The 58,383-nt window shown below is 37.2% G+C and overlaps 5 protein-coding genes across 9 annotated transcripts in view; 2 read left to right on the top strand and 3 right to left on the bottom strand.

The window, feature by feature from the left end:
• The first annotated feature begins 20,024 nt into the window (after positions 1-20,024).
• LOC124633919 (60S ribosomal protein L26) lies at positions 20,025-22,185 on the top strand. Its single transcript, XM_047169290.1, has 4 exons — positions 20,025-20,132; positions 20,361-20,542; positions 21,341-21,481; positions 22,008-22,185. The coding sequence occupies exons 2-4, from the start codon at positions 20,375-20,377 to the stop codon at positions 22,143-22,145; spliced, it is 447 nt and encodes a 148-aa protein (XP_047025246.1). The 5' UTR covers positions 20,025-20,132; positions 20,361-20,374; the 3' UTR covers positions 22,146-22,185.
• Positions 22,186-24,233: 2,048 nt separating this feature from the next.
• Positions 24,234-26,062, bottom strand: LOC124633997 (protein PBDC1). Its single transcript, XM_047169390.1, has 3 exons — positions 25,890-26,062; positions 25,550-25,648; positions 24,234-25,455 (listed from the first exon to the last, which is right to left on the bottom strand). The coding sequence occupies exons 1-3, from the start codon at positions 25,890-25,892 to the stop codon at positions 25,069-25,071; spliced, it is 489 nt and encodes a 162-aa protein (XP_047025346.1). The 5' UTR covers positions 25,893-26,062; the 3' UTR covers positions 24,234-25,068.
• A 1,046-nt stretch (positions 26,063-27,108) lies between these two features.
• Positions 27,109-46,420, top strand: LOC124634098 (nucleolar protein dao-5-like). Of its 5 annotated transcripts, none has more exons than XM_047169512.1 (9): positions 27,109-27,566; positions 27,657-28,926; positions 33,158-33,273; positions 34,285-34,451; positions 34,674-34,844; positions 37,924-38,033; positions 38,515-38,691; positions 43,226-43,343; positions 43,805-46,420. In XM_047169512.1, exons 2-9 carry the CDS (start codon positions 27,697-27,699, stop codon positions 43,891-43,893), a joined length of 2,178 nt encoding a protein of 725 aa, XP_047025468.1. In that variant the 5' UTR covers positions 27,109-27,566; positions 27,657-27,696; the 3' UTR covers positions 43,894-46,420. The 5 variants fall into 5 exon arrangements, with proteins under 5 accessions (XP_047025468.1, XP_047025467.1, XP_047025470.1 ...); XM_047169514.1 differs by having other exon boundaries at positions 27,110-27,448; positions 27,715-28,926; XM_047169513.1 differs by having other exon boundaries at positions 27,110-27,448; positions 38,515-38,661.
• Positions 46,421-46,571: 151 nt separating this feature from the next.
• Positions 46,572-48,625, bottom strand: LOC124634099 (bifunctional lysine-specific demethylase and histidyl-hydroxylase NO66). The gene has a single exon (XM_047169515.1). It carries the CDS (start codon positions 48,401-48,403, stop codon positions 46,601-46,603), a length of 1,803 nt encoding a protein of 600 aa, XP_047025471.1. The 5' UTR covers positions 48,404-48,625; the 3' UTR covers positions 46,572-46,600.
• A 1,497-nt stretch (positions 48,626-50,122) lies between these two features.
• The window catches only part of LOC124633776 (potassium channel subfamily K member 1-like), a 20,019-nt gene continuing 11,758 nt past the window's right edge, over positions 50,123-58,383 (bottom strand). The window contains exons 2-5 of the mRNA XM_047169109.1: positions 54,441-54,581; positions 53,913-54,122; positions 53,212-53,400; positions 50,123-52,391 (exon numbers count right to left, since the gene is read on the bottom strand). Of these exons, the coding sequence (XP_047025065.1) occupies positions 52,090-52,391; positions 53,212-53,400; positions 53,913-54,122; positions 54,441-54,581 (842 nt within the window). The 3' untranslated portion in view covers positions 50,123-52,089. The remainder of the gene's footprint in view (positions 52,392-53,211; positions 53,401-53,912; positions 54,123-54,440; positions 54,582-58,383) is intronic.

Raw genomic sequence — 58,383 nt, 5'->3', positions numbered from 1 at the left:
CCACTTGTTGTGGTCAGCTTCGTCAAGTGGCTTCTTCCAAGAGATTGTACGAACACCTTTGACCCCCGATTCAGCTCAATTGCTCTTTCAATGTCAAGAGTATTGGAGCACCGGAGGTCGCATCGTACGTGCTTCTTGGTCTCTTGGTTTAGAGCCCGCTTAGCTAACGAAGTGACAGGCAGGTTTTCACGTCGTTTCTTCATAAGCCCTAATGTCTCTTCCGAAAGCTTTGATTTCTTGCCCTTACGCTGCATGTTACAGAATCTCGAACCTTCTTCCCGGAGGATCCGAAACATATATTTGTGGTTCTGGTTAACGTCTGTTGTGGTCTCCACGGCGGCAAATTGGTTCTCCAAATTTGACTGGAACGTTTCAGATCCTGAAATGGTTTGGAGCAGTGTTGGTGGGAGCCTGGCCTTCATCAGACGGCCGAAAGTTCGGCCTTGAAGTCGATATTCAGAGAGCCTCGGACAAGTCTCTTAGTCGGTATTAAACCTATTGATCACGGAGACGTCTCAGACTATGTGCTTCTTGTTCGTCATGATGAAGTCAATCTCATTTTTAGTCATAGTGTCGGGGCTATGATTGAACGCTTTTTGAAACTAAAGGATTGTGTTTTAAAAGTTTTAATCGTTCTAAAATTAAACTCCGATTTCGACTTAGACGAATTCGATTTGACAATATTAAAAAATATTTACAACAGCCTTTCTGTAGTCAAAGTAACTGTATTAGAAATTTGTAAACGGGATGCCAATTTACTAAAAGCGGATATTGCGCTAAAATTTATGTTGACGAAGTTAGATGGTCAACCTAATGACTTAAGCCAAAATCTTGCAAAAGCACTTCGAAGACGCATAAACGAGCTATCTGGAGTATTGCAATATTTGCATGACCGACAATACCGTGATCACGTGATCACGGTATTGAAATTTCTAATACCGGTATTGATACCGGTATTGAAAAAATCCGGTATTTGAAAGCCCTATCTCCATCTAAAGCACTCGCATGATAAAAACACATTTGTTCTCATTTTATACTTGTTTGCTGCGAAAGCTGAATACACGCGGAAAGCTGAATAGATGCGTACGCGTCTCCATACAAAATCGTTGTTTTCTATGGACATAAGCTGAATAGAGCTGAATAAGTGTGAGTAGTCCCTAAATCGGTTCAATAGTTTTGCCGCGAGGGACAAATAGACAAAAATACTGTCGCATTTACATTATTAGTAAGGCTGTCATATAAAACAGCACAGCCTTTTTGGTGTAAGAGAAACAAACCAACTCCTTTTCATATCTGTTATATCATAGTCGGTTGTAAACAAATACATTTGTTTGTACGGTAGGAAGTAATAAATATCATGTTCTGTGAAATATTTCACGGTAACGCGAACTGTATGTAGTGTGTTGTGTAACTCGAGATATGTGTTCACGTCAAGCCTAACTACGGAACCTACATATATTGAAATTAACTTTTGAAACTAGCCAATAATAAACGTAAAAAGGAAAGTACATTTTTGTAGGTTTTTATGTAAAGGACTAGGAAAAGGACTCATAGATATTTTTCACTAACAAAACCCTATATTTTCGCATTCAGGATATCAGATGATGACTTGACTAAAAGGGCTATTTGCATTAAACCTCATGAACATCTCGTAGAATATTTTAAAATTAAAAATATAAGCGTACCTATTTCTGTTCGTATTTGTCTATCCACTCCACCTGGCGACACGGCATCATTCATTTGTTTTGGACAATTCCGTACAATATCAGAGCATGCCATCTTTGTAATCGCACAAAGTCCACCATTTTGAAACAGCATATCAATTTGATTGGCAGAACCTCAAATAACAACAACAATAAAACACTTTTTGTGCAATAAAATTGCTAATTCCACTTTCCCGCGCTTTGCTTGGCGTTCGCTAATAAATTACAAATGGCCGCCACAGCTTGCCCTCGTAAATCGTGACCAAGGAATCATGGTATACAGCCTATTGCAATCAAAATTGACATTGATCGAGCCATAACTTGGTATTTTATTTTTTCGATAGGATTTTATTTTTTATCGTCGGTATTTTAATTTAACTTTTATTTATCCTTAGTAATAAATTGAATTTGGATAAAAGCTACTTATACCTTTGCAATAAAAAACACTTATAGCTACTTCTTAGTAAAAAACGATTCCTAAATGAAAAATGTTTGGATCTTAATATTTTTTCTTTGACTTGGAAGTTGGCAGATATTTCTTTAGACTGAATAAACATTGTTTTAAAAAGAAACGCTTAGAAACAAACGTACACAATGTTCTAAAAAGTTCTGAATAAATAAGAATTTAAGAAAAACTTCATACAAACTTTTTTGCTTCCGAAATATTCCTAAAAGCATATTTCAAACGAAAATATGACAAAATTGGATGAAGCCGTGAACCAATTTGAAAAATTATTTTAGTGATAGGCTATTTATCAAGGAGGCGGAAACTAGTTACTTAGTTCAATAAATATTTACCTTTTACCTAAAATATGTTTTTTTGTTTATAGAAACCGGACACTATAACTATCCCTTCGCTATCCCACAACAAACCACGACAAGACCACGACATATAAAACATATAACTAGCCCGTAAAGATATCCGCTGTGTCAGCGAAACCAATATGGCCGCTTCATAAATCGTGAGCGTCGTAAATGACGAGGTGAGCTCCAGTTTACGAGCGCCACGCAACTCTGATTGGAGGTACGTCTCGTACTTACCTTGTTTATCTACATTTCAGTACTTAGGTACGTTATTATCTAGTAAGTTAAGCCAAAGAACGGATTTCGTGTTGATGGTACATGATGTGTATGTTCTGACGTTGAGGTACCGAACTTTCGTGCAATTGACAGCTGTCAATTACAAGAAAAAAATGATTTTGTACTAAAAGGAGAATTTGAATAAAAGAAGTGTCAACTGCAAAAAAAAATGTTCAGACCATATACATGTCTTTTTGTTTTATACCCTCGCAATTTTATTTTTTACTCAGATTACTGACGAAATTAAGAAATATGGCGATCAGATATTGACAGATTTCTCACAACATGAACCCCATTGAACATAAAGAGGAATGCGATAGATTATACTGGGTAAAGACAATGATTAAGAAAAGACATAATAGCAGCCTTCCTTGTCGATTAATCATGATTAGGTACTCTATACTTATCGCGGTGAATCCTAGGATCCAAACCGAATCCTTTCCTTCCCGTTTTTTTTTTGTTCTGTGTTTATTTTGGCCATAATTATTCTAAAACAATGAATATTGACATGAAACTTAATGCAGGCTTGAGTGAAGACAAAAGGTAGAGAAACGACTAGACGATAAAATAAAATTATTTCGAAATTGTATGCTACATTTATTTCTCCCACCAGTTAATTAAGTGAATGAAGTACAAAGTTTGCATACTCGAACACTTTCGTTGAACCCTATTTTAAAATATTTATCTATAATTAGAAAGTTTCGTTCACAACTTTAAACAAGGTTTGTTCCACTTCGGAAAGATTTAATGCTAATTTCGAAACAAGATTTTAACGTTTTAAAACTTTACAATATCAGGTGAGTAAACAAATATTTTGTAAGTAATTAATTATTTTGAAATTGGAATTGGAAATGATTTTTTTTTTTGTTAAGAGTTCGTTTACAAAGTTGCTTATTTAGTAGAATAAACAGCAAAGAGGTTGTTCAAGATTGTCAATAATTTATTCTCAAGAAAGAAAACTTTATTTTCTTTATTCAAACGATTCAAATTCTTTCTTTGTTGTCAACGGTTTCCTGGCTGTTGGGGCGGCTCGGAAAGTGATTGCATTTGTTTTTGTTACAAGTTTCCCCGTAAATACTGAGACTTGTAATGACCTCCTCGCCCTTTTCAAACGCTTGGTTTATTAGGAGTTTTAGTACTGGGAATAATGATGAGATATTTATTTGTTTACTTATAGCTTTTGAACGCAATTTCAGGCGCGCAGCCGCGTCCCCATGGGAAATTCTTCTAAAACTCTGATAAAAAGTAGCCTATGTCCTTTTTGAGCTCTTGGTTGTATTTTTACTAAATTATTTTCGAAATTTATGGTTTATGCGTGAAAGCTTAATATACACAGAGACAGAGTTAATTTCGAATTTAAGTTTAAGTTCAGGGCGTGGCGCAAGTATATTCATGAGAAGGCTCGAAGGCTGCTAACTCCTTAGTTATTAAGATGTCATATAAAAACGTATGCGTATCAGTTCTTTAATTTTTTTGTTTTAATTATATGCTTTATGTTAAAAACACATAAGAAGCCGACCCCAACACAGTTGGGAAAAAGCCTCTGAGGATGATGATTTTAAAAATACAATTAAAAACCCACTAAATCAAGTCGGTAATAAAATTGATGACAAAGAGTTACGACGTTGAGATACGACACTTTCAAATTGAATAACGCTCATTTCACTTACGACGTTATACGTATAAGTGTGTTTCTAAATACGTCGTATTATGCTAGAAGTTGTTGTTTTCAAGTTGATATTGTTCGTCGTATTTGTTCTGCGATTGTTTGTTTTTAATTAGAACGTTTTTGTGAGTTTTGGGGTTTAATTAATAGATGATACGTACTGTGTTCTTGGATGAAGTTAGAAGCTTTCAATATGTCTTTTAGTCCATTAAGAAAATAAAGAATGTATTGTTTTAGAGATTATGTAACTATTTATATATTGCAAATCTAGACATCTTTCGATAAATATGACAGAATACAAGAATTTATCAATCCAAACCGACTTTAATATATAAAAAATTGTTGTATTTTATCATTTTTTCAGTGTTACAGCTACACAAACAAACGAAAATAGGTACATTACTTATCACAAAAACGCCACAAATATCTGCTACACAAAATCATAGACATAGAAATCTATAATCGAAATTCGTTTACTTCACCAACGAGTAAAAATAATAAACAGAATAAATTCAAGGTAAATAACTATAGGCTGAACATAACAATAACGCCCTGACTTCGTGTTCCGAACAAATACAAGCAAACAATTTGCAAGCCCATACAACAGACTATATGCCGACATTTTCTTGTAATGTGCGAATATGAGGGAAATACACAAATAAACAGACATGTTTTTGTGGTGCGGTAGTCAATTTGTTGTAAAAAAACGTAGAGCTACACTATATCGAATATTTTATTTTGTTTGTTCGTCTGTACTCTAAAGAGTCCGAAAGTATTGAACCAATTCGATTTTTTTTGAAAATTTACTGTTGGGAAACTATTCTATCCCTGATGATGAACTCGCCAATCACGAAGATAACATAACATCCCCATACCACTTCATTCCTATACTTTTACTCAAATAACCAGCTCCCCGTTCGTGCATATGTCTTCATAAATTCACGCGAATTTTCACGACACGCCCCGAGGACGGCGATGTAAATCCTGTATTATATCAAATTTTATGGGACTAGTTGTGACCCACGGTTGTTCCCCTAGAACCCAATTGGCTGCACTATTTAGAACTTCTTTTAATAATAGAAAATTTGAAATCTTTTAGGGTTATTTCCTGCCTGTTATTTTAAAAGGACAGCCCAAATCAAGCAAACTTACAAAGAGCAAGCTAAAGGGAAAACAATTGAAAATAATCGAAATTCGTTTATTTGTTGTGCTACCTAACAAGAAGAGTGGAGACTTGTTTCTAAGTTGCATTATTCGAAAGAGCTAAAACTAACAATCTTTCCTACTATACTTCAGTAACTATACATTTTGCGAATACCTATGTACACCCCTGTAACAGCATAGCTGATTGAAAAACATAAGTTATCGCGGAAATTTGTTCAAGCAAAATGTCGAGGGGCTCCCAGAGCAAGGGAGCAGAAATTGTGTGTCACTCCTGTCTATTAAAGTTATGATAATTTTGTGCAGACTTTATTTATGAGTATTACATGAATACTTACTATGGTAGTGTAAATAACTTTTACTTACTCAGAGTATTTCTTGGAAAAGTCTGTGTTATGATTAGTTTACATTGACTTTTTGATACTTACCCGTCTATAATAATCAAAAAGATAATTTTAATTGGTTACTTTAAGTGGGAGTGGTTCCGCCTTGAAACCGCGGAAACCGCAGGTACAGCTATTTATTTACACTAACATATAAAGTGGAAACATTTCTTTTTCTACCGTGAAGGCTTCAAATTTTACTGTTGGAAAGCAAGTAAAATATAGGCTATATTTTATCCGGAATTTCCACTGAACGCGAATGAAACCGCGGGAAAACAGCAAGTTTACATGATGCATTGAATGATATGATTATCATGATCGTTACGTGAGCGGATCATTCATACATACATTGCCCTCATGATTCACTCGAGTATCTATCGTTTTTACCCGACTGCCAAAGAAGGAGGGTAATGTTTTTTAGGAATATAATATACGGTGAGCGCGTTAACTCTTTGATCTACAACAGTATGTAATATTAAATGAAAATTGGTAGATAACATTATCGGTGTAATATGTAGATTGCATAATAGATAGACTGAATTGTGTCATATTTTCCGGATAGGATTTTTTTTTTATACTTTTACATTATTTGTACAAGTCATGAAGTAGGTACGGTAGACTGCACATCAGTGGTAACTGTCATGCGCCTTAACTCAATAGTAATAAGATCGATTTTCCTATAAAACTGTTACCACTGACCTGAAGTTGACTGTACATACATAAGTTATTTTATTATTTTACTTATAATCAGCAAATATTTTTTTATGTGAGATGCCCAGTTTCCCACTTATGCTAGCACAATGACTATGTTTATTTGCATTATATACCTTCTTGTTTTTTTATGAATAGATGTTTTTATATATGGTACCGCTATTTTTTCTATTTTGCCAAGAAATATATATACGTATGTGCAAGTAGCGATTTGAGGTATCAAGTTTTTTTTTTAATATACGTAGAAATAAAATAATAACGTTTTATTCAAGTTTATAAGACACAAAACATTTACCCAAGAGCTTAAGAGTCAAATTAACTTCTTCAAGTTTCCCCCATGGACAAAAACCGCGTTCCTAAATGTATATTCACTGTACAATCGCAACCAAAAGTGCTCGGAAAATATTCATTTATGCATGTACTTGTAATTAATTTCTTGACCTTTTTATTCAGGCAAATTCGGGTGACGTACCTAAATCTGCGTTCTTATGAAGCGAAAACAGTATATTTTCAATGTTTTTATTAATTTGTGGGGTTTTTGTAATTGAGTACAGGCTGAGGATAGGCAATCACTCCATGTAAAATAGTGGTAATCAGCTGTACTTGGTAAGACTGAAAGTCGACCTAAACATAGTTGTTAAAAGTCTAGGTGGATGATGAGATTAAATACTACGTCCGATCAATCCATTTTTAAGTCTATGTTTCCATTGAATATAGCAGAAATTATCACACAATTTGAAAAGCTTTTTCCATTGAATATCCATCTTTTGTGTCTGAAAGCTGTTTAATGGGTAACCTATATTAATGTATCGTGACCGCCCAGTCGCTCCGGTAATCCGTAAAATATCCTTTGACCTTTCGTTAATACGCTAAATATAATAAAATGGTTTGGTTTTTAATCATGGCAAGTAAAATACAATACCCAGACTTTTAACTATCCTTGTATATTTTATTTTGAAATAATAACTAAGTATTTTTATTAGTTTAGGTTCAAAACGACTGACCCATTCGAGATGAAATTCGGAATAGTGACAGTTTTAACGCTGGGACGTATCTACATTGATATAATCGTGTATATTCTCAAATTTAAAAATCCTAGAGCAACAATTTAAAATAAAATGAATATAGTGTAATAAAATAATATTCTTATTCACATTTAACATAGTATTTTACAATTCTAAACTGGTTTGAATGCAGCTGCGGAGAAAGCCACGTAATTATCATAAATGCATATTTCTGCTACGATATTGCTACGCCGTAGCCGCTCGTAGCCCGTAGCGCTAACAAAATATGAAATTCGTAGTATTTCAGCCCCTGCTTGAATTGTGGTTACTTCGTTTCGACTTTATTAACATTTTTGTGTATTTGTGTGTTACAAAATATTTTTAAATAACACTGACAATGTTTTACAGGATTTTTCATATTTCCTGGTGTCTTTATTTCTCATGAGACAACAAGGGATGTGTTTTCAGCACTCTCGTATTTTGAAAGAGTACTTAATTTCACGGCTCTAGACAACAAAAATAAAGTCATCTACAGAGAGCCATATAGTCCATGCTAAAATTTCATCTCAATAGGTGCGTCACTTTTTAAAGCAAAACAACTTTAACAAGTACAAAATAACTACATATAGGTTTAAAAACTCGATATTTCCCTTATAAATAACCTAAACTTCGAAAGTCCTAATGCACTTAGTGTTAATACCACAAAGTTGTTGAGCCGCTAAGACAAACACACTTACCATATTTCTTTCGCATAAAGAGACGAAGATAATGGAAACATATGGGGCTTAAATCTATGCATAGTGGGATGCTGCGTAAAAAGGTTTTTAAAAGAAGGCTTTTTTTATAAATAATGGAGTTTTTTTAAGGGATGTCAGTATATCGTTTTTGCCTAGTGATTAAAGCCTCAGAATCTCAAGTACTTGTGCGGTCTCGAGTCCGAGTCTGACAAGTACAAATTAATGTAACTATTCTGATTTATATGTACTCGCTAAGTATATCTTGGACAATAATGACTGAACAAAAGTTTAATTTATAGTCTACTCTAATATCGATAAGGAACCAAAAAAATTACCTGTGCTACTCAAATAAAGTAACATCTTAATCTGTTCGCCCATCATAAAAATTTTAATACCACATAAAAAAAAAACATATTTTATCAATGACATACACGAGAATAGCATAACCCCTTATATGACAAAGGGTGCACTAGAAAGATTTTTTCCCCTATTTATAAATGTGACCTATCCGTTGTGCGTGAAACCCGAGCGGGTGGGTAACTGGGACAGATAACAACTTATAATAACGGTTACATCGTTATAAACGTTACGTCAAACGTTATTTATTGTGGGTGACGTAGATGTGGTTATTTTTGTTGCAATTTTGTCAGTAAATGCATGGGGCACTATGCACTGTGCAGGATATCTAGAAAAATATATTTTGTGAAAAATATCTTGAAGTAGATGTGGGGTATTGTCTATTGAAAAAAATGTATAATAAAAACTTTATTCGACTATATAATCAAGAACCCAGGTTTGGTGCACCCACAACCATTGGAATAAGAACAAATTCTAAGCCCTCTCCATAAAACGGTTCTCATAGCTCCTTAGTCACTCGGTAGACGAATCAGAATTTTATATTCAAACAAAATCTTACCAATCCAATCCTTTCAAAAGATAAATATAACAATGTAACAGTCTCCTTGAGCTTTTCAGTCCTTATATACTCGCATAAGTAAGCAAAGCATGGCCTTTGAAACTTTATGAAAAAAAGTATGAATCAATATGTTTCCCCAGGCAAACCCCAGGCTCCACCACACACAATCTATTTAGTACCTTATACGTAGGTTTATGAAATAAATTGTATATAATGTCTTGCTTTTACAATATATTGCAAAGCACCTAAGGTAAATATCTTGAACCTCGAACCTAGGTTTTATCCTTGGATGAAGTGTCGACACTCCACATTTGCAAGTCTTCTTCTTTCTCCTGCCCTGTTCCCAAATTTTACTTGGGGTCGGCGCAATATGTCATTTTCTTCCATTTTCCCCAGTCACTCGTCATACTGACACTCACTCCCTTCCTATTCATATCATCTTTCAGGCAATCCATCCATCTTTTCTTAGGTCTTCCTCTTCCTCTCCATCCATCTACATTCATACTTAACACACACTTTGTTGCATGCGTATCATCCCTCCTCATTACATGCCCATACCACGACAATCTTCTACTTCTCATCTTTACAAATCGCAAGTGAACCCTCAAAAAACGCCTAGTCTAGCTCATCGATTGAATAAACCACGCAACTTACTTACAGACTTATTCAAAACGTTTCGGCTCTAACATTACAGAGCGGCTTAGAGAGAACTCATGAAAATTTAAACAAACAATAAACTTTACAGCGGCCTTAATATCTTGAAGCGTGAGCTGGATAAAGCGGAACATGCTTTTACTTATGTGTGTGTGCGTGTGTGTGTAACAGTGAGTAAGTAAAAAAAATCGCACTTACATGGGCAGTCGGATTGAGAAGTTCAGATAGGCTCAGAGGAGGATAGATAGTGATTGCCTATCTGGTATATGTATAGATGGTATTCTGCAGCATCCAGTTAGGCTGGCATCGGACACCACTATTTAGTAAAAAGCTAGGTAGATAATGTTGATGACGCATCTTGCAATATACCTATATTAAACACACCTCGCGTTCACTTGTGTAACTAGGTTGAGGAGTACTGGTAGTCAGATGCGTCTAGTAAAATTGGCTGTCAACTCTACCATGGTTGAGAAAAAGCTAGGAAAATGATAATGATGATAGCTTAGACTGAAGAAACATCATTACTTATGTATCGTATACAATTCTATAACAAATTTCTATTCGATACCTCTCACTTTGAACGAATACCTTGAACTTTCTTGCAACTATGGAGGACACTTTGAGTAGTGAAAGAGTAAGAAGCAAGTAACTATGTTTTTGTTCTCTGTACAAAAATGGTTAGGTTCATAAGTGTGTGTGCATAAAAGAGTAAGTGTGTGTATGTGCTGCTTTCACAAGAATGCAGTAAAGAGTTTCTTGACATTAATGTTCGTGAAAATGAGAGTGCTTATTTACTGCATTGCTAGCTTTTTATGACTTCTTGTCGAGATGCGAGATACGGTCTTAAAGGGTTCCAAAACGGCTTGCTTTATTATCGAAGTTAATAAATTATGGCTGGAAAATGGGCTCATTTTTGTGTATTCAACATTTTATGAGGCTGTAAATGATAGACATGATTTCTGCATATCTTGTTTTTTTTTTGGAACATATAAAATTTCGTCTATGTCCAATATAAATTAAGGAAGATTTGACAACTTAGTTATGTCTACAGTTTTTTTTTTTAATAAATTGAATATTACCTACAATATTAATTTTTAATCTAAGAATCTTCAATACCATTGAAAACTACTCATGATCTCTTTAACTTTAACCAAGAAATTAAACCAAGAACGATCAAAAAATGTACCCACCAGATTTTATGCCACATACATACCCAGTATTCCTTATAAAGCAATGTATTCCGTTTAATATCATGGCGTGCGGAGATTACTCCGGCGTAATCCTTTAAACCTTACTTAATAAGAAGTAGAGCAGAAAGTTAACATGTATTAATGTTCGGGGTTTTATTGGGGAACACTTTATGTTATACTTTGTACTTAAAGACTTCATTAATTGCTGGCAGCGTCTTAGGTACTGGTCAAATATAATTATTTTTATTAATAATTAATAGCTAAATCCTTAATGAGTGAATTTTCACCCATTGTCTCGTAGAAACTATTCCCTGCTCCATTGTAGTGACGTGGTCCGTATTTTTTCCATTTAGCAGTATTATAATGACAACAGAAAAACATGGGGCTGCCCACATAATAATATAACTTTGATATTGTAAAATTACGACGTAGCATTTCTCTTGAGTTAAGAAGTAGTAAAATTGTTAAAACCTAACCCCCGATGTACCTATAACAACGCCCTGTGGAACGTTAAATACCTCAAGATCCGTCTTTTAACGATATGTGGAATGTCTTCATAAGTAACCTTTTTGATGGACTAAAGTCCTGCCACACATTTTGCAACACTTCTGGTTACCATGACAATAGAATACATTTAAATATTTTCAATGTTACATACCCCTGGTCCTTCCGTTGAACCTTACCTATACCTTCCTATTCATCGGTTTTACCCACCAGCAAGAAGCATTGATGTCCACCACATTATAGATCAATTGAACTATTTGAGGAAATATATTTGAATTCTTTTAGGAAGCATATCCATAAAAATATCGTTCTTAGTTAAATAGTACACAAATCTACAGTTCTCGCCAAATAATCTAATCCAAATAGCATTTCTCAAGTTAGCCATTTGTGCACACGGTTGTTACCTACCACGTGAGTTCTATTGAATTGCACTTTTGCCAAAGTAAATATCCCATAAACTTACCTCCCTACAAATAACATACCAACAAACAAAATAACATCTAAAATTATCTCATAAAACCGCAAAACACATCCCCAATCTGCATAACATGAAACAATTTACAAAGAAAGGGCAACTCTGTCAAAATACCGTCTTCCACGCATCGTGACGTCACAGCCCATGTTTTAATCAACTTGAGTGACATACGGAATATTTCATAATAAGCTTGTATTACCATGCTCCTCGGTTAAACATACAGAATTCAGGACTTTACTTCAGGAGTAAGAATTAACATTTTACATCATGATGATGTTGGTAGTATAAGCAAAAGTGTTGCTAGCAGAATAAATTAAACACAAACTTGACTTATGACCAATACCTACTAAAATTAAGTACCTAGTCTTCTTTTTGGAAAAACAGGCTTCGTATTGTATTATTACTGTATAAAGAAATTGTCCGTTTTGGTACAAAAGTAGCAAAGAGATCGATTGATGAGATTCATCATTACCAGAATAAGTAAGTACCTATGTATAGCAGTTCACTTTATTACATATCGGCTTGAATCTACATCTTCTAATTCCCTTATATACAGAAAAGTTCTACGTATATCACTTTTCAGTAACGTTCAAAATAAAGCACTCTCCCAACCAGTTACTTCAATTTTCCGCTACAGTAAAATCCTCCGCAAAAACTTTACAAGAAAAACGATAGAACAATAACGTTGCGTAACAGTTATAATGTAACGGTTAAAAGTAACGTTATTCGCAAAAAAAATACACATACTTTTTTCACGAAAACTAGTGCACCATAATTGTATTGTATGCGTAAGCTCAGAAGCGCTCAGTAGTGGTCGAGTCGCCGATTCATACAAAGACAACGTGCACGTACAGTCACCCACACAAGTAAAGCTCACCCGCTTTCCTAAGATAAAATATCTATCCCAAGGTGGATGTTTAGGGCGAAAGGGTGCGGTCAACGACATTATGAAGTGTGCGCCAACTGAATACAAATGATGGCAGGTTGAGAGAGCCAATAAAATTATTATTGCACCAGGGAAGGAGTGCGTTATGACCTTCCGAGGACCCTTTAGGGGTGGCTGAATTTATTGCGCTCATATTAGGGGATGCAGAATGTTACCATATCATTGTTTTTTTTTTTGTTATTTTAGTCAAGATGTATTTTAAAACCAAAAACAAAAGAGGGTTGTTTGCTACTCGCTATACCATAATACCTCATAAAAAAGAAAAAAATATATAAATCGACTTCTACACCAGATATTTTAATGAAGCAGGAATACTTTAAATTTTAATTAGATAGCTTTTAGCTCACATAAACAAATAAAACACCTGCAACCTTTTTCTTATTGCTGTACTAAAAGTTTTCTCACACAGAGACAAATTACCGTGTGCTATAAAAACAGAAACACACACACAGATAAGTGGCCATCCATTAGCAACATACAAGACGATACATCTCAATCAATACTCCTTATTCTCTTAAGCTCAACTCGCTGGGGAATTAATCAATAATGCTAAATAATTGCTAGGTAATTAAATACAACCTAACCTAGATCGTCCGAGTATCCTTATTCTCAATGTTGTAATCTTTATCTTAGGATTGGTTTCCAATCTCACCTGATACAGCTTAGTACAAATGTACATGGAGCGACTGCCTATCTGACCTCCTTCACTTAGTTACCAGGATAACCCAATACCCTTGTAAGACTTTCCGTTTTTTGCCTGCCTGTAACGACTGCCAAAGATTTCAAAAATTGAAATGACAGCGGGGACCCACTGATTTAACGTGCGTCCGAAATACAGAGCAACACAGTCAGATGTTTCTTAACCTCAAAATGATGCTGACACTTAGCCACGAGCCCCTCATTACACCAATTTCAACAATCAAAAAAGGTCCGGAAAGCTATATTTAATGTTCAAAGTCAATGAAAACTAAATAAAAGTAAAGAAAGTCAATGAAGTAATATCTAATGTTCAAAGTCAATGAAATCAGTAGGTACTGAAATGGATCACGACTGTTTTGAAGAGATAAGATTTTTGGTTTTCGCGTGGGCAGTCAAAGGATTAATATGTCGTAGGTACTCTTTTACCATATGATAAATTATAAATCGTAGGTTGGTTTTGTATTTAAATATTCGTACCTACATAAAGAATATAATTACATGTATAATTGATACAGATAGAAGGACACCGACAAGGTGAGTATATGGTGAATATGTTGAAATTTTAAATTCAATAGAAACCCTAGATTGAATTTGCTTAAGAATGTGAGACTGTTAAATCTCATAAAACGCAAAAGAATTAAGCACTTTTGTATGGTGTTAAAAATAACACTTCACACAGACACACCCATAGATTCTAAATTGTAAGAAAATTAAATCAAAAGCCTGCATAGTGTAAACCCGAGACTTCATTCATTAAAAATTCATAATTAAAGCATAAAACCTTGCGGTCCAACCTCCGTGGTACGCCCTCAGTGCGCGAAGGTCCTAATTTTCTGCCCCAAAGAACATCTTTTTGATGTCTAACATAATAAAGTAAGGCTCAGAATTAAATTCCGTTATAGCGTCAAAGACATCTCATTAAAATTTTGTCATTTCTTGCTTATTCGGTCACTTAATCGAAATTCACGTTTTCATTTAAGTGAGATTTTTTGTTAATTCAGCGTGAAAGATTGTGAAATTGAGACTGTGATTTTGGTTGTGGTGTGAAATTGTTGACCAATTTTATACTTTAGTACGAAAATATTCTTTAATTATAAAACCACTTACCGAGGGAATTACTTTCGGCACTTGAAATTCTGGATAAAAAGCATATCCTTCCACGATAAATGGGCGTATCTAACACTGAAAGTTTGTTTTTTGAGACCGGACCAATACGTCCTGAAATTAGCGCTCCCAAACGCCAAGCAAACAAACTCTTCATTTTTATAATAATAGTACTAAGTTCCCTATAGTTTTCAGTGTAAAAACTACTCCGCACATATGATTTTAAACACCAATATTTAACAAACAAATTCAGCACATAACAGTAATCAAATCAATTAAAGAAATAAAAATCCAAGTAAACAAAATAACGTGACACGCTTACTTTTAATTAAACAGCCATAATTAAAAGAGGATGGTTAGATGAGACGAAGTGATTGTTCTACGAGAAAGGATGGCGACGCTAAGCAAAAGACTCGTTTATTTAAAACTTTAATCAACATGAACTGCGATCGATAGGGACGGGCAATTACGCTTCACAATCTTTGTCTGTCATTACTGAGGTACGCCGTGAGCCAATTGGTCTGTGAAACGACTGATTGAGCCATAGACAATGTTGCTAATGAGTTGGACTCATGTGGGAATTGGAAAAACCAAAGTTAACCTCAAAATGTTCCTATAAACCTGTCAGGTGAAAAAGTCCCCTACTTTTTTGGAAGATACAACGATTTTTATAATGGTGGGAATCGTTTTTTGAATGAAACAATTTAAAATGTGATGCTATTATAATCAGTTTAACGCAGTGACAAAAACGGTTTTAGGAGTTACCTAAGTGGCGATTTAAGTGTTCAAGCATAAAAACTTTATGTTGACAACGCTAGGTTCCCAGTTTAAATTTTGCCTGGAGAGTCCATAGAGACCTGTATCAGAAATAATATTCTTGGATACTTCCTGTTCATGCATTAAATAATTGCAATATTCCTTGCTCATTATAAATTCCTCTCAGAGTTAATTCCTGAAAGTTTCATCGTCAACAATGCATTAATTATTATCTACTGGTCAAGTTAATGTTCGCACAAAGCGAGATTTACCAGTTTCCGTGCTAAAAGGTCTAGATATAAGTAGTAAAAAAAGTGAGGATGCCATACAGAAACGAGTCGAAGCAAAACGATCATAAAATTGAGCCCCAATATATCTTTCTCAATATTAAGGTACGAGAAATTCGATTTCGTCAAATGAAAACCATGTCAACGGGTGTTTATTTTATAGGCGTATCTTGAAGTAGGTATTTGGGAATAAAAAATATGTGAAGGAAATAGTAGATGGGTCTTCATAAAATGGTGAGAAAAGTTAAGAAGAAAAACTAAGCGATTTATCTTATATTTTGTGGGTGGATGTCCTGATCTAAGCTGCTACATATTTTGCAATAACAATGAATCGTTTCGTAGTCAGACGTTTTCTTATGGAACAGATGGTATCATAAAACATTTTTACGTTTTAATTTATGTATTTAATTCATGATTGCGAAAACTTCTTGAATGAATTTAATTGATGTTTTTCTTATTTGGAGTGTTATCGATGCCTGAAAGCTTTTCTGAGTTATAATGAGCTTGTAGCAATAAAAATGCCACAAGCTCATTAAAGGTTACAAATGACTTTTGCTTTAAAACTAAATAGATACCTACTTTAATTTCCCATAGAACATATATCTTCCTGCTCTGTCCTGTAACCAAGTTATTTGGGGTCTACCAGTAAATAAATCACAAACTTCTGTACCACAGATTTTAACAGACTTTCATACAGGACCATGACATAACAAGAGAATATCAGCCCAAGCAATCTAATTCTCAAAGTTTGTCTGGTCCACACAACTTCGTCCTCCAACTTACTGAAGTACAGTAAGTAGTGTATGTATATCCCTGGTGTGTATCGGTAACAAGATCACGTTCGCCGTAAAAGATAATGTAAGAGCCTTCCGAAGTGTGTGATGGCCCCACAGCATCCAATCTCTCCACACTTCACGTCGACGGCTTCTGGCGATCATTGATTCGCAACCGTGTCAGTTAATGAGATCGCAGCGACGGTTCTAATTAATACTACCTACCTACGTGACAGCAAGGGTTGTGTGATTTTCTAATTAACGTACCCGATAAATTGAATAATGCTCCAGTTTACATTTTACCTGCGATTTCCATGTAATTTCACTTCAAAAAGGCGTTTCAGTTTTAGGTTAAAAAGGTTTGGAAAGCCTTTTGGACGCTGTATCTAATGGGCGTTGGTAAATAACTAAGGGTGTCATCTTCTTACACTTCAGTTACAACATTCAGGCGACTACACGAACGTGAAAGCACACAACGTGGGGAGTTGAGAGGGATCGTCTGCCATTAAGTCATTAGCAACAATCCGGGACAACCACAGGTCATCTCAGGGTATGCTCAGCAATCAAAATGGCAGAGATCTGTGCATGGTGTGGAAACTGGAGGGTGTCACCAGGGAATTGTTTACGGGGTGACCTTGAAGCCCGGGTAACGCTTACCTACGACGCCGCACATAGTCGGTGGTGGCCGGGCTCCAGCGAGCGCGCGGCCATAGCGTCACTCACGCGCGTACCATCACACTATCACTACACACAGCACTCAACGTCACTCATATCAGGCTCTTTGGGGTCCGATGTGGTCGGCGGGCGGCAGGCGTGCGCTCCCCGCGGCCGCAGTTCATTCACTGAAAGGCCCGGGCGACGTGCGCGGACTGCGCAGGCTCGGACATGCGTTCAGGGGGCAACTAGCTCCCTCTGTTTTGTTAGTCGGCCACGCACCGTGCCGGGTTGGGCTTGGGCACGCCGATGCCACCCGATGCCAACTCAGAGGTCACAAGGTCGTAGGTAAATTGATAGCGACACAATTACTGTAAACATTGAGACGGACGTGGGCTTTAGTGTCATGAGGTCCCAGATGATTTATATCGTTTGCACCCTCAAACTGGAATAGGGCTAAGATATGGATATTTCTTGCGTTACGACGTGATTCGAATATATCTGCCTCATTAACCGGTTTTCGATGTAGCGGTAGATTATTTTCCTTCCTCATTTTACACAATTTATGTTCTTGCGTTTGGTTGGTTCATATTAGGTGAACCGTTGTTCCAGAATTTTGAGCTAGGATAAGCACCACGTTCAAAAAAGTGGAAAAAAAAATGATTGCCTATATAACTTGGCTTGTATCATTTTGATCCATCTTGGATAGACAAATAGTTTCTCAACATGATCCTGTTACATCCACATGACTTTTCCAGTGGTTTTTCTCCATTCCCCTTAAAAGGAAAACCTCTAACTTAATACAGTACTTACCTTAATACAAACTCGTTGAGCAAGATGCAATATTGTTGCGGAAAGCAGATCTTCCGATCGCCGGTAACTCGCTCCAAGCGCGACCTGAAACGATTCCGGTTGTTTATGAATGAAACAAATCCGTTGCGGACGGAATTGGATTTCATTCAACTTGCACGGAACTGCACTTGGACAGGACTTTAAGATTGATTTAAGTAAATGATGTACTTGGTGGTTTAAACAATGGGCAAGTAATGTTGTGTTAAAGGTTTTGGAATTAATTACGTCATTTCAGCCGAAAGACGTCCACTTTGGGACAAAAGTCTCCCTTTAAGAATTAATTACAAACGCTCCTCAATTTATAATTTATTTGGGGGTCTCTGATACCCTTACATAAAAATGTATGTCACACCATACTATTCACATTAGAGCTCGTTGCTATGCAACATCCGTAGGAGGCGATCGATCGTAAGGTTAAGCAACTTCTAGTGCAATCCGTCCATGGATGGGTAGCATCTTGTCATGACGAGTTCCTCCGTCCTTCAAAAGGCACGGTAAAGGCAGTCGATATCCGTAGCCAGAAGCTAGTGCAAACCGGTATTACCAATGGGTATTGGGCTGCCACCGATGACTGGTCAAACACTGGTATCCATCTGCACTCGGTTAGACTAGAAGCCTAGATAGCCTAGCCTAGATATTATGTGAGCAATGAGAAAATATGTACTTACATGTATTTACACCGCTATAACATCACATCCTCCGAGCCTTTTCCAACTATGTTGGAGTCGGCTTCCAGCCTAACCAGCAGATGCAACTGAGTACCAGTGTTTACAAAGAGCGACTGTCTGACCTCCTAAACCCAATTATCCGGGCAACCCAATACGCAGTGGTAAGACTAGATGTCAGACTTATTGGCTTCTGACTTCTGACCTGCCCGTAACGATGTAAAACATACAAAAATGATATAAAAAAGAGAAAACAATTTTTTGTTCATTTGTACTAAAAGGAATGAACCGATTTTTTTAAATTGTTTTACGGTTGGGAAATTATCCCCGTGTAAGATAGGCTATATTTTATTTTTTTACATTCAGAAGTTCTCACGGAATGCGGGTGAAACCACGGAAAAACGGCTAGTATTAATAATTATATAATTGATAGTAGGTATGTACTGATACTCATGTGCTCCTTATGTACTCAATTGTGTCCCTAATTTGCTCTACATTTGTACCCCATATTCGATTTCTGCCAAGTACTAATTTTGTACTCCATTTCATTTTTATTATATTACTAGCTTTTGCCCGCGGCTTCGCTCCAGTCAACTGACTTCTCTACTTTACCCTATTTTTTTCCTTCTCCTGACAATAACAAACACAACAAAAAAAGAATTAGCCAAATTGGTCCAGGCGTTGTTGAGTTATGCGCTTACCAACACATTTTGCGATTCATTTTTATATTATAGATTATTTGTTTTCATATAATATACTACATGCATGCGTATTATTTGTAAAATAAAATGAAGGAATAATGAAAATAGGTAGTCATATCATAGAATTGCATGCCATACTTTTTTCTTAGTTTACAAATAAATAAAAAACAAGAAATAATCGTAAGGCTCACACGAATAGAATAGTTTAAAAAGAGATATGCGTAAAAAGAAACGTGTTGACCGTCCATATTCTATAAAGTTGCCAAGTAATAAAATTTTAACAATTATTTGTAAGGTAATATATTGTTTAATAAATTAGATTGTATTTTATTTTAACACTAGAGCATAATTACATTTATTATTCACTATTTTTTGGTTTAAAAAGGCAATACAGTATTTATTTCTTACTTAAATGAATGGTTTACAGTTTGACAGCTACATTGACTGATTCTCGAATTGGCAACACTAGTATAAATTCTTTTTATTTCGGTTCTTTGCCGAGTCGTTTAGGGTACGTTGATTAATCCGTGAAAATCTTGTATTTGTTCATATTTCTGTGCCTAAAATTGTTATATTGTAAATTTACACTATATTCCCCGTCATACGCAATGGATATTTTCATAATAGTTATTGTTGATAATCTAAATAATCGCCGCGGCAACTTGACGTTTAGCACGCAGGAAACAGTAACCTAAACATTTGTAACTGTGAAGTAAAACGTGGTATTTTGGGTTTTCAGTGAAGAGCGTCAGAATGAAGTACAATAAGCTCGTCACATCCTCAAGGAGGAAAAACAGGAAGAGGCATTTCAGCGCTCCTTCACACATCAGACGAGTGCTTATGTCTGCACCTCTGTCCAAGGAGTTGAGACAGAAGTTCAACGTTAAGTCTATGCCAATCCGCAAGGATGACGAAGTTCAGGTAAGCCAACATTGCTAAACCTCCTTCATATCAACTTATGTTCGTTTCGAGGTTATGTTTGTATGTGCGAATCAATATGATGAAGAATAAACCATTCTTAGACCACGGACGATTGCGGCCGTGCTACGGACGAGTTTGAGGTTTTCTCCTACGAGTCTACGGCGCGGTTAGCTAGTCTGTGCCATGGTGGAACTAAGGCTCTGATTGTTTTGCACTACATTCATACATTTTGATAGGACTGCACACTAACTGAACCCAGTTAATGCCATGCCTTTTTCATTTTGTTTTGTAATTAGGAAGGTTATAAAATACCATGCACTGGAACTCTGTCTACATAATGTTAAAATGTAATTTGTGAATAATTTATGTTGAAGTACAGGAAGTATAAAGAGGAAAATCTTGCATACTGCATGTGAAAAGGCTTTCTCTTGTTTATATCAACCAGATAACCTTCAAGATATAGATATTTGACCAATTTGTTTGCTAACCTAAATACAACATGTATAGAGGCTGAAATTTTTTTCATCTTTTATGCCACCCTAAGCTCCAAAGTAAGTTAATTCTGGTACTTGCAGATGAGGCAGTCTACAAATGACTGAGATCTGACCAACAGTCATACTTTTTGGTCAAAGGCTGCCAGGGTTGCTTAGGGTTGGTATCATTAAAGAATATACTACAATTCCCCTCAATAAAACCACTTAAAACTAAGCCAAACTTTCAAAATAGGGTCTTATGATACTTGTGGCATTTTATATTGGTAACTACATATTATTGACCAATTTTTGCACTCTGTTTTAGGTTGTCCGTGGTCACTACAAAGGCCAGCAGGTCGGCAAGGTAGTCCAGGTGTACCGTAAGAAGTTTGTCGTCTACATCGAGAGGATCCAGCGTGAGAAGGCCAACGGTGCCAGTGCGTACGTGGGCATCCACCCTTCAAAGGTATATTATTGTTTACCACAACAGTTCTCACACTAAATAATTGTAATCTCAATAAGTAAATCAAACATTGTGTTGATACTGGAAACATCAAATTATGCATGCAAACTAAATTGTATGCTTTCTAACTCTGAAGAAAAGTACCACTACAGTTATTTTAAGTGAATTGGTAATCTTTGCTAGAGTAACATATTTGTTTTTATTTTTTTTTACTCATAAGTAACATTCTTCACAACTGTGATTGAAGTTAGTTACTGACACTTGTAGCCTGAAATATGGTTTATAACTTTTGATTCATTTCCCTGTGATTACAACTTTGCAAAATGTGGCCTGTGATTACACTTCCATATTAACTTCATAATGATGATAACTTTGCTCTGATAATGTGCTTTTATGTCATACATGTTGCAATGCATGACAGGGGCACAAGTTGTGTTGAAACACTTCCATGGCTCTGACTAACTACCATTTTCCCTCCAAATCCTCACCACATTGACCAATTTTCTATTTATTTTTTTTGTTTCCACAGTGCGTGATTGTCAAGCTAAAGATGAACAAGGACCGTAAGTCTATCCTCGACCGCAGAGCGAAGGGCAGGCTCGCAGCCCTGGGCAAAGACAAGGGCAAGTACACAGAGGAAACTGCCACCGCCATGGAGACCTCGTAAACATAGATTTTAAGACAAATAAAAAAAACTAAAACTCCTACTTTGTTTTTTATTTACTTTTCTTTCAATAAATCCCTGGAAACATAGTGCACATGGAAGTTGGCCATTGCTATAGTTTTCTTGAACACAATAAGGGCGAAAAGTGCAGTTCTTATTCAGCAGCTGTTCAAAGATGGCTACTGATACTAGTAAATGCAAACCATCAAAATTAACAACCTTTTTGGGAAGTAAGTTAAAAATACTTTCTCGCCTGCTCAAGGCGCCAAATGAGGTTCTGATCGCAAAATTATATGACTACGAATCAGTAGAATTACCCTGGGGACCACGGACTATATAGTGAGCGCAGCGTAGAAAGTCAACCAATAAGGTGGACAGACGACCTTATAAAGGTTGCCGGAAGACGCTGGATGCAGGTCGCCTCCAACCGGTATAATTATTATTAAAAAATATATATCTGGTCCAAGAAAAAAAAATATTTCTAATTCATTCTGCGTTTACTTTTTGAGTCCTCAATTTAACAAAAAGTTGGAACACCAAAGTAACAAAAACACCTGTGTCTCGATCCAGTCACGGATTCTTTTTATTTGTGCTTAATTCCGAGTTTAATTTGAGAGTCCTTAAAGTAAACAAACTGCGGCTGTTCACTTGGCCTTTCCTTCTAACTTGATTAGAGTACTTTTATGTCCCAAAACTCAAAAATTTTCACCTTGCACTGTTGTTTATTATACAAGTCACTACAGCACCTAAGTGACCCAAAGCTCAAAAATTTTGCGCTCGCTACCTACGCTCGCGGGTGCTTTACTTTCCTCTTGTTTTATTTTTTTCATCCTTTTTTAGCCGAACCTAAAAGTTAACGCCGCTTTTAAGTCCTTTTATTAACAAGAAAATAACTCCTAGTTTCCGTATGAACTTTCTTATTTACGACGTTCGAACTACTCAAGTACTCAAGTCACAATCTTTCAATACATAGGGGGCGCTTGGGTCATGATTGCACCCGGGCGCTACATGAGCTAGAGACGGCCCCTAAATCAGTTATACGAAGAGCTGAATATTATCTCGTCGCTGAAATATATATGTATTAGGAAATAATTTTTATAACTGAAATTTATCCCACTATCGAAATAGTCTTGAGAATTCGAATAATAAAATAATAATATCGAAAACGCAGTTTTTCGAGACTTAAAATTATTAAAACATGTTTAAGGAATTCGATGACACAAGATCGACTTTCAGCCCTTGCTATTCTTTCGATCGAAAATGACGTTGCTCATTCATTCGATTATTCTGCTTTAATTAAAGATTTTAGTCTTAAGAAAAGTCGCAAGCATCAGATCATATTTGTTAATTTTGTGATTCTTTAAAATATAAATTGTAGTAAAAATAAAATTTTATTAATTTGTTTAACTTGAGCATTTCCCCTCAAACATGACGTTTAGCTATATAAATCAAAACACCAGCTTACTCTCGCAACACATACTTTTCACGTAGGATAAAGGGCCTCACATAGACCCATCATAGACCTGCCGCACATAGCCTCGCAATGGCTAGGGCCGCCGCTGTCTGTGGAGATCAAAGGGGGATGCCTACGTTCAGCAGTGGACGGCCTGTGGCCGAGGTGATGATGATGAAACCTGGGGCTCGATTCTGTGGGGGTCGATTCGACCCGGGAATCGAACCCGAGACCTCAAGTACAGCAGCCACGCTTGCGACCACTAGACCAACGAGGCAGTCAAATAAATAATATTTATACTAATATTATAAAGAGGAAAACTTTGTTTAGTTGTAATGGATAAACTCAAAAACTACTAGACTGATTTTGAATATTCTTTTACCATTAGAAAGCTATATTCTCTGCGAGTAACATAGGCTATATTTTATCCCGGTGCGGGCAGTAGCTCCCACGGGACGCGGGTGTGGGGAAACCGCGGGAAAACGGCTAGTAGATAAATAAAATAAATTAAAGATGTTGCTAAAATGGACAGCTTTTTATCTGGCTGTGGATAGGTATAAGCAAAATGTTAGTAAGCTCATTAAAATTCGAATAGGTATAGTCTGCAGAAAAGTTGTAATTGAAAATAAAACATTTTGTATGATAGTATAAATTTTAATATAAAAAATGTATGAGCAATAGAGCACCTCATTCATTTTTCAATTAATACAATCACAAACTTACTAATCGGTAGGTGTGATTTTTACGAAAACAATTTTTAATAGAAACAGTCAGGCCCACCTTTATAAAAAGTTTTAATGTCAGTGTTAAAGATTGTTTTTGTAAGAACATTTTTAATATCTAGATTTACATGTAATAGTACTGCTGAATATGTTATTCTATGCGTATAGTTAATGTGAGAAGCTGGCAAGATGGAATACAAACATCATAATATTTTAATTTTATAGTCACTTTTGGGACGGTGGCTAATGTCTAGTAAAAACCTATTTGGCCAGTATTTACCATAACTTTATTACTACTGAGAGTATACTACTTGTAATATGATCATTATTTGAGAATGCTTTAGGTTTTCGTAAAATTAGGCTAGTTTGCACAAGAAGAGTCATAAAAGTATTTTAAAAGGATAAAGTATACAGCATAGAATAGTGCTATCACACAATCATCAAGTAGCTGCTTTGCTTTAAAAATCGGTTTAGTAAAACAGAAATTACATTTTATTACAGAAATTCAATGTTGATACACATACAACAATTTAAAATTATAAAGAACTTCCCTTACATCAAAATGCCATATTTTTTAAAATATACAAATAATTTTACTTCAATTTATGCATAAATATCACAAGTCTTCGATTCCCGCACAATTAGGTGTTCATTATAATCACTATTGAAAGTGAATGTTACCACCTAATACATAAAACTCTGTAAAACCAAACTTTCCTTGTCAAAACTAGCCTTTAAGTGCGCATAGTTCTTATGTGGCAATTTTACTGTGTTCTTGAGCCTCTATGTTGGGTTTAGCCATACACTTGAACCGTTTTTTCACCTCATTGTTCAAATTCTCTCGGTTTCTTGCAATTTCTATAGCATAGAACTGAACTCTAGGAACAAGCATTGTGTTTACTTCTGAATAATCACCTTTTGCATCTGCCCTCATGAGTGTACCAAAACTGTAATCTTCGACAATGTTTTTAAACTTTTCACAGAATATTCTCCATTTTGCCTTGTTCATGCTGTTCTTGATTTCATTTTCGTTTACGTAGGATACATCCATGTCTGGGAAGTCTTGCTTGAAGTGTGTGTAGATGAGGTCGTCGTTTGGCGTTAGCTGCAGCCATCTAGTGTCCACGGAACAGAGCATCTGAAAACAATATTCGTACAGCGTTATCAGAAGTGCCACAACAGCAAAGCAACGTTAGCATTATGTAAAGGTAATGAAGAAATGTGTTACTAACATTGAAATAGATATCACTGTGCTCCATCGCCTTCGCTGCCCACAATCGCTCCAGCGTTTCATCGTTTCCGAACTCTTCAGCCGGTCTCGACAACATGTCCTAAGAAATAAATAAAAATGATTTCAAAACATAAACCTTTTGAAACCCGTCGATGTATTTAGCATCTGAATAATCCTTATTCAATGAGGGTTCCGAGAAAAACAAAATATGACCTGCTGATACTGTATATTCACCGATAATCATTAATATTGCAAAATGCTAAGTGTGCGTTTTCACCGCAACCTAAATTTTGTCGGCAACAAGATCATTTACCGGAGAAAAGGTTTAGCTGTTAACTTACCATATTAGATATTTTCTTGTGCTATTGATATTGTAATTTCTGTCACAAAAGCACAAATCAATGTATTTTAATTAAAATAAATAATGCACATGGGGACTTAATAGAACAATGAAGAAACTGTCACGCAGCTCGTTTCAGGTTCTCAAGTTTTAACCAACGAGGATTAATTGAAAGTTGAGCAACAGAACTAAACTGATCCTTTGAAAATGTACTCAAATTAATCACTTCCAAAGTGAGTGGAAACTACTACAATGCTAAATATACCGATTGTGCTGGAACGCACGTAGTAGAAGCATTGACATATGAAAAATTTGACAACGTCAAAAAATATTCCAATTCACGCACAGGTATTAAATTTATACTGCCATGTCAGGGGGGAAAAAAAAATAAAAAATAAATTTATACATCCAGTTCATTTGAAACTATAGGATCGATGTAATCTTTAGGTATGGTTCTAGAAACAAACATGTTATATTTGAACAATTAGTAAAAAAATGCAATGAAAATGTTAATGGTTCTTTCTTAATAATTTATTCCAATCCATACCACATCTCTATTGAAACTTTACTAGTAAAAGTACCTAAGTGAAAGATCTAGCAGACTTACTTTATCAGACCTGACAATGAGGTACCATGATTACCTATTTATCTTTCTATAACTTAATCTAAAATATATATATTGCTACTATATAGTGACTGTTCCATGAACTTGAGATAAAAATTAAAATCTTCAAAAAATATGTTTTTCATCACATGCACATTAATTTCATATGTACAAGAATTTATGTGTACGTAATAAATTGCTATTTCAGTATTCATTAATATCATACTGCATAGGTATCTAATTTGAGACGGAGCACTCTTCGACTCATTAAATAAAAATCGTGTATTTTTTTTGTTTGCTTTCTTTAAAAAAGAATATAACGTAAGTCTTTTAAAACCACTGATTTATTCATAGGTACCGCATCAACTGCTCGCATTTCCAACCGATTCTTGACTCGATCGCTCTCTTAATAATTGGTATTAAAATTCAAGATACTTTGCCGAAAAAAAACCGTTTTCAAGCAGAGCAACAAAATTATTTGAAATCATTAATTGAAATCAAAATGAACGTATCCAAACACGACGACTAACCAGCGAGACAGCTATATGTAAATCAATGAAGTTAGACAAAGAAAGCACTCTCGTAAAAATTCGTTTAGGCTTCGTTTCGTCACAGGATTTCATTGGACGAGAATGGAAGAGGGTGGCGCATGCGCGTTATGCCGACGCCATCTCTGCGACTACTGTGCCTATTATGTACTTGTTCTAGAGTAAAGTGAATGCTAATTCGTGGTAAAAAGTGTGAATAAATCATGGAATTACATAGTCGCGAGTGAGATCAAGTGTGTGTTCGCAGTGATTGAACAAGACAGTGACATCACGGAGACTTCGCCAACGGCGGGTCATATCTTGCGGAAGTTTCTTGGCTATAGCAACGCATATTTTTTGCGGCTATCTCTGCCGCGGGCTGCTACACAGGACTTATTTCATGGGCCTCTCTCGCTTTGACAGCTAGTGGTAACTCCTCAACACTATATATTGACCGTTCATTAGCGCCACACGTAGAAAGCGGACTCACAAGGCGGGCAGATCGGTCCCCGCGTTCTTGCGCGCGTACTGCATATACGTTTATTATGTATGAATTATTGTTGTGGGTCAAAGACATCGCGGTGTGTTAACCTGCTACGAAAACAGTGTCATAAACCCGGCTAACTTTGTGTTTCAGCTTGTGTACGGCCGGCAGGCGAGTTTTAGACGCGTTTGAAATGAATTCTGCTTTAAAGCCGGTGCTGCCCCAGCCGGGAGTGCCGCAGCCGGGCGGACAGGCGAGCCCCGCGAAGGGGAACGTGGCCACTGCCAACCACACCGTAGGGCACCCGCAGGGCGCTCAGAACTCGCTGCACCACGCCAGCAACAACCTCGTCGGCCAGAACCTGACGCACCACGCGCCCGCGCCGCCGCTGCCTCACGCGCCGCCCCCCATGGCGCCCGTGTCCGCCAACATGGCGCAAATGGCACAGAACATGAGTCACCATGGCAACCTCTCACATGTCACCCAGAACTCTGTTGGACCTTCCAATTTGGCTGCCAGTCCAAGCAAAGGCGGCAACCCAATCACTCCCCTGAGTCTTGTGCAGGACAAAGCTCTCGCTCTCACACGGACCCCTGAGAAGAATGAGCCAGATTCCACTGGTCATGCTAACGGTACTATTGAATCGCCTAAGTCTGGATCAAATGCTCCTGCTGCATTAAAACCTCAGAACCCTGAGTCTAACAAAGACAAACAAGACATTGCAAAGACATCACCAAGTACACCAAAACCCCCTGAAAAGCCAGCCAGTGCCCCAAGCACCCCTCAGAAAACAGAGGCTGCTACTCCAAGTACTGCAAGTACCGTTGATGGCCCCTCTCAACCCAAGGTTGCAACAGCTAATGAGCCTCCAGAGAAGTCACCATCTAAGCCATCAGAGTTGAAGCCTGCACCAACTGCAGACGTGGCACCAACACAGAGCGACAGCAAGCCTGTTCCGGAGTCGGCCAATGACAGTCAGTTACAGGAGAAGGCACCAACACCTGTGAAACAGGACCCTCCTGCCGCTGAAAGTGCAAAAGTTGAGAATGTGCCGGAAGTTAAACCAGAAGAGAAGAAAGAGGAGCCTAAAGTTGAGCAGAAGCCAGCCACAACTACTGAGGAAAAGAAAGAGGAAGTAGTAGCTGACAAACCAGAGAAATCTGAATCTCCTAAAAAGGAAGAAGTTGTTGAGAAAGTGGTTGAAAAGGTTGAAGAGAAAGTTGAGGACAAAAAAGCTGAGCCTAAGCCTGCTAAAGTGGAGTCTAAGCCCAAGTCTACGATGAAGTTGGCGACGGTGACGCCTCCTATGAGGAAGAGGAGACAAGTGTCTCCGAGCAAGTCCAGCGAAGGGCCCACTCCAGCCAAGAAACCGGCTGAAGGTGAATCCACTCCAGACACCAGGATGAAAAGGAACAGAACAAAGGTTGGTAACTTTTAACATCCTAATCATTTCCCAATAAGGTTGTGGTTACCCAAAATGCAAACTTGATGAATAATAAACAAAGCATCTTTTTTCTGACAATAGTGTACATGACAAATAGATGTACAAGTTAGACCAATGTTTTGAAACATTATACAGGCCCTGGCTTAGTTAGCAATTGTTTAATTGACTAGTACTTGATTGAAAAGAAATATTTTTTTAAATAATTGTTGAAAGTTTACAGAAAGATGATGTTTTATCTAAATTATAAAAAAAAATTGACAAAGTTTGTTGTACCTGACACACTTATTCATAGGGCTTTATGCATGAATCATCATAAACTTTGACCTTCTTATTAGCAATAACAATAATGTTTTCTAATCATTAAGTAGTGTTTATAAAACCAAACACTATCAATTTTAAATTAAAAATACTTCAAAATTAAAAACTTCTCTGTCCCTTGAGTCATATAAATGTGATACACACTGATTGTTTAAGTATTGTGTCTACAACACGGATAGTAAAATTATTAAATTAAATGCAGATTAATATAAAAAAAGCTAAATTCAAACAAGTTTATGATAATTAGAACTTTTATTTCAATAATTTTGTTCAAATAGAAATGTGAAATAATAAGACGTAAAAGCTTAAGTCTAGTTCGCATTAGATTGCGCGTCATTTGTTTACCTTGCTCGAAGCGCGTCTATCTATCCATCACTATAGATGTTTTCCCGCGGTTTCGACTGCGTCTCATTGGGACTTTTGCCTGTATCCGGATAAAATATATCCTATATTACTCAGGATTAGCGTAGATTGCCAGCAGTGAGATAATTTCATTAATCGGTTTTGTAGTTTCGGAGCCAACAAACAAAAAAATCCTCTATGTACCCAATATACACCTTACAACATAAAGGTTTTATCGAAAGTTTTCATAGTATTTCGTGCCGCCATTTAAACTTTGTTTGTTTAGGATATTTTTCACATGTGCAGTGTAAACAAGCTTAGCGCTTCCCGCGGTTTTGCTCGCTTCTCTACGCAGACAACGCATTTTATTATTACATTGCTTACAATTCTCGATTTCAGACTTGTACCCCAGTGGTTAGACAATGCATTTTCAATGACAAAACAATATTTTTTTGTCATTGTTGTGGTGGATATATTCATTTGTTCTACTTTCGTGGCTAAGACTCGGTAATGCCCGGAATGTATCTACTTTCCGGTTCGTAGCATCGAAACCGGTAACCGGGAAAAATCCGATTCGTCGTAATTAGTAGCGTTCCTTATCAAGCGCGTATCGCAAGCTCAATTTAACAGTAAAGAAATAATTTTACACCTTTACCTTTTTAACATTTTTGTAAAAAAGTTAATCTTAAAACTTTTAATTACTTATATTAAGTAGGTACCTATGTTTGATAATATCCCATCAAAATGTTTAAAAAAATGGATTGTGATTTAGAGGTATTTACAAAATAATGAATCATAAAAATATTTGTTGCTTAATCGAGAAAAAAGAATGCAGAATATTACCGCAAAATAAAATAACAAAGTTAATATTTTAAAGTGTATGTATTTACAAACAAGTAAAGTAAAAATAAAGCACCTACTTAGGGACAAAAATATAATTTTCCTTGAACAAAATACAATTTTAGATCTAACCAAATCCTCTATTTTCTTTAGATCTCTTCCTTCATTTCCCTCAGTGCTCTGTATCAAGTGATTTTCAATACTGTCTTATGTACGGACGTGTTTCCGAATAATGATCCCCTCATTTCGACTGCGACATCATAATCTTTTACTTTGAGGAAACAATTTATTCCCAGATTCATATTATGGGGCCTAACTTAACTAACTAAATTCTAAGCTAAGCAAGGTTCCATACTACTAGTAACTAAAGAGGAAATGCATCTTCCAATCATGAAAAAAGTATGAATCCTACTTATATTATAAATGTGAAAGTTTGTGAGAATGTATGGATGTATGTTTGTTATTTAATCACGCAAAAACGGCTGGACCGATTTGATTGAAATTTGGTATGAAGACAGGTGATACCCTGGATTAACACATAGGCTACTTTTTATCAACATACCACGCGGGCGAAGCCGCTGGCGGAAGCTAGTATTCCATAAGGCTATGTTACCTATATCCTTAAGCATAGTCAGATGAAAATGTTATGCATAAGAAACGTTAAAAGGAAAATAAAAAAAACGTGACCTTTTGTTTTAAAGTTAAAGCAACTTCGAAACTAATTAGAAGTTAAAAACAATTTTCTATTTGCTTATGTAAGTCTAAAAAACTTTTAGCCTTTGGCCTTTCACTGAGCTTAAATAATTTGAGAATGACTTACCTAAATAAAAGTTGATAATTAGTATAACGAAATGAACTAATTTATAAAAAATATAACATTCAAGTGCATAAAGTAAAAATAATGTTTGAAAAAAAAAAAATGCAAGACAAAAGCTTTCTAACCCTCAACTGCACTATACAGGTATACAAACTTCGTACCGTTTTTTACCCCCAACCCGCTAGTCTATTGTCGCCCTAAACTGGACCCGCTTACCTATATCAAACAAAGCTTCATAATAACAGAATGACGTCAGCGTTAGCAACAAGTCGGAGTCGATTGTAAAGACAGCATAAGCGACAGGTTGCCGTCTATCGGACCAAGTAATCTATTTCACTCATTTCTATGAACACGCGAAGATAACACACTGAAACGGAACGTATTTGTATTGCTTTTCGTACATAGGACATACCTAGACACAAGTAAAGCAATTACTTGTATGTTATGTAATCGTAAATCTAAATAGAGGGCTCATTTTATAGCGTTTTGTGTTTAGAAGTTGACTTTCTCGTAAATACATAGGCAGAAGATACTTTTGGATCCATTTTTTTTGCAATTATAAAAAAAGGAAAGAGAAAGAATGATGGATTCAGAACTTTTAAAAACTAAAGTTCTCGCTCAGTAAATACACTTTCTGCTATTTCAATTAGATATTACATATTATGGTTTCATTGAAAGTATTTTCTATCTAGAATACGGGTCGATTGAGAGATCTATGAGAGTCGTTGGAAATATTTAAATGGACACAAAGTCTTACTTTGTGATATCTTGACGTCATATTATTTTTCGAATAAATGTACCTAGATTTTTCACAAACTTAAGTTTCCACTTAAATACGATTGAAATCGGGTAAGTGTGTATGTAAGGGCATAAGATTACGCAATGTACGGCTATTAGCGATTTATTAGGCGATAAACTTTAATGATTTACTCATGCTCCCGAGGTGAGCAGTTTTTGTGCAAATGCACTTTGAGTAAATAGGAAACTTTGTTCACATTTAACATTTTGGGGTCGATTCATCATCAACCTTTTTTACTATTCCGCTGCGTGGCATAGGACTTTTCTCATACAGAGAAGTAATTAACGTTAATCACCCACCCTTACTCATGGCAGATTGACGTATTCAGACTTAAAAGTCCGAGTTTTCTCAAGATATTTCCTATACTCAATCGTTGGTGTTCCGAGATCCTTGGAAAGTACATAAGTAATGCCTGACCCGGAATCGAAACCGCGCACTCGTACTTAAGAGGCTGGTGCCTTTACCACTAACAAGAGCTTCTATCAATATGTTCGTCTTCCCAAATACCAGATATACCACTCGAAGAACGATTATTCGAAGTCTATACAATAAAAAAAAACAGCAGTAAATAAGTTTTAAAAGCTCTACCAGTTTGAATGCAATCATAGTGGAATGAAAATCAATAATCGTTAAACATAAGTCATGGGAACTAGGGCGCTTTGGCAATGGCCTGATTACCTATTGCATACTGTAGGGTTAACTTAGGTATTTGCATAGAGCTTTATGTTACTTTAATTTAAAACTTATAAGGATAATTTCATATAAAAACTGCTGATTCGGGCTCCGGGAAATCGTTAAAAAATTGCGGTTGCGGTGAAAAGTTATTTTTGCATAATATGTACCTGTTATTTTTAATTTTTCACTGTTTATTTATATTATGAATAAATGTGCCATATCCATTTTTTTTTATCGCACGTAATCTAAAATATTGTCCTCTGGGAAATAAAATATTCTCTTCTCTTTCCTGCCCATTAGTCAATTATCAACGGATTGGTCGAGTCGGATAGTTTAGCATCTATCATCATAACCTCACCTTATTTATGGGATTTAACATTTTCAACTGAGCATATTCTAATGTATTGGTAATATTCCAGGTGCAGTTATACCAGTCTCCGACTCCTGAGCTGGCGATGGCCACAAAGTTGTCGGCATCAGCCGGCCGCTCGACCCCGACTAAGCCTAATGACGACAAACTTATTGTTTTCTACAAGTAAGTACTATATTCTTACTAGCGGTTTTACCCGCGTCCCGCATATTTGTAAGTTTAGTTTTAAATGCACCTATCGATACTTTATTTATTACCTATATACCTAATGAGAAACTCCTACCCTTAAATAATACCTTCCCAAACCAAAACCAGTCAAGAGAAAGGCGCAGATTACGATACCCTTTCTCTTCAATGTAAATATTATTTAAAAAAAAAACCCGCGTCTCGTCTTTACCACTCCGGATAAAAAGCTTATAGCCTGCCCATTTATTGAGGTAGACTAGAAGCTATTATCTAACTGACATTGAAAGAATTTTTCAAATCGGACCAGCACTTCCTGAGATTAGCGTGTTCAAACAAACAAACTCTTCAGGTTTAAAATGATGCTAAGAACTATTGATATTATACTACAACCACACAATGGTTAGCATTGAAGTACATATTTTTATCTATCACTTAATAGGTATGCTTATATATATGAAGGTTTAAGTAGGTCGAAAGTAATTGACGTCGAGTATTTACGCGTGCGAAAAACTGCACACCTACTCGTTTAATGTTCCAGCCGCCATTAAATTTGGCACAAACCATACCATTCCCTATATTTTCATCTTTGAAGAGAATGTCGGTCCTGCGCCTGATATCTCTCCGGTCGTCGGATTGCCGTCCCATCGGGCTACAAGAGTAAGGCCTCGGCCTCGAATTTTGCGGGCAGCGGGGCGGCAGCGGCGGCGGCGCGGGCGGTCACCATTTGACTGGAGTGCACCGCTCGTTGCCCGCTCCCGCGCCGCTGTATTCGAGGGCCGGTCCATTTGATTATACGCGTAAGATCCTGCCGCTCCCGCGCCGCCGCCGCTGCCGCCCCGCTACCCGCAAAATTCGAGGCCGAGGCCTTAGGAATAGAGAGTGCACCTGTGTCTGCGCAATTGCTTGTGCACTATAACAAGTCCTGCGCAGCTCTTTAAATGAGAACAGCTCGGCCAGGACGCCATTTTAATCTTTAAAATATTCCTACAGGAACGAGTACTTAGCAGTCCGCAATGCTGAAGGTGGTTTCTACGTGTGCCAAGCGATGCAGAACGTGTACCGTACTACGCGCAAGATTAAGATTCGCTGGCTCTCTCAAGACAAGACCGCTGATCCGGCTGGCGAGACTTACAAGCCTGATTTCTACGATGTCACTGGTGAGTTCTGATAGGTTTATTTAACTATTTTTTTCTCATAGTTGAAGCTCATCATGGTCTTGTGTTTTTGTTGTTTAGTTCTGTTTGCTTGAGTTTGATTGCGTTTCGTTCGTTTATTTTACGCCCGTGCGGTCGGGCTGCAAGGGCACAGAGGGAATTCTTTCTTTACATTGTGATGTATATTATACCTGAATGGTACATTATGTGTCTCCTGTTACCCAGACATGGAGTGCGTGCTAACAACACTATCCCTGGCTCGTGCGGCGGGCGGCGCCCAGCTCCTGCGAGCGAACGAAGCGGCGCGAGCGCAGTCCATACTGCAGCGAGCGCTGCGGGCCGAGGCCACGGGCGAGCGCGCCGGCCCCGCGCTTACTGAGGAACATCCTGATGGACGTGAGTATACTACTGCGAGCGAACGAAGCGGCGCGAGCGCAGTCCATACTGCAGCGAGCGCTGCGGGCCGAGGCCACGGGCGAGCGCGCCGGCCCCGCGCTTACTGAGGAACATCCTGATGGACGTGAGTATACTACTGCGAGCGAACGAAGCGGCGCGAGCGCAGTCCATACTGCAGCGAGCGCTGCGGGCCGAGGCCACGGGCGAGCGCGCCGGCCCCGCGCTTACTGAGGAACATCCTGATGGACGTGAGTATACTACTGCGAGCGAACGAAGCGGCGCGAGCGCAGTCCATACTGCAGCGAGCGCTGCGGGCCGAGGCCACGGGCGAGCGCGCCGGCCCCGCGCTTACTGAGGAACATCCTGATGGACGTGAGTATACTACTGCGAGCGAACGAAGCGGCGCGAGCGCAGTCCATACTGCAGCGAGCGCTGCGGGCCGAGGCCACGGGCGAGCGCGCCGGCCCCGCGCTTACTGAGGAACATCCTGATGGACGTGAGTATACTACTGCGAGCGAACGAAGCGGCGCGAGCGCAGTCCATACTGCAGCGAGCGCTGCGGGCCGAGGCCACGGGCGAGCGCGCCGGCCCCGCGCTTACTGAGGAACATCCTGATGGACGTGAGTATACTACTGCGAGCGAACGAAGCGGCGCGAGCGCAGTCCATACTGCAGCGAGCGCTGCGGGCCGAGGCCACGGGCGAGCGCGCCGGCCCCGCGCTTACTGAGGAACATCCTGATGGACGTGAGTATACTACTGCGAGCGAACGAAGCGGCGCGAGCGCAGTCCATACTGCAGCGAGCGCTGCGGGCCGAGGCCACGGGCGAGCGCGCCGGCCCCGCGCTTACTGAGGAACATCCTGATGGACGTGAGTATACTACTGCGAGCGAACGAAGCGGCGCGAGCGCAGTCCATACTGCAGCGAGCGCTGCGGGCCGAGGCCACGGGCGAGCGCGCCGGCCCCGCGCTTACTGAGGAACATCCTGATGGACGTGAGTATACTACTGCGAGCGAACGAAGCGGCGCGAGCGCAGTCCATACTGCAGCGAGCGCTGCGGGCCGAGGCCACGGGCGAGCGCGCCGGCCCCGCGCTTACTGAGGAACATCCTGATGGACGTGAGTATACTACTGCGAGCGAACGAAGCGGCGCGAGCGCAGTCCATACTGCAGCGAGCGCTGCGGGCCGAGGCCACGGGCGAGCGCGCCGGCCCCGCGCTTACTGAGGAACATCCTGATGGACGTGAGTATACTACTGCGAGCGAACGAAGCGGCGCGAGCGCAGTCCATACTGCAGCGAGCGCTGCGGGCCGAGGCCACGGGCGAGCGCGCCGGCCCCGCGCTTACTGAGGAACATCCTGATGGACGTGAGTATACTACTGCGAGCGAACGAAGCGGCGCGAGCGCAGTCCATACTGCAGCGAGCGCTGCGGGCCGAGGCCACGGGCGAGCGCGCCGGCCCCGCGCTTACTGAGGAACATCCTGATGGACGTGAGTATACTACTGCGAGCGAACGAAGCGGCGCGAGCGCAGTCCATACTGCAGCGAGCGCTGCGGGCCGAGGCCACGGGCGAGCGCGCCGGCCCCGCGCTTACTGAGGAACATCCTGATGGACGTGAGTATACTACTGCGAGCGAACGAAGCGGCGCGAGCGCAGTCCATACTGCAGCGAGCGCTGCGGGCCGAGGCCACGGGCGAGCGCGCCGGCCCCGCGCTTACTGAGGAACATCCTGATGGACGTGAGTATACTACTGCGAGCGAACGAAGCGGCGCGAGCGCAGTCCATACTGCAGCGAGCGCTGCGGGCCGAGGCCACGGGCGAGCGCGCCGGCCCCGCGCTTACTGAGGAACATCCTGATGGACGTGAGTATACTACTGCGAGCGAACGAAGCGGCGCGAGCGCAGTCCATACTGCAGCGAGCGCTGCGGGCCGAGGCCACGGGCGAGCGCGCCGGCCCCGCGCTTACTGAGGAACATCCTGATGGACGTGAGTATACTACTGCGAGCGAACGAAGCGGCGCGAGCGCAGTCCATACTGCAGCGAGCGCTGCGGGCCGAGGCCACGGGCGAGCGCGCCGGCCCCGCGCTTACTGAGGAACATCCTGATGGACGTGAGTATACTACTGCGAGCGAACGAAGCGGCGCGAGCGCAGTCCATACTGCAGCGAGCGCTGCGGGCCGAGGCCACGGGCGAGCGCGCCGGCCCCGCGCTTACTGAGGAACATCCTGATGGACGTGAGTATACTACTGCGAGCGAACGAAGCGGCGCGAGCGCAGTCCATACTGCAGCGAGCGCTGCGGGCCGAGGCCACGGGCGAGCGCGCCGGCCCCGCGCTTACTGAGGAACATCCTGATGGACGTGAGTATACTACTGCGAGCGAACGAAGCGGCGCGAGCGCAGTCCATACTGCAGCGAGCGCTGCGGGCCGAGGCCACGGGCGAGCGCGCCGGCCCCGCGCTTACTGAGGAACATCCTGATGGACGTGAGTATACTACTGCGAGCGAACGAAGCGGCGCGAGCGCAGTCCATACTGCAGCGAGCGCTGCGGGCCGAGGCCACGGGCGAGCGCGCCGGCCCCGCGCTTACTGAGGAACATCCTGATGGACGTGAGTATACTACTGCGAGCGAACGAAGCGGCGCGAGCGCAGTCCATACTGCAGCGAGCGCTGCGGGCCGAGGCCACGGGCGAGCGCGCCGGCCCCGCGCTTACTGAGGAACATCCTGATGGACGTGAGTATACTACTGCGAGCGAACGAAGCGGCGCGAGCGCAGTCCATAATCCATACTGCAGCTGCGGGGCCAGGATTGCAGTCCCATCTAGCTACGAGTGTGTAGGAATAGAGAGTGCAGTTGTGTCTACGAAAATACTTGTGCAGTATAATGTCCTGTGTAGCTGATTGTTCTTCTTAGAGACCAGCAACCGTGGTCGACAATTGGTACGACGCCATTATTATTATATTATTGTATTTTATTTTAAATGTGAATTGACTTGAAAAACTTTTGCTATACATAAATACATACTTAATTTCAATATCTCTAAAAACTACTGTAACATTGAACTAGAACATCTGATGTCTACAGTGGATCTCTCGCTGTACAAAGACGAGTCGCAACTGGAGAAGAAGGGCCGCAAACGAAACAGTTCGAAATCTTCACCGAGGGCTAAACTCGACAACTCGAACGATTCAGAGGTGAGATTCATCTTTATCGATACATTTTTTCACATCACTATTTTTCATCGAGCTTTGTTCTCTGTTAGACTAACTTTCTTACTATTTTAGTATGGTTTAGTTGATCTGAATGCATTTTGAAGAAATTATAAAAGCGTTATGTGACACGCTGGTTAAACGCTGGCTCGAATATAACATTGCAACTTAAAAACTTGCTGTCTTTTTCTAATTAATATCTCTCTTCTTTCTATTTCTGCTTATGTAATAAAATCGCACCTATATTATACTCCCTCATATTTTAACCTATATTTGAATGCCCGTAGTTTATATCGTCATGTTACAGTTTACGTCATACAACTTTACCCCTCCGAACTTCCACATTTGAAATGTTCAGACAAAACACTGCTGCGTATGCGCAAAGTGTCAGTCCGAGGGGCAAAGTTTTTGCCTTGAGCGTAATTTACGCCGAGCTAACATCCCCGGCACATTGACCTTGTTGCAGGAATCGGCGACGCCCGTGAAACGTGCGCGGTCGACGCCAAAGCGCAGTCCAAAAAGCGCTCGCAAAACTAAAGCACAGACAAAATCACAAAGTAACAATAAAAGAAAATCTCCAGGTAGTACGCCCGCTGTGGCAAGTACAAGCAAGGTAGGCATTGTACAACGGATTTATAGAAATGTACGTATCCGCCATCACCAGTCATTTACATTCATGTTCGACAGTGAGTATGTGTGGTGTGTCGGTCCGCCCGCACGCGCGTGCGGGTTCCTCGTCGCGCCACTCGCACGCGCGTGACGGCGATGTCTGTTGGAGTCTGTAACTCTATAGTGTTACTAAAGTTTTCTATCCTTCTTGGATGAAACTTTGAAAAGAAATAGTCGACGCCAAGGATATATGGTTATTTTTGCCCAAAGTTTAAGCTGGTGTAGACTAATCGTTTCGATCGATACCTATTCGAAGTACAGTTAAGTTAATTATTATTTCAACTAATACAAGTTACCTAAGTATGATTCACAAAGAACATACCAAAGAAAGCTATAACTATTTATGTATTAAATAAAAGCTCCAACAGACACAGTATGTGTTGTAATAAGTGCAAATGTATTAGTTAGAAGAGATTATTACGATGCGTGTTGAGAGAATTTTATGAAATCTATTCTGTATCAGATTTGTGCATGCGGCCAGGATGTTTATAATATACCATAGATTTATACTAAACAAATAATGTAACAGAAATTTTCTTTATTTTTATATAAAGTCAGGTATTTTTGATGAATAATATAGAATTAAAAAAAAAAAACATTCAGATTTTGATAAGTGACTATAAAATATGGTTTTGAAATGAAGACAAACTTCCATAGAACTATCAGATTATTACAATCAAAATATTCCACTATAAATAAAGTAAGAAAATAATACTATCTTCTCTGTGGTTTAAATCAGCCATTTTGAAGATTAACTTTGTCTATGGTATATTGTATGATGCAAGTTTAAATTTCCAGTGTACAGTGGTCGGCATTATTTTGGGTAAAGGTATTAATTTATTTTCGTTATTCATTACGTCATTTCACGCATTCAGCCTCATAAAATGCATTACAAATATAATACATTAAGAGCGTGTACGTCAACCGCGCGCCATTTGGCCTAAAAAGGTACTTTTCAAACCACTGTTTCTCATTAACTACTTATCCTAATTTCACTGTCTATATAGTTAATTGAACATAAATTTCAATTTCTGTAGTTTAAATACTTAAAACCCCTATAACGTAACAGATGATTTATAAAATTCCCGTTCAGCGTCTATTTCGAAGCTTAAATTTATGTGAAAATAGTGGCAAATCTAATCATATTTATTTTTTTACTCATAGATGAAATCCCCATGCCTATAGTTAGTTGAAAACATTTTTTGATTTAGGTCTCTATCTTTCAGAAAAAAATATTTTAACAATGTGAAAAATTGTGAATTTCAAATGCTTTTTTTACCTACCTATCTTACTTAAATTATTATAACAATTATTTACTATAGTAATGTAACTCTTTTTTTTAAACATAAACTTTACATTATAATTTAATCTCTCGTTTTTATTATTTTATAAATTATTTAAAAACTACTATAAAACGCTGCACGCGAGTCAATTCAAACCAGACCGCCGCAAGGCTTCACAGAGAGAGGACGTGTCGCTCCGTCACATCGCGTAGGGTGAATAACCTCTACCGTGGATATCGAGAATAGAGTACATTTCAAGCGCGACCAAAAAATCTTGATACATTACTATTTTATTTAAAGCTCAATTTTGAAGCATATTTTTTTTATCGATTGAGTTGAAATTTTGTTTGAAAGTTCAGTTTTAATGACAATGTATGATTGTATATCCAATATGGGGGTATACCCAAGATGGAGACAAAAATGTTTTTAATGCATTCCTACGATATGGGTATCAAATGAAAGGGCTTGATATGAATAACTCAACAAAAAAATGTGTCGCGAGTCTTAATCCAATATGGCGGACGCCTTAGGCTAGATAGGAGCAGAGCTATTTATATGTTCATTTTGGATGTACCCTTGACTTTTGATCCCGAATAACTTTTGAAGCATATAGGATAGATAACTTAAAACTTTAATTTTATTTATTTGGTAAACCCAAGCTCTTCACCAATATTTGGCTTTCCGGCAAATGTTGTTATTTGACCACAATTTTTCGGTCTGGATGGACTGGACCATTCATATAAACAATCAATTTTTCAAATCGGTCCAGGCGTCTTTGAGAAATCGAGAACAATCACAAAACAATCTAATTGAAACCTCCTCCTTTTTTTGAAATCGGTTAAAATACAGAAACTCTTACATTGCCATTAATCATCAGTCGACTATTTCGTACTGTTGAAAATTGTATGTAATATACAGAAAGTCCTCAAAACCAAGATTTTCATAGGTGTCCGATTTTTTTGCAAAAGAGTGTAAGTATTAACGACTTATTTTCATGCCTTTATATTTTAGTCATCCATAGATTTACACTATTTTCTCGCTATTAACTATTTACTAAGTAATATATTTTTTGTTCTACTATACTTCGGCCGTTCAGAGAATGCGTTCCTGACACCTATCAGTTAGTCACGACTAGTGATGGGCACAACATAACACTGAGTTCGTTACCGTTCCTTCAAAATGAACCGCCGCATTATTTTAAGATTATTTTCGTTTTAAATTGGCGGAATCATTTGTTTTATATTTTAGTTATTTAAGTGGAAACCAAAAAAAGGTAATATTCATATAATAAAATTGTTTTATTTATTCTTTGTTACAAGTACATTGAATTGAATGTGCGAACAGAATATTAATCAGACTCCGATTTGCTTGAGGAGGTGGTGTCTTCATCATCATCTTCGCCTACATGTATAATTATATTATTATCAATAACAGAATCAATCCTGATATCTCGGTCTAACAAAAGCCGGGTAATCAAATAAAAACAGATCGAAAACACTTGAAAAACGAGGTCTATGCGCACGAAACGACAACGGACGACTGTTTTAGCGTCACAAAATGGCGGCCCATAACGCCATTTGGGGTTACCATTTTTAATCTAAGTATAAAAATGCGGTTTGGTCATAGTTTTATTTTCATATTTCATAAAAGTTATAATTAAGTCTTATAGTCCATTATTTTCCAATTCTTAAAAAGAAAATCAAAACGTATTATTTTATATTATAACTGTATAAGAACAGATTACGATACTTGCCTGTTATTTTTAGCACAGCACTACAAAATATAAACCGCTGACATAACCTTGTAATAGCGCAGTATAGATTTAGAAAAATATTGTTTACCAAGTTATTTGACACTCAGTTTGGCACAAAATTATAACATTCATTGATTATTGATATAATAATGTTGTTTTAATGCTCCTCAATTGTTAAAACGGTAAACAACCAGCAAAAATATTTTTATCGTAACTGCAACGCCATTGCAAAGTTACGTCGTCAGTTCAATCGCGACGTGTCAGGAACGCATTCTCTGAATGGCCGAACTATAATTTCACACGAAAGGATCAAAATGGTTTGTGTGACTATACGTGAAGTATGATAGGCACGCACACAGCCGCGACGCTAGTCTGCGCGATTTTTTGCGTTGAATTACCTAAAGTTGACATCGCGCGGCGAGCGTACACGCTCTTAAGGGTTCAGAAATATACTATAGGAATGTTGCTTTAAGAAAACAGATAGTCCTAATATTCTTTCAAAGAGTATTATATCAGAGTTTTTTTACCTAATAGTACCGTATTAGGTAAAAAAACTCTAGTTAGACAAAAAATATATAACTTCTAAATCGATTTTTTGAGTTATTTATTTACATGAAAATGTAAAGTCCAAGACATGAGCTAGATATAAAATGATATTAGAGTATTAATTTTCATAATTGCTGACTAACAAAAATATAGCGTGCTAAAAGATAGGTTTATAGTTTATGGGTGATAAGGATGCATGGTGAGTGCATGGTTATTTTGTGTACAAAGCTAGTTAAGTTAACGTTATTTTTGTTATACTGCAGTATTATTTACAAAAAAGTTAAGTTTGATAGTTTATCATAGGGCGATCGGCAAACAATTATTCCGAAAAGAAAATTAATGGGATGTAAAAATATATATTTCTCTCTTAAAGGGAAATAATATATTCTCTCTTTTCTGTATAAATCGAACTTTTCCTTAGATCCTTCTTTAGGAGAATAACTTTTTAGTAATTTTCGAGAAAGCATGTTCTAACTCAGATAAGGAACTTGATATCTAAATAATAATTATGTACCATATTCATTCGTATTCATTCATTTCATCGCTTGCTTTTGTGTTTATAATTTATTTTTAATTAATATGATTATTTTTTTTAGCCTCTTTTCTACTGTTATCTATAATTTTGCTATTTTTCAGTTTTATAGCATGCGCGTGTTGCATGAGATTACTTACTATTCTTTCTGTGAAAAAATGTTATTAAATATAATTTCAAAATTGACACATGAAATTCGCACAGTAAGACAATTTTATAAAGACTCAAACATCTTGCAAAACGAATTTTGTGCTGTGTAAAACTTTTTACAAGAATTTCCAACCAAGTATCGAAAAAGTTTATATACCAGTTTATTTATTAAACAAACAAAGGTAGGACTAGGTTTAATCTTGTACTAACTTCGTTTAATACTAAACTTTGTATCATTCATCAGACTGCGACGGCGGTCAGCGAGAAGGCTAAGGCAAAAAGTACGCCGGCGAAGAGAACGCCCGCCAAACCGAAACCTGATACGCCGATGCCTACACCCACGCGTAAAGGACGGAGAGCGGGTAAGCGTGATATTTTTTATATGAAGATGCATTAGCCATTTGACTCCTTTCAAATTTGTTCCAATAAATATAGTCGAGAAACTTTGCTTATCTTAGGTTGGCTATCGACTTCCAACAAAAGATAAAAACGAATTGTACATTGCTGTATGGAGAACAATAAATTAATAATAAAAATGCAACTAAATTATGTAAAATTACCACAATTTTGAGGCAGTGTTAGGTCAATTTCGAAATGCAATCGAATCTATTTCGAATTACTTAGAAACAGCTTGTGGCAATAGTTGCATACTAAATTCTAGAAAAACAAACTAAACTTATCTACAATGTTTACGTCAGGTAACTAAAACATACCTTACTTAAGAAATGTTTTGACATATGGTAAGACTGTAGTTTTATCTCCAAATATCACAGAAAAAATTAAGAAAGAAATAATATAAATACTTTTTATCACTTAATTCCAGAAGCGAAAGCGTCGCCAATAGTCCCGACCCCCTCGACATCGACGGGTAAGAGCACCCGTACGCCTCGGAAGCCGCCCGCGAAGAAATAATACATGTTGTGCGTCACACAACAGTTCTATGAACGAACACTTTGACCAAGTACGTATGTTATGTACTTTTAAGTGTCTTAACGTTAAACTAGGTTCGGCCCGTTATTTTGAAAGAAGGTTGAATAAGGCTGGTCTGTTTTCTCTTTTTGTTACTCTGGCTGGAAATTGGGTAGTGATTTATTTGTACTTTTTTTTTTCATTTTAGGTTATGGTTACATGAGATTCGTATGGGGGGAATAGGCGTTGTAGATACTGCTGCTTTTTTATAAATTTTGCGAATAGAATTATTGCTCAGTTTTATCAGAACGAATCAACGTCAATTTTACATAAAACATAATGCAATGTGTCTGTATTCACTACCCAAATTCTATTTCCAGTGAGGATCATAAGTTGTATCTTTCTAGTAGATATTTATTATGGGTCAACTTCTGTCTGCATAATCATGGTTTATTGTAACTTTATTTTGCTGGAATCTGGTATAATATTTACTTACTAAACATATTTCTTTATATTATGAAATGAAGTACATTGTAATAATAACAGATAGCACAATTTGTGTATTTTTGCTTTCTATTCATTCTATTTGATAAGTTACTTGTTTATAAGATTTAAAATAAAAGAGCAATGTTTTGGGTTCTGTAATTTTATGGCAACGAAATCTACTTTTTGTACGTGGTCACACCGCGACCGAGGCCGTCATATTTGGCGGGAAAAATGGTGTTGAATGTATTTCACAATGTTAACTTTTGTTATTTGTAAGAGCCCAGTCTGTGCTGCCATGTTGGGTTAATTATGTCTTATTCTACGTTTGTATGAACTATCTGACGTGTGAGCAGTAACCTGAAGCAATAATGAAATTTTGCGTACTTACACTACATGAATACAAACTCGCATAGTATGGCGTTTGGGAATTATTGAACGATGAAAGTTTCCTTAGCAATATTTTGCTAAACAACTTAAGAGATTAGATATAGAGCAATGTTCTACCTCGGAATTCGATATATTTAGTGCATTTTAAAATGATGGAATTTTATATTAATTGAAATTTTAGAGGAATTATAAGAGTTAATCGTGTAGTGTAAGATTACGAAAGCGTAATAGTCAACGTTTGACATCACAATGTATTGATATTCTACGATAAATTGTTTAGGCAAGTGGAGAGCGAATTAACAGGTTAATATAGTTTTACTAACGCGAACTAACTACTAAATGTAAGAAACTTCATTCTTTGTAAATATTTACATTTAAGGAAATGTTAACAACATCATTTTTAGGGCATAACTACATTTATTCGCAATGTTAGTTTACATTTTGAAATATAATAAACTTTTAACATTTTGAGATTTATCTGGATCTATTTTTGTCGTTGTACAGTTCAATTTAGTAGCCTAGCAACACAATAACATTAATTCAATAGCATAACATAATGTTCTCACAAGTTTTAAACATTTTACCGTAGGATGATGCGTATAAATGTAGATAGTCCCTTACACGGTAACGGTCGATGTGACAAAGAGGTTTTTCGCCTCTAAAATTAGGCAATAGATTTAGAAGTTTCTTTTTTTACTAAATAAGATTAGGCTAAAAATTCTAAAGTTTGCGTAGTATGAATTAGGTATTGCGTCGAAAATCTTGTATATCAGTACAAAGAATTTAAAATTTATCAGATAATGATTTTTATCATTGGTCGTTTTGCTTCACATAAAAATATATTTTGATATGATCAGTGTTTATTTTTGAATTAAGATATAGAAAGTGTGCTGTCGCGGTCTGTGGGAACTAAACTGTCGTTTCAAACTACTCATGAGTAGAAGAAATTTCAAAAATGTCTTCTTCATAGTACTATGATTTTTTATAACCGTTTGGACCAAGCTTTTTATTGTGAATCATGATTTTAACATGTACAGTCGTATACCAAATGTTATAAATCTATCACTGCCTGTAAAAAAGTAACTTGAAATATAAATTGTAGTTAAATGAAATATATTTACCACTATTACGACAGTGTCATGATGTTCTAGCAACAAGTGGTACTTGCGCGGTACCCGTTGTCAGACACGGTGACATAGTTGTACGCGGTTTGAAACCTACATTTTGTTACTTACATGACTATTCTAAGATTGTTTATACATTTGCGGTGAGGTCCCCGTATATTTTTTGTTAAATTGTTTTCCATTATACCCTTACGTTGTTATCAATAATGAGCTCGTCTCGGGCGTGAGAGTGTGTGTGAACATTAGAAAATCTAAGTACCTAAATTTTAGGTGGTATTTTTAAATAGGTTAATTTCTTGAAGAGAAAAGAATAAGCTTAGAGTATAAATTATTGTGTGTGTATTTTCTGTTTATAACGTGTACCTACTGAGTGGAACGAATGTTTGCGACATTGTCATGGCACTCTGGTACAATAGTTGTAAAACATAATTTTAGCGTTTTATACAAAAAAGATATCAGTTCGAGAGTACTATTGTAACAGAAAGTCCACAAATTTATATGCAATTTAAAATAAATATAACGATTTAAGAAAATTATAAGTGTTCTTATTACAACAACTTTTAGAATTCCTATTTCATCACTAAATGTGTATGTATACTAATTTTGATTGGACTTGCATTCAGCCCCAAAAATAGCTACTGCTAGTTTTGACCAGGACTAGGGTTTTGCATAAAAAAACTTAAGTTTACAATACTTAATTCATTATTTATTATTTAGTCATCTTCAACATTCTCCAAAGGGTATTCAGTCATGATTAATCCTCTTCCCCACAGAGCATCTGCTAAGCTCAATTTGTCTGAATCATTGGGGAGGTCAAGGTTTTCCACAGCAACATATTCAGGGTATGCGGTTATCAATGTCTCTATACCCGGTGCAAGCTCTTCTTCAATCTCAAGATAAGGTAATTCATTGCCATGGTATTCCAATGAATTCTCCACATAATAGTACACCCTAATTTTGTCTTCAGAAACCATTCTAAGTATATTCTTGCGCAGTAGTCTTATTCTAGTGTCAGGACATATTTCTACCCTGTTAGTGACTATACCATCTGCAATCATCACATCGGAATCTCCAAATACTGTTACAGCCTTTTCCAAGTCATTTATGACAGGAGGCAGTGCTGCATGCTGATAATTTTTATGCATTTGATCAACTGCATCATCTATAGGTAATGTTTGTTTAATTTTCTCAAACAGTGACAAAATCATTTTAGTTATTTCCTTCTTGCGAGGGGTCTGTGAATCAGAGTGTACCAGACCAAAATGATTGTAGATATCAAATGGAAGTCCTTGTCTCAATTCAACATTTTCAGAAATGGCAATTTGTAGGGCTGCTGGCATTAGCTTTTCAAACAAATCTGCCCAAGAATGCTTTTGATACATGCTTATTGTGACATGCAGTGAGTGTTCTCCATCTATTGTGACACCTTGGTGAATGTATCCTCTTGGGAAATACAGCATATCGCCCGCCTCTAATGTCACTTCTAGTATCGGCTTGCCTATTTCATCCTGTTGATAATTCTTTGAAGATACTCTAGGTAGGACTTCTCCCTCATTCAGAGGTTTATAGACACGCCAATGTTTCTTTCCTTCAGTTTGTAATATGAAAGCTTCTATATCATCATAGTGTGGAGCAAAACCCTGGCTATCTGGAGGTGTCAGGTAAGCATTGGCACCAACAAATGAATTGAAAAATTCCTGCATTGCTGTATTCATTAAATGCAGTCTAGGAATATAAGTTTGTGGATTTAATAATCTTACACTACAACCATTTAGGTAGAAGTCCCAAACTAAATGTGGATGTGCTCTACCCTCTGGATTGTGCGTCTGTCTTTCACCATCAACATATGAAGTGACATCTATATTTTTGGTGAATTGAATATGTTCATTGCGAAGCATATCGTCAATTATTGGTGTGGTTATCAATTCTTTGTAGAAGTCATGTTTTCCTCTAGCAATGTGTAAGGGTTTCTTCTCCCACACATTGGCAAAGAACTCGTCAATGTCGTAAGGTGCGATCATCCACTTGAATACTTTCAGTCCTTCCTCTTCACTGTCTGTTTCCACCGGAGTGAATTCAAAGCTGCCATCGCTGGAGTGTGAGCAGACTTCATCCGCTGATTCAAGGTCAGGCACCTCTTTCTTAGCAGGCGGTTTAAGAAGTAGTGGAACATCTTCATGGCTATCAGGTACATCGGATGAATTTAATACCTGTTTTGTAGACTTCCTAGCTGGACTCACTTTTGTTTCAGGTTTACTTAATTTAGATCTCTTCTTTTTGTGTTGCTTCTTCTTAATTATGTTCTTTGATTCCTTAACTTTCTTATTCTTCTTTTTCAGCTTTAGCGCGAGTTCTATCTGCTTTTTCTCATCTTTTAATTGCGGCGGTAAACTTCGCGATGTGGCTTTCGGTGAAATAACTTGTGGTTTACCTTTATTCCTTTTCTTATTCTTTTTCTCCTTATTTGATGAAGTGTTTGCTTTGTACATAGCAAAAGCAGATACTGGAGTTTCCATTTTGATATAAAATAGGAATAATCACACACGTGAAAACTAGATCTTTTACTGTAAATTTACACCACTTTCAAAAGTACTTTAAACTACACTACGATGTAAAAAACCTACTTGATTATTATCTACTTCGGATAAGGTAAATTAGTCCTTAGTTTTGATTAAAAAGAGAATAAACCATCCCGGCCTACTGGCTGCAATGCTTAAAAGTGAGGTTATATTTGTTTTGACATTGACGTATTGAAACCAGTGTTGCCAGATGATGATCTAGCATTCTCCCCAAATCTCACCCAAAATCCCCCCAAAATGTTAGTGTTTTGAGAGAAAACCCCCCTAGTAATTAGAAAAATATTTATTTAAATACAATAATTTATAATAATTTTGCAATCGCTTCCATTACTGGATCAGCATCCTCACTTGCGTCGTCGGCTGCAGTTCCATACATTTTCTGCGAGTTAAATCTCTTGAGCATCTTTGAAGTTACTTTAAAATTAACACATCCTCAATCAATCGCAACTTGCGAGAAAGTTCTTTCCACAACAGCGTTAGAAAAAGGCAACGACAAAATTCCTAATGTCAATTTGCTTATATGTCCGTAAGTTTTATCACCAACTGCATTTTTGTGTGTGGTGCTATGGTGGAATCAAATGAAGTAGTAAGTAATTTGGTCGCGTTCAGTCATAAAACTTTTCCGAAAAATCCTCCAACTCCCTCCAAGCCAATTTTTAATCCCCCCGCTGATCCCCCCAAAGGATTGTTCCCCCCAAAAAATCCCCCGTGGGCAGAAAATACCCCCAAATTTGGGGGGAATCCCCCCAATCTGGCATCACTGATTGAAACCATCGATTTTTTTTACATTTCTTTTCACGCAAACAGAGTACAGTCATATGAAAAACTAATCCAAGTACTTTATATTTCCTAGGTCCGTATTTAAATTAATTTCTAGAAACGAAGTTTCGAACAATCGAAATAATTAGGTTCGAATTCTCAAAACACATATTTCAATATTCTTTCATAACAGGGTATATACAAATCCAGTACCTATAGATTTTTATTGAACCAGAAACCATCCTGTAATGTAAAATACTCCAAAGTTTCGGGTTGTAGTAGTAAATAGTTAGACAGACAGTTGTTCTTTGTACTTAATACTCATCATCATCATCAGCCTATCGCAGTCCACTGCTGGACAATGGACATAGGCCTCTCCAAGTGCACGCCAGCCGTCTTGCGCAAGTCATCACTCCACCGTGCCTGAGGGAGGACGTCCTACACTGCGTTTGCCGAGGCGTGGTCTCCACTTTAGAACTCGTTTACCCCAAACGGTTATCGGTTCTTCGGCTAATATGGCCAGCCCACTGCCACTTCAGCATGTTGATTCGGTGGGCTATGTCGACCTTGGTTCTCTGACGGATTACCTCATTTCTGATGCGATCCCTCAGAGAAATGCCGAGCACAGCTCTTTCCATAGCCCGCTGAGAGACTTTAAACTTGTGGACCAGCCGTACCGTCAGTGTCCACGTTTTGGCTCCGTAAGTCATGACAGGTAGGACGCACTGATTGAAGACTTAATACTCTATATTCTTTATTATCATTGCATAAATTATACAGTTTGTACATTTTATAAGGTTTATTTTTTTGTAGAACCCTGGAACCACACCACCTCAGCTGTGCATTTATTAATAAGTACTTTTGATGCATAGGTATAGTGAAAATAAAACAATGATATTACTTTTTCAAGCTGATTTATTTACGAATTACTCTTGATACAGTTTTGTTCTATAATGCGGTTATCTATTCAAGGCATTTTGTGTTTTATTTTCTACGCACTACGATCTATTTTCTATGAAAACTGATACAATGGTTATGGAGATGTACGAACATAGAATACGTTTACATGCTTAGTTTTACACTTAGTAGTAAGTATATTTTATTTATTATTTCTAACATTCAATACATTCTGTTTCATGGTTTTTTTTATAATATAATAATTTATATTCTCTAAGTGATGTAGTGCTCGATGCTCCCTGTAAATAAACTTTTAAACAATAAGAGAATTTATTATTTCGTACAAGGGAGAAATAAACGTAGATCTGAAAAAATATCCTATTCAGTAGCAAAATAATTTTAGTACAATTTTATAACTAGATAAATGTGGGTGAGAAATATATTTATATACTTTCATATCATAAGTTTGATTATATTGTCATTGATTGCATTTCGATTCAGAATGATAAAATTAAAATAATATTGAAAAGTAAGGTTTGATAAACAGCAAAATAATCCAATTATTTAAGTTTTAAAAAGTCACAGCCACACAGTTCTATGTGAAGTTTAAAAAAGTAAAAAAGTGTGGACTACCAAAATCTATGTAAACTTTTTTCTTTGCAACAGTATTTACTAAACTATATACACAACTATAAACGATTTTTAAATTTTGATTATTATAATTTTAATTTATGCACTACCACCCTAATAATATAATTTATCTTTATGAAAACATTTTATGTTGAAAGTTAATATAATAGATTGGATTTTTTTTTATATCTATAGATATATAAATATTTTTAAAAATCCAATGAATCTACGTTATTGGTCATCTATCACACATAATTGATACGTAATTTTTTTTATAATATATCTATGCATATTTTTATGATTTTTGTAGCATAATATGTATAGCCTATGTAGAGACATATTTGCGTTATAATTCTTTTTTAAAGACTTGATAGGTAATAGAGATAATTCACGATTTTTTCCATCTTTCTTTGTAAAACTCAAAGTAAAGAATGTTTACGTTATATAAAGTCTAGATTTTTTTTGATATGGCAAGTATTAGTTGTTTGAATTGTGACCGTTACTGATATGCCCTCGATTTGATTTGGAAATGGATATCATGGATATAACTTTAGAAAAGTCCTTACAATTTAGGAATGTAAAACGTATACATATAGAAGGACATGTTGTTAGTCAGTCTGTTTAGATACTACATTGTTTTCGTCATTGTTATGTTATAGTTCGCAAGGTACGCAATTCGGCAAGTACAAACCTCTTAAAAATGAATTAGAAAAGTTTGAAAATTTGAAAAACCTCTCAGTCTTATTATCGCAGCTTTTACCAGCAGACTTTATGAAACATTCTCTTTTAAAGACTCCAACTTAGAATACACATTTCACACATATTTAGGACGGTAGTCGACAAAGGGATCGAAAAAGAAAATAATAGATACACACATCGGAATATTTGACATTAACTTAATACTAAACATTAGGGAATTAACTTATAAACTAAATATTACAGTAATGTTAACTAATTTATAATTTTACCGCGCCTGTTCATCTTTTTTTTTTATTTTCATTCCATTTTCAAGGAAATTTTTACATGAGCAAACGTCGATTTGTAACGTTGGCTGCTATTTTTCGGATCATTTCACAATGTAGAACATGAACTCTTTCTGAATCAGAAAGATATCAATTTTGGAACTTTTTTAACTTTCTAACGTCCCATGCGCTTCAAACATTCAATTTTCAATTAAATACTTATATTTTTGAGAGCTTCACAATAATTTTGGAGCGCATGGGACTCCAAATCGAAAGACCGAGAGAGACAAACAAACATCCATTTTCGTTCCACATTGCTCCATCCAACAGCACCAACTAGCCAACGGAATCACGACCGAGGTCAGAGAAAGCGGTTTAGTGTACACGAATGTCGCGAGCATGCACGGGCGTAGTGTCCTCGGGACTCGGGCTATCGTCCAAATGCGGCCTGATGTGTACCACAGAGCGGCGCTGGTCGTGATGATTATAATCATCCCGCATGACTAGTCCACCAATACCATAGCCAGGTCCCATGACCCCTGAGCCGCTAAGTCGCATCTTCTCTGGGTCGTCGTCAAGCTTCACCGATGAGAATACCGTGCTCAAGTTCAGTTGAGGAATGTCGTAGAAGACGGTCAATGTCAACATCAGGAATGTCAAGCCGATGAGGAGGTAGACTGAAAGGAAAATTTTAAAGTTAATTTAAGTTCTACTAAAGAATATTAAGAGTTTTGAAGGAGAGCGTATAAGCGTTGTTTTATGAAGTTGGAAGCCTGAATGTTTGAAAAACCAGCCCAATTCTTTCTACCTACCTGATTTCGACTGAACTATTTTCATTAGTATGAATCCATATTTAAGCATTACATTAGCCCTAATAAATAGGTACGATTGACATATTATTAAGTAATTAATAGACCTAATTTTTCTAATAAATATAACCTAATGCCGTTCGGCAATCTCTATTAATATGGATAAAGAACAGAATCACAGATGCGTGCTTTTGTATAAACTTAACTATTACCAAGTTATTGTAGGAAAATGTAACAGATATTTTCTCTTTCGCTACTAAAAGTTTTTGAACTTACATATCTAATCCTGCTGAGGTACGTATTAATTAAACCATCATTGTTATTCAGAAGGCATCAGACCAAAGATCGTTAGAGAAAGCAGTAGAATAATAAAATACATTTTATAGAATATTGATAAAGTAATAATTAAAAACGTTATTGTTTGTATTTTGTATAAAGTTCGTTAAGCTTAATTGCTGAAAATAAGGGTCTTCATTGTTAATTGGTCTAAGGTTACAGGTCACCGTTAAAATTAATGTCTATATTTTGCTATATAACAATACATTATCATACATAACAATCGTTGTCTTTTATAAATTCTGACAATCGATTTATTTTATATTGGCAACATTGTAGTTATAAAATGACACATAAATTGCCGCCAAAATATATGACATAAAAATATTGCAAGCACAAAAAATAAACTTACAAGTGGTAGCAACTTTGTAGAGCGGTCGGTAGGGTTGTCCGGGGGAGTCTCCGGGGATGTAGTCACCCAGTCCGATGGTGGTGAGGGAAATGAAGCAGTAGTAGAAAGAGTCGAGGAAGTCCCAGTCGGGCTCCAAGTACGCGAACACGCAAGCTGGCACCACTAGGAAGAACAGCACTAGGGTTGTCACTGTGAAAAAAAACACAAAGATAAAAAAAAAATACAGACTTTTTTGTCATATTCTTTTCATACATTTTTTGAAAAAAAAAAACTTAAGTATGCGTTTGGTTATGACAGCTAAGTATCTATTATGAAATGCTTCGACATTTGCTGCACATAGGACCTAGTAAACTAAAATATGTAGTTGAATTAATATTTGATGCTGCCGCTGGTCGTAGTAAGGTAGTAACACTAACACTTAGCGTAAATTCGTGTTACTAAATTATGTAGCTTGAACCACAACTATGTTCACACTAGCTAGATGCAATAATTTTAATGTTTCAAAGTCTTGCTCATCTAACCGTTAATAAAATATCTGTAGGTAGCATCAACGCCCCTTAAGTTACCCTAAAAATAATTTTTATTTCTTAGGTACATTGTTTTAATTGCGTGATCACAAGACATTAATTAATTGACAGCCTAACAGCCACGCAGTCTTCAGTCCCTATATGTAAATTAAGTCAAGTTACTCAAATCCTCACCTATCATCATAAGATGCACCAATCGTATAGTGAAGGGGCGGTACAGATGGCCCAGGGCTGCGTTTAGAGAGCGAAGCAGTGCAGTAGCTGGCAGCAACAGGCGTTCCACCAGAGCTGAGAGCAGCACCAGCGTCAGTGGGATCCCAAGGAGAGCGTACATCATGCAGAACAGTTTGCCTGGCTTCGAGAGCGGGGTTACGTGGCCGTATCCTGTAAGACAAGAGGTTTTTCTTTAGATAACTACTCTACTTATATGATGTCTTTCAAAACTATTTATTTAAAATTCAAGAACCAAATTATTTGTATAAAATCTCGTTTTTTTTTAATAGATGTAGATCGAAAGGTTCCTACCAAAAAACGAAAGATCTTCCTGCTTAATGAATCTAATTTAATGTAGTCTTCTTTTATATAGATTAAAAAATAAATTAAAAAAGAAACCAAAACTGATTGGTTTGACTGATTGGTTTGCCTTGTTATTTAATCATATTGCAAGTTCATACAGTACCAGATATAAATGTGCAAACTAACCGATGGTGGTGACAACAGTGGATGAGAAGAACAGTGACTGTCCGAAGCTCCAGTTGGGTCCTCCAGTGACATTCCTAGACGCTGACACGCCGCGGTTCGACGCCCTGACCACTTCATCCAAAAGGAGTTCCAGATCATCGTCTGTGGAAGAAAATAAAGGTTAGTTATATGTAAAAGGTATAATGATGGGCTTCGTAATCCAAATGTGATAAAAGGCATGATACTTTGAACTAAGTCCGTATTGTATCTTAATCGATGAAAAGAAGGCTATAAAGAGTGTATCATATAGGAGCGGCCAAAAGTTATAAGAAAATTAGCAGATGGTCTTATTTTTTCCCGAGTGACCTTTAAACCTTATCCTAAGATACAATCAATTTTTAATTTCTTAAATTAACTGTAGCGTTCTCTGACGCATCCATCTCTAAACACCCGTTATTTACTTCCAAAATAATTAACATTTCGCCGAATTTGAAAATGTGACGTAAAACCCGGCAAGTCAATCTAAAGGAAGACTTATTTTGACGAGCTTCTCAGAAATGGCACAAAATGCGAAATTAAAACATTTCATCGTATTGAACTTATTCCAGGTATTTCTGATAAAAGGGGTAAATTGAATGTTGATGCTAATCATGAATCGACTGGGGTAACTAGAATCGATATAAAATCGAGATTTATATCGAGTTAGTCTATGTAACGTTAGCATAATACAGTCAGATCTCGAAGTACTTTAAGCTACAGATTTCAACGTGAGAGATTATTCTAAGTCCTGAGCGCTCGACCTCGAGACCCCTGTGTTTAAATCCAGATTGAACGTTTTGGAATTTAAATGCAAGCATTTAAAGAAAGAATGTCTAACGACAGTTTTGACTTTCAGTAGTTTTTCGATTTACTTAGGTACATACATGTCGTGTGAAAAATAAAGCCACAAAAATCGCCTATAGATAAAATTGTATTCGTAGGTACTATACTTTGTTGCTGAGTACCTACTATAGGTATATTGTTTGTATAAACACATTTCTAAAATATGAAACAAATATGATGTTTAACTTTTAATTAAATAACGATGTGTTTTACTTTAAATTAAATTAACCCTAAATTAAAACCCTTAATGTACTATCATCAATTCCATTAAACTTGATACACAAACAATTTTCAACGAAAGTTAACAGAGACAAAAGGCTGGCAACCCGATGCATGATTTAAATTAAGGCTCCCCATTAATCACAATTACGCATATTCAAATCGCTGACACGCAGTCATCATTACGTGAAAGTATTTTACGTTTAATTGTTAGCTGAATAATTAACACTGCGTAGGCTGAATAAACCGTGTCTGAACAATGTCGGCTATTTCCCAGCACTTTGTGGCCGGTTTCCCGGCAGCCGCGAATGTGTATTTCATTTTGTACACAATGTATTATTCATTTCAGGCCGACGCTCTTTGATGAATATTAGACCTGCTTGTAATAGCAGCAATTTTTTGGGAGATTTTCTATGAAAATTGGAGTTTATTGACCTATTTCTGCTAAACGATGCTGTATAATTTTGTGTGTAACGGAATGCAAGTGCATGTTGTGCCTGTTTCATTAATAAAGCTAGATTGCTAGCGGCATGTCGCTGTCGCTGTCGTCCTAGATAAATGACACACAGTTTTGTGTTTCATGCTGTAACTGACATTATATTAAAATGTTAATTTAGAGTTAAATCTCTAAAAGCTAGCTCATTTTATAAAACTGGAATGCAAAGCGGTAAGAATGCGTTTTTGACAACGCAATTTTTTTGTAACAGATTCGTTGTTGATGTCAGATTTTTAAAGCAATTTTATGATGACCCAATTAAATAATGACACTACAAAAATACATTTTACTGTTACCTACAAAAATAAGTATGTCCTTTACCTAAATAATATAAACTTAACCTTGCTGGTCAACTAGGCCTAATCCGAGGCCTAATCCTTGCGATTAAAAGTCGCACCCTGAATAGCAAGCTTTACATAGTCCCTAGGTATTATTTAATGAAGAGGTCTATTTTCTCGCTGGCTAAATTCCATGGTCCAAGCTTCAACGAATGAAAAATTCAAGCAATTCCACATTTATTTTTGTACCCATGTAACGTTTGCGGTTGGAGAATTACTTAATTCATTTTATAAAGTTGTAACTGCACGTTTTATTAAGGAAGTAAATAGTTTAAATGAGTTAAGAAGTGTTGAGTATTTTCTTTCTAAATGTTCAGTCAGAAGGTGCTCAATGAAACGTTCAGAATATTAATGCAAAATATCAATGTTGGGTACCTATGTAAGACTTTTCATTAGACAACATTGTATAAGTTTAGGGCATAACCGAGTCAAATAGTGCCTTTATTATGATGTTTTATTTCGAGAAGTTTTGTAGAACAATTGGGTATTAAATATTTGAATAGGTATAGGTAAGTAGTATTGTGTAAAACAGCCTTGATATAAAAGCTCGTACAATAAACTTAGTTCTACCCGACTAAAGTCTTAAGGAAAAGTACTATATTGAAAAAAAGTACCCATTAAACGCTAATTAGGTTTAACAACATAAACTAACCGATAACCGGAAGATAGCAGTTAACCTTTACTGAGAAATGATAGAAACAATACCTACCTACTGCACGTAAGTAAAGAAAGTTTCTCGAATATAATATCTTAAGAAGCACTAAATTAATAAAATTAATTGCTATTTAATTGTAAACATGATACCACGGTCTATGTACACTCGCGAGCAACGATCCTGGGGGTACTTTCTCGATAACCCGACACTGGGGTCGGTCAATATTATGACATACAGTGTGACGTCACAATATGGCGACCAGGAAAGTGGGATGCGTTGCATTGCACCTTTGACATTTAACACTGAGAATGCTCGCGTATGTTGTGTGTCATGATAAATGCATGATAGTGGTGATGACCTAGGGTTAAGTGCGTATTTCTTTTGTGACGTAGCTTATATTTTTTTTTGGAATTAATCCGGGTCATTATCCATCTAATTTTATAAGGCTGATCTATATTATAAGAAATGTTTATTTGATTGAACGCGCAACTCAGGAATTACAGGTCCGACCGATTCGAAAAATAATCTCAGTTTTGGATAGCCCATTTATCGAGGAAAATTTTATCCGGGTACGGGGAGTTGTATTCACGATATGCCGGTGAAACCACTAATGGAATGAATGTCGATATTATACATTAGATATGGAAGGTACAATTTTTTTTCAAATAGTTTATTTCTCAAATCGAATAGTGTTCAAAGAAAACCAATTCCACGCTTTGATAAAGTCGATTACTGAATAAACTTTTGTGGTGTTCGTTTGTTTCTGACATTGACAGCTTTTTCAAGCAACGATCCGCAGTTTAATTGGGCCTTTTAACCGCACACCAATTTACGATTTGTTAGAAAAACGTACAGACTAATAGATATTTTTGAATAGTTTTTTTAAAGCCTGAAAAATATTTCTCATTAATTGGTAGGTACCAATCGAGGGTTTTTGGTGCAGGAAATGTAAAACCAAGATGGACTAGGTACCTGAATGTTTAACGAATCTTTATCGGTGCTTAGAGGATCAAGACTTTTCTATCCTGTGTATTTTAGAATTTAGAGTTTACTGCCAGACTCTCCGTATTTTTTAAGGATTATCGTTATGTTGAGAGAGGTAATCCGGTAGACACAGGCTCGTATTTACATTTTCGAACCATATAAGTAGTTTACTTCTATAAATCTATGATATCCTGGTAGTAACTGCTAGTTTTGCGTCATTGGTTGTGAGTAGATATTAATGCAGCACTATCTTGCAGATATTTATTGTAGGTATTTGACGAGTGACGATATAATTTTATTGTTTGAAGAACGCGTGTAATAATCATGTGTTATGAAAATCATGTATCGAATCGAATCATCATCGACGACATGTATCGGAATGTATTTAAA

The sequence above is a fragment of the Helicoverpa zea genome, chromosome 10, assembly GCF_022581195.2.
Source record: "Helicoverpa zea isolate HzStark_Cry1AcR chromosome 10, ilHelZeax1.1, whole genome shotgun sequence".
In the NCBI taxonomy this organism is placed as follows: Eukaryota; Metazoa; Arthropoda; class Insecta; order Lepidoptera; family Noctuidae; genus Helicoverpa; species Helicoverpa zea.
This window is presented reverse-complemented; position numbering and strand designations above follow the sequence as displayed.

Bases quoted from the DNA above. Each gene is read 5' to 3' on its own strand.
- LOC124634099 (XM_047169515.1), bottom strand. From the start codon at position 48,403: ATGGAAACTCCAGTATCTGCTTTTGCTATGTACAAAGCAAACACTTCA.
- LOC124634098 (XM_047169512.1), top strand. From the start codon at position 27,697: ATGAATTCTGCTTTAAAGCCGGTGCTGCCCCAGCCGGGAGTGCCGCAG. The intron at 34,452-34,673 runs GTGAGTTCTGAT...CCTGTTACCCAG, and splicing joins TGATTTCTACGATGTCACTG to ACATGGAGTGCGTGCTAACA. The intron at 38,034-38,514 runs GTGAGATTCATC...ACCTTGTTGCAG, and splicing joins ACAACTCGAACGATTCAGAG to GAATCGGCGACGCCCGTGAA.
- LOC124633997 (XM_047169390.1), bottom strand. The intron at 25,456-25,549 runs GTTAGTAACACA...TATTGTTTTCAG, and splicing joins ACAGTGATATCTATTTCAAT to ATGCTCTGTTCCGTGGACAC.
- LOC124633919 (XM_047169290.1), top strand. From the start codon at position 20,375: ATGAAGTACAATAAGCTCGTCACATCCTCAAGGAGGAAAAACAGGAAG. The intron at 20,543-21,340 runs GTAAGCCAACAT...ACTCTGTTTTAG, and splicing joins GCAAGGATGACGAAGTTCAG to GTTGTCCGTGGTCACTACAA. The intron at 21,482-22,007 runs GTATATTATTGT...TTGTTTCCACAG, and splicing joins TGGGCATCCACCCTTCAAAG to TGCGTGATTGTCAAGCTAAA.